The sequence below is a fragment of the Cornus florida genome, unplaced genomic scaffold (assembly GCF_030987335.1).
Source record: "Cornus florida cultivar Cherokee Brave unplaced genomic scaffold, ASM3098733v1 CherokeeBrave_3.0.0_Hap2_Chr10, whole genome shotgun sequence".
NCBI classification, from domain to species: domain Eukaryota; kingdom Viridiplantae; phylum Streptophyta; class Magnoliopsida; order Cornales; family Cornaceae; genus Cornus; species Cornus florida.
Window position 1 is genome coordinate 84,130,223 of NW_026775580.1, and position 72,089 is coordinate 84,202,311.

The 72,089-nt window shown below is 35.4% G+C and overlaps 4 protein-coding genes across 7 annotated transcripts; 3 read left to right on the plus strand and 1 right to left on the minus strand.

The window, feature by feature from the left end:
* The first annotated feature begins 2,828 nt into the window (after positions 1-2,828).
* LOC132278943 (auxin efflux carrier component 2) lies at positions 2,829-6,196 on the plus strand. 3 transcript variants are annotated; one of them, XM_059780848.1, is made up of 6 exons: positions 2,829-4,074; positions 4,278-4,557; positions 5,212-5,297; positions 5,397-5,554; positions 5,641-5,717; positions 5,836-6,196. In XM_059780848.1, the coding sequence occupies exons 1-6, from the start codon at positions 2,829-2,831 to the stop codon at positions 5,900-5,902; spliced, it is 1,914 nt and encodes a 637-aa protein (XP_059636831.1). In that variant the 3' UTR covers positions 5,903-6,196. The 3 variants fall into 3 exon arrangements, with proteins under 3 accessions (XP_059636831.1, XP_059636832.1, XP_059636833.1); XM_059780849.1 differs by having other exon boundaries at positions 2,829-4,047; positions 4,272-4,557; XM_059780850.1 differs by having other exon boundaries at positions 2,829-4,038.
* Positions 6,197-21,404: 15,208 nt separating this feature from the next.
* LOC132279481 (pentatricopeptide repeat-containing protein At4g18975, chloroplastic) lies at positions 21,405-24,017 on the plus strand. The gene is made up of 2 exons (XM_059781471.1): positions 21,405-21,546; positions 22,772-24,017. Exon 2 carries the CDS (start codon positions 22,854-22,856, stop codon positions 23,664-23,666), a length of 813 nt encoding a protein of 270 aa, XP_059637454.1. The 5' UTR covers positions 21,405-21,546; positions 22,772-22,853; the 3' UTR covers positions 23,667-24,017.
* Positions 24,018-25,605: 1,588 nt separating this feature from the next.
* On the plus strand, positions 25,606-26,334 carry LOC132279494 (uncharacterized). The gene has a single exon (XM_059781482.1). The coding sequence runs from the start codon at positions 25,674-25,676 to the stop codon at positions 26,202-26,204; it is 531 nt and encodes a 176-aa protein (XP_059637465.1). The 5' UTR covers positions 25,606-25,673; the 3' UTR covers positions 26,205-26,334.
* Positions 26,335-28,968: 2,634 nt separating this feature from the next.
* Positions 28,969-60,103, minus strand: LOC132279492 (calcium-transporting ATPase 10, plasma membrane-type-like). Of its 2 annotated transcripts, none has more exons than XM_059781480.1 (34): positions 59,842-60,103; positions 57,630-57,746; positions 57,507-57,546; positions 56,006-56,097; positions 55,772-55,903; positions 55,547-55,636; positions 53,997-54,057; positions 52,443-52,513; positions 52,280-52,363; positions 52,114-52,191; positions 51,956-52,027; positions 51,652-51,735; positions 51,455-51,537; positions 51,254-51,344; positions 51,103-51,158; positions 50,665-50,707; positions 50,476-50,559; positions 49,352-49,489; positions 47,285-47,350; positions 47,101-47,199; positions 45,820-45,930; positions 45,352-45,522; positions 44,531-44,590; positions 39,790-39,954; positions 39,550-39,666; positions 38,492-38,590; positions 37,704-37,841; positions 37,489-37,589; positions 36,852-36,897; positions 36,360-36,494; positions 29,953-30,060; positions 29,762-29,853; positions 29,389-29,486; positions 28,969-29,282 (listed from the first exon to the last, which is right to left on the minus strand). In XM_059781480.1, exons 1-33 carry the CDS (start codon positions 59,998-60,000, stop codon positions 29,390-29,392), a joined length of 3,180 nt encoding a protein of 1,059 aa, XP_059637463.1. In that variant the 5' UTR covers positions 60,001-60,103; the 3' UTR covers positions 28,969-29,282; position 29,389. The 2 variants fall into 2 exon arrangements, with proteins under 2 accessions (XP_059637463.1, XP_059637462.1); XM_059781479.1 differs by having other exon boundaries at positions 47,285-47,401.
* Positions 60,104-72,089: the final 11,986 nt, after the last annotated feature.

Here is a 72,089-nt window from a genome sequence, read left to right on the forward strand (position 1 = left end):
AATGTGCGAGGCTAGGACAAACGAGGAGTAAATTTATTTCAAAAATTGTATACTCTTTTAATCAATTATTATTATGATTATTTGAAAAGTAAAATAATTCACTTGTACACTGTTTCCATTAAGATTTGAACTCATAACCTCTTTTTGAAGAAGTATAAATTTGGTATCACTAAACCACCCACCTTTGATAATAAATTAATTAATCTTCCTTTAATCACATAATAACCCGTACCTACACACATCCAGAGAGTATGAATCTCTTAATTAGGTATGTAGGTGTGGTAAAATAAAAAAATAAAAAAAATAAATAATAAATATAAACCCTCTTAATTTGGGATGCTCTATTTCACAACCAAGTCCTAAAAAATAAAAATAAAAAGAAGCAAGTAGGCCGGTGGGAGTCAATAGACTACTTTACTTCTGCATTTAAGACTCTATTTTTGCATTTAATCACAATGAGAAGTAAGCCAACCACCATTATAGCAGTGCTGCTTTTGCTAAAAGTTGCACAACGGCACTGGTCAGACATCATTCTGTCAATCTATATTTTCCTGTATATTCTTTAAAAAATCATCAATGTCCTAATGATAAGAAACTCTGAATTTTTCTTAATAAAGAAAAAAATATTTCAATTGTCTGTCCATAGAAACATATATAATATACACACGCATACATGATTTTGATGGAATGACCTTTCTCTAAGAATAGTGGGAAATGATGATTCTAACTTTAAAATTTGCACCAAACACAAGAATGTGAAAAAAAACCATTTCATTCCACATTCTTTTATTTCATTCCACCACACCAAACTAACCCTTAATGATACGTTATTTACTTCTTATTTACACACGGATACAAAAATAATATTCATGACTCCTAATTTCACATTTGGTGAAAATAATACTTAAATCATTATACTAAATCTGATTCTATATTATGGAATTTTAAGAACGTGCGAGGTTAGGACAAATGAGGAGTAAATTTATTTCAAAAATTGTATACTCTTTTAATCAATTATTATTATTATTATTATTATTGTTTGAAAGGTAAAATAATTCACTTGTACACTGTTTCCATTAAGATTTGAAGAAGTATAAATTTGGTATCACTAAACCACCTACCTTTGATAATTAATTAATTAATCTTACTTTAATCACATAATAACCCATACCTACACACATCCAGAGAGTGTGAATCTCTTAATTAGGTATTTAGGTGTGAAAAAATAATAATAAAAATAAAACTCTTAATTTGGATGCTCTATTTCACAAATGCATTTTTCCTTTTTTTTTTTTTATATTATTTTTTATAGTTAATTTATATATTTATTATTACAAGGGTCTCTTCACCTCCGTGGGTGACCAATTTCAAACCATGGGAAATAATCCATGAGGTCAAAGATAGATTGATGATGTTTCCAAAACTTCTTACCTTCTCAAGGCATTAAATTTTTTCTTTTCTTTTCTTTTTTCTTAAAAATTTAAATAAATGCGCTCAATTGCAATATCGACCACATAAATATTGCATACCCTTTCTAGTCAAATGCACTTTTTTTTTTTTATTAACTTAAATGACAAATATGTCCCTAATGCACTGATGTTTGATTTTTCTATTTATGAGTTAAGAATATTTATGTCATTTGTTCTGGTCGTGGGGTTAGCTGGTAGGATGGACTTTGGGTGTCTAGATGAATCCTATTTAATGTACCAAGTGTGGGTTCGAATTCCCTATGCTCCGTTAGTTTGCAAATTAAATATCACCTATTTCATGAACTCTCATCCAATGAGAAGACTTAAAATGCATTTGGTCAAACTTAATACTATCACCAAAAAGAGATTTAATTTTCCCTTATATTAAGATTTTGTGCTTAGGACTATAAATGAGCCGAGCAGAGTTTGGAGGTGTTTGGACTAGGCTCATTATATCTCTTTAGGTGTTCCAGCTCGAACAAGCCTAGCTCAATCATGATCGAACTCGACTTGACATTATTTAGTCAAGCTTGTTTATGAGACATCAATAATCTCCATGCACATGCATGCACGCGCACACGCACACGCACACTACATACATATATACTCAGACACTTAGGGCATGCATATTTATATCAATAAGCATATGTATATATATATATATATATACACACACACACATAAATATAACAATTATGCCGATATCTGAGCAGAAGAGGGAGAAAGAGTGATGACATATTCAACAAATAAAAAAGAAAAAAGATTGATGACAGAACATTTTCAAAAACAAAGAGAAAAATGAAGAAATAGTCAATAACAAATTTGAAAATATGCTACAAGTAGTGTTGTCCGTGTTTTAATCGTCATCACCGCCGACTACTCGCAATGGTTGCTTGGTTTGTATTTCTGTGTTGATGTTGCTTGATCCTTATCGATTTTCGCTTTATATTATTTGAATGAGGAAGAGATATTTTAATATTTTAGGATTACTAATTTGCAAAATGGATTATGAGACTTTAATTAGCTACGCAGGAGATGGATGATTTGAAATTGATTCATTTATTAAACAAAAAACTTGAGCCAAATCGAAGTGTGAAAGATTGGTGCATTTATAGCCGTATTTGACTTATTAGACCTCAGTGCACATGAGAAGACAAAATATACGTACCATTCTTCGGTTACTCTACTTCAATTTGTTGTTTTACCCTTTTCCTGCATTTCTTTATATATATGCACATTTCATTTACGTATTCTCATTATTTACTCCTTCATTTTCTTGCATTCCAATCACAAATCCCACAAGACACACAAGACATTTTACCAAAGTACTACCTACCCCTCTCTCTCCCTCCGTTCAACATGATTACAGGAAAGGACATCTATGATGTTCTTGCGGCACTTGTGCCACTATATGTTGCCATGGGATTGGCCTACGGCTCAGTCCGGTGGTGGAAGATCTTCACACCGGACCAGTGCTCCGGCATCAACCGTTTCGTCGCCGTCTTCGCGGTCCCACTCCTCTCTTTCCATTTCATCTCCACCAACAACCCTTACGCCATGAACTACCATTTCATCGCGGCGGACTCTCTCCAAAAGGTAGTCATTCTCGTGGCTCTCTTTCTCTGGCAAGCCTTCAGCAAAAAAGGAAACTTGGAGTGGATGATCACTCTCTTCTCTCTCTCTACTCTCCCCAACACTCTTGTCATGGGCATCCCTCTGTTGAAGGCCATGTACGGAGACTTCTCAGGGTCTCTAATGGTCCAAATAGTGGTCCTACAAAGCGTCATATGGTATACGCTAATGCTTTTCATGTTCGAGTATAGAGGAGCAAAGCTTCTTATTAATGAGCAGTTCCCGGAGACTGCAGGGTCCATCACTTCTTTCCGGGTTGAGTCCGACGTCGTGTCGTTGAACGGCCGGGAGCCTCTTCAGGCCGACGCCGAGATAGGCGAGGATGGGAAGTTGCATGTGGTGGTCAGGAGATCTAGCTCCTCTTCTATGATTTCGTCTTATAACAAGTCTCATATAACTTCAATGACTCCCCGGGCGTCGAATCTCACCGGAGTGGAGATCTACTCCGTGCAGTCTTCCCGGGAGCCGACCCCGAGGGCTTCCAGCTTCAACCAGACTGATTTTTATGCCATGTTTGCGAGCAAGGCTGCAAGTCCGAAACACGGGTACACAAGTAGTTTTGGAGGAGGGGGAGTTGGAGGTGGGGATGTTTTTTCTTTGCAGTCATCGAAAGGGGCGACGCCGAGGACGTCGAATTTCGAGGAGGAGATGTTGAAGATTGGGAAGAAGAGGCAAGGAGGGAGGAGTATGAGTGGGGAGCTATTCAATGGCGGTTTGGTTTCCTCCTACCCGCCTCCGAATCCGATGTTTTCGGGGCCGGCCGGTAATAGTGGGGTTAGGAAGAAGGAAGGTGGAAGTGGCGGTGCAGTGCCTAACAAGGAGCTTCACATGTTTGTTTGGAGCTCAAGTGCTTCTCCTGTTTCTGAGGGGAATCTTAGACATGCAGTTAATAGAGCTGCTTCTACTGAGTTTGGGGTCATTGATTCTTCTTCTAAGGGTACTGTTCTTCAACAAGACATTGCTGCATCAAAGGGTACATATCCAAACAACCCTTTTCCATTTTTCCTTATAGTGTTGTCTCTTAGTCATGATTTCATAAAAACAGGCTTTTTAGGCTGACAAAAGAGTGCCTTTTTTTTCCTTTTCAATCTGATCTTTTCTTGATCATTACAAACGAAATTAGTCTTTTTCTTTATATATATATATATATTGGATTTATTGATTCTTGATGTATAGGCATGCATGATTTGATGGAAAATGGAATTGGTGCTGGGAAAATCAATGGAGATAGGGAGATTGAGATAGAGGATGGTTCGAAATTTCCGGCAAGTGGTTCCCCCTTTGCAAACCAGAAGAAGGTGGACATGGAAGAAGGAGATGCAGACAAGAAGCAACAGATGCCACCTGCTAGTGTCATGACAAGGCTCATTCTTATCATGGTTTGGAGGAAGCTCATTAGAAATCCCAACACATACTCAAGCCTTCTGGGACTCATTTGGTCTCTTGTATCATTCAGGTACACTCACTAGCTTAAACCATTTACAATTTTTACTCTGTTTCATGCATATCCATTTTGAAACAACCATTTCATTTATGGAAAAAAGTAATTGAACTTCTGTTTACAATACAAATGGGGATAGAGACAAATCTGCTTAAGTGGTTGTTGGAAGTGTTTGAAACAACTCTGCTAGTAACTTGCATTGTTTTCAACAATTTTGTCACTCTGTCAAACCACATCCACTCTCTTTTTTGGCTTTGTTCTTGACACAATTTAATGCCACTTATCCATGCACACACAAGAATCTGCTATTCTCACTAAGGCATCAAATTTAATCCACTAAACCAATCTTGTTTTAATGTAGTATAAACTCACAGTCAAGTGCACAAATGTAGAATGACACCATTCTGATGAACATGACAAGTAATTTAAAGATATAATCTAGATTAGAAATGAATTTATGTTTCACTAATTCTAAAATGAATTTCTTTCTTTGCATAGATTCCTTTTTTCTTCTTCTTTAATTCTAGTGTTAACTACTGACTAAACACTCTTTTCCATTATTTCTTAAAACCATTCTCTTCTCTAATTACATAACAAGACAAAATGACCATGTGCTCTGTTTCATGAGAACAATTGCTAAATCCAACTTAAATTGTTATTAATTTGCAGATGGAACATCCAAATGCCATCCATTGTACATGGCTCGATATCAATCTTATCCGACGCAGGACTTGGAATGGCCATGTTCAGTCTAGGTACATACTCAACTAATAATTCAAGTTTCTGAAATTCACATCATGAAACACTAAATAACGAATTTGAAATTCTTTTAAAATAATTTCTGGGGTCAACAGGTCTATTCATGGCTTTGCAACCAAAGCTCATAGCCTGTGGAAAGTCTGTCGCGACATTTGCAATGGCAGTTAGGTTCTTGACTGGTCCAGCAGTGATTGCAGCAACCTCCATTGCTATAGGTCTGCGCGGTGTTCTTTTACATGTCGCGATTGTTCAGGTTCTCCAACTCTCTCTTCAATAGAATAATCTCAAATCTCTAATAAACTGAACTTCGGATTAAAATTTTCAATTTTTTGCTTGCAGGCAGCTCTTCCCCAAGGGATTGTTCCCTTTGTGTTTGCAAAAGAGTACAATGTCCATCCAGACATACTTAGCACCGCGTAAATTTCTTTTCTCATAATTAATTACTGTTTTTTAACACATGAATTAACATTTATATATGATTCAATTGATAGTGAAAAATGATTAAATTGATTTGGAGATTTTCAAATTTTGCAGGGTTATATTTGGAATGCTGATTGCCTTGCCCATCACAATACTCTACTATGTGCTGCTTGGGCTCTAAGTTTTGGCAGAGAAAGATGATATAGTAGTTTGGTGAACCCAAGAGACAAGATTATGTGGATCAAAGTAGAAATGGTTTTTAAAATGTGCCATTGGATTCAGTGCATAACTTGGAAACTATACACCTTTTGCTTCTAATTTTTTTACTTCTTTCTCTGCTGTTATTCATATATTTTAGTAATTAATATATGTTCAACCAGTTAGTTTGGTAGAAGATGAAAGAGTTAGGCTTCATCAAACATTATAAAAACTAGAATTTATGGATGTATTTGGTAATTGGTACATCTTACATTAATATCAATGTAGTTCTTCACTTAGCATTGACTATCTAGCCTATTTTATATATATATATATATAGTGTACAATGAGTACAAGTCCATTAAAGTTGCTCCAAACAAATCTTGTAAAATTATGCTGGTGTCTGCTGAGCTTCATGTCACATGAAAAGCCAAAGAATGCGGTTTGAGTTCAAGACACTTTGAAAACTCAATTTAATTTTTAATATGCACTTGTTTAATTAATTAAGATAAGATAAGATGATCTAGGGCTTAGATTTGATTTATCATTCATTCATTTAAATTTCCTATGCATGTGATGTGAATGGTTGAGTTCAGAAATGGGAATCAATTGTGGTGGGAAGAGAGAAGGTAGCTTCAGTGCATTGTTTCAAAATCTTACCTTCTAAAAATGCAGTAATTAATTTCTGGCATCATTATTATTATTATTCAAATGGTTGAAGCATGTGATTGTTTGATTAATTAAAAGGGCACATATGTTGAGTTATAAGTTAAATATGACAGAGGATTGATGCAGTTTGAAGACAAAAGTTACTGTTTTGTCCAAATATTGTGATAGACAAATAGGGTTTTGTCCAATACTACTCTGCATTTCAACTTCCAGGTCTTGATTTGAAGGAAACACATTGCATCAGAAGTACAGAGGAGGCCCATTACTATGTTCCAAAATCATTATTTTCAAAACTCTCAGAAGAACTGACTTGTTTGGAGTCTTCTCAACCTATTACACAGATCTGTTCTAACTTTACTCAAAACACTTTGAATCTTACACAGATAGATCTGTACATATAATTGAGCCAGTGCTTGGCATAATGATTAAAATTGGATTTTCTGAATTTGAATTTTGAATCAAAGACACAGATAATTTGAGATTTTTTTTTTTTTTTTTCGCCATTGGTTTTTACCTTAAAATGATCTAGTCATTGACAAAGACCACTGGGAAAGGCTTTGCCAAATTTGGCTTATCGGAAAGACTGATTTACCAAAACCAAAGACAGTAGGTGAAAGCACCTTTGGGCACTGGCCTACACGTCTAAGCTCTCCCTTCCAAAGAGCTTGAGAGGTTGAGTGTTCGAGTTTCGATGAGACAACGTATAGTGTCTTTGCATTTGCTTTAAACTTTCTGGAAAAGAAAAAAAAAAAAAGTTACCATAAGTGATAAGTGGCCATTTTACCAAAAACTTAACAATAGAAAATTCAATTAAGTAACAAAAAGTATGGATACTTGTCACCAGTAATCACTATTCCAACATGAAAAATAATATTATTAAGCATCTTAGCATTTTTAAAAAGTGTAGTGTTACTTGGGTCGAGAAGTTAAATAAAATTTCTTGATCCGAAAGTGTAGATTAGTGGGATGCAACAAATAAGAGGGGGAACTTCCGAGTAGATATTGAATGCCGCAGACATATTCAATCAAACCGATCTCACCTACATACAAAAACCGTTCATCAATGACATTATCCCCACTTCCTTATATTTTTGCATAAATTAAGTTAAATAAATAAATAAATAAAAGGGTCATAGTTTCTTTAAGAAATTAAGATAGTCAACTGATAAGTTGAGAATCAGAATCAACAGTGTCATTTAAAGCTGTTGGGCTAAGAAGTGACCCTAAGTCAGCTACATCAAATCCCAAGTAGATTTGAATGGATGAGCACCAAGGTGGAATTATTAATACTACGGACGACGTCTGAATTTATTATAGTAATAGTGTACCCTTGCATGTCTTGCAACCTTAATAATAGGTTCAAAACAACGCATGTGGTCCATGTTCCTTATAATCTCATCATAGTGTGAACCCTACCAGCATTGTACGAATATTAATTTTTTTATATTCATAGGATTCAAGATTAATGGTTTCCCACACACAAATAATATTCAAGATTCTTAATGATTTTGTTTTGCACAAGTCATAAGTATGTGCATGTAAGTACAATAATAATGAATGCTACATCCAATTTCTCATAAATTCAAAATCTAATTCTGAAATAACACATCAGGAAAAGTCATATTCTCTTTGTTGGAATATACTTCAAAGTATATTTATAATTTTTTTTTATATAAATATATATATAAATGTATTATGTATATAATTAAAATCTAAATTATTTCAATTCATACCCCATTAGTAATAATTTTAATTCATTTTTTAGAATTATTAATGCCATTTAAAGTTTCACGTAAGGGACGAACGTACCCTACAGAAGTATGCATATATACCGTATATAATAGCAACAAAGTGTTGCATAGATATATGTATGTGTGTGTGTGTGTTTTTATTCAAATCATTGTTATACATTATTGTATAACATACATAGGTCTCACGTGGACAGCGAAACAGTGCATTGATTTAAGTTGTGGATTGGTTGTACTTGCAGTAAACATTTACAACTATGTGAGTTCACATAGACATGTCTTCATTAAACAAAAGGACCTGAAGAATTTCTGTAAACCCAAGAGCAGACACCATGCATCCAAGGACAGCAGAGCTCTTGCTCATGTGGGGACACTAACACCATCACTGTCCTCACTCCTCCTCGCCCCTCTCTCTCTCTCTAGAAATATCTATACACACACATATATATACATGTGTGTGTAAAATGAATGATTGGTTCTTCATGAGTTCCAACTTCCAAGGTTCTGAAATTTTGTCACATTGATGTATACCATCTGTGAAAGTTAGGTAGGTCTTTTCAAGTTTGTAATCGCTTGATCTACATTTGATAAGTCAACAGTTTGCATTTACAGTTTTCAGGGAAAAAAAAAAATGCAGATGAATAGTTATATCACCCAGGACATTATGCAAATAGTTACTGTATATCACCCAAAAATTTATGTAAGAGCAACAGTGAGATTTTTTTTGTAATTTAATGGACCCCCCTGCCTATCAAGTGGAGCCCCGCCTATTATGTCATATAAATAAAAAGAAAATTAGTAAAATTATTATCCATAACCACCTGACTTTTTCTGTTTTTCATCAAATATTCCTAAAAAAAAAAAAAAAATCACAGAAATTATTTGATTTCTTGATAAAGTTAAATTTGAAATGATGTACTTTTAAATTTTGTGGTATTCAAATAATAAAATGACAATTTTTTTTTATAATTTTATTGAAATTATTTCATGGTAATTAAATATATAATAAAAATTTTATTTTCTTTTTACTCACTTTACTTTCTTTTACTTTTTCAAACGTCACCACTTTTAATATCCATCTAATAGAACTCACTCATCACTATTAATATTGCTACGAAAACACAAGAAAGATTGCAAACCTTTATGTATTGTATATTTATTTTATTTTTTATTTACAACAAATGTAGTGTTATTCACCAAAAAGCTTTATGTAGTTGGTCAATTCAGTAATAATAGAAATTACATTAGTAATTAAGCTTCATGGATACGCCAAAAAAGAGTATGACTCTCGAATTTTGTACTGTGTGTTTAAAAGAGGGAGTTTGCACACACAGACAAAGAACTAAATGAAAAGGGGGGAAAAAAAATCAAAACAAAACAAAACAAAAACAAAGACTACTCTATTTGTTTCATACAAATACAAAACTAAAATAAGTAACTTTTCTGAAAAATTGACCTCTTAATAACATTAATTTAAAGAAAATAATTTAAAATTCAACATACTTTAGTAGAACAACTCTTATTGTTTTATGTGAGTGTTGTGTGGGTCACACACATAAAATTAATCAGAGTTGACCAACTTTCCGACTTTGCATTATTATTCTTGATTAAATGAATATATTTTGTAGAGTTTTATTTTCCAATCCATTTTGTTCAAAGGGAGCCGAACACAAAATCTTTTAGAAGGCTACGATTTTTGTGACATATTGTCCAACTGTACTTATTTTTGTCACCAAACACATTCTATTGCAAAATTTTAAAATGAAATCGATTTTTAATTATAGAGAAGCATTTGAAGGGCCATCAATTTATTTTTATAATTTTTGCAAAGAAAGGGCCATCTTGGTTTTAGAGGGAAAAAACCAAGAAAATCCATATGGTTCGCATTTTTGGACAGGCCCAGTCCAAAGTAATGGCAGGATCCAGGGGAGCTAAAAAGTCCTGTGTGCCCTAAGGCCCATCTCAATCCAAGTGGCACTGAAGCGCCACAAGGTTTGTTTGGAAAGGAGTGAAAATCACCTTCAGTGAAATAATGCAAACATTTGCTCCATTTTTGTGAATAAATAGTACTTACCATAGTGGGTAAAAAATTATATTTGCTTCATACATAATTTTTGTATATATATATATATATACACTGTTCAAATATATTTTTCTTTCCTCCCTTATTTCTTCTTCCCTCTCTCCTTCATTTCAGCAACCCATTTGAAATAAAATTGAAATCCCGCCACCCAACCCTTCTTCTCTCCCAAAATATCAATCAGTTTAGAATTTGATTTCTTTCCAAATAGATTTTGATTGAAATCCCGCCACCCAGCTACTCTCCTTCTCTCCCAAAATATCAATCAACCCAGTTTAGGATTTGATTTCTTTTCAAATAGATTTTGATTTCTTTCCAAATAGAAGCAGGAATCAAGCTTTATTTCCAAATAGAATAAGCGATTCTATTTCCAAATTGAAGGTCATATTAGACTTCTCCAAATCGAAGCAAAAGGTACGATTTCTTTGTTTATGCCATTCTTATGGAAATAAGAGGATTTACTTGAAAATAAAATCTGAAAATTATACCTGTATCCCAAATTATCCTTATTTGCTCCAGCACAACAATTTCCCAACTGCAGCACAACAATTTCCCAACATGTAACATATATCCCAAAGTATTTGTAAAGTGGTGCATCACAACATTTTCCTAAAGTATATCCCAACATTTTCGTACAAACATCCCAACTTATTTGTAAAGTGCACCCTAACATTTTCCTAAGGTGAATCTCAACATTTTGCTAAGGTGAATCCCAACATTTTTCTAATGTGAATCCCAACATTTCCCTAAGGTGGCGTACCATTTAAAATGGTACTATTTCCTTCTTCTTGGTCGCCTTAGACCGCCGTTCTTCACTTCATCTTCTTCGCCTCCCCGCCGTTCTGGTGCATCTCAACATTTTCCTACAATGAATCCCAACATTTTCCTAAGGTACATCCCAACTTTTCTAACCTAGCTTCAGACCTTCTTCCCTTCTTCTTCGTTTTCCCTTCCCTTTTTCTTCATCTTTGTTTATTCGAAATTCAAACCATAACCCTCAGACCTTCCTTCTTTCCTTTTTCTTTGCCTCAATCATTCCTTTTTCCCTTCTTCTTCTTCGCCTCAGACCTTCGATCTTCACTTCTTCTTCTTCACCTCAAACCACCGTTCTTCACTCCTTCTTCGCCTTACCATCGTTCTTCACTTTTTTTTCTTCGCCTCAGACTGCCATTGGTACTATTTCCTTCTTCCCTTTTAGAGAGAGAGAAAGGAAGACAGCCATAGCTTTTAGAGAGAGAAAACGTATTTTAGAAATAATATTTAAAGCTTATATGAAATACAATATTTAAATGGGTGGGAACTAATTTGGAGAAAGAGAGAGAAGGGAGAGGATAGAGAGAAGTTTGACGTAATTGTTGAAGGCATGAATGTTGTTCATTATGCTTCCAAAGCTTACCGAATTGCTTCTCCATAGCTAGAACTTCTTTTCGCAGTTTGATTTCGCCATAAACCGAAGGTTAGATTTTTTTTTTCTTTAGTGATTTTGTTTTTAAATTTAGACGAATTTTGGGTGTCTTATAGTTGGATTCCTTATCTTTTTAAAAACTTTATTAGGAGATTTTTTAGTTAATGTTGGGTATTGATTATTTAATGCACTATGTGACGGAGAAACTTGAGATGTTACTGATATTTGATGTAATGGAGAATGTAGTTCAGAGTTAATTGTGTGTGTGTTGTTTTTATTTTAGTTTTCTGTGCTATGGGCATGAATGTTTTGATGGTGCCTGGTGGTGGTTTGGGATTGGTGGGTTGTTGTGCATGCATGCACGCATGATGTTCGTGAAAATGTCATAGAGGTGCTGTTTGTGTTGTGTGAATTGTGATTGTGGAGATCGTCAATACTTAGGATTGCCTCTTGGTGGTGTGTTGAGGGGTTACAGTCGGAGAGTTTTGGGTTGAGGTTGACTGGCCAAATGGTGATGGGTTCAACCTAGCCTGTTTAGGTTGTGTGGCCTTATACAGACTCATATATGGAGATAGGTTTGTCGTACAGAGAGGTTGAAAATATGATGATGCTCATGTGGATTAATCTATCTGATTCTTTCTGAAATACGGGATTTAACATTGCTTTTTATTTCCACCTGATTCAAATTTGTTGGAGTTGTGTCCTCCTGGTTGCTGAAATTCGAACTCCTTTATGACAATCTGAAATCTAAATGTCTGATATCTCTATCTAAATTATCATTAAATTTAATTGGATTGTTTCAAAAAAAATCCTTCTGGTGCGTTCTTATGTTTGTGACAAATTCTCCAAGCCTGTTTGAATTGTACATAAATTCGTTCATTTGAAATCCTTCAATCCACATAGAGCCTAAAATGTTAAGCAAACACCACATTAATTAATTTATTTTTCTTAGTTCACTAAAATCATATCCACCATGTTTGTTAAAATCGCGATTCTAAGCGTGCGATTTTACGATCCAATGTGCCAAAATTGATCTGAATCGCATAAAAATCTTAGCTTGAGGCCTAAATAGAACTTATAAAGATTGAAAATAGGGGATTTAAGGGTTGTCAAAAATAGAAGAAGCCATATATCGATTAGCACAATGCCACAGTTCCTTTTGTAAGATATATATATTGGGAAGATTGTAAAAAATATATATTCTGTAATTGGCAACGTTCGGTGTCAAAACAAGTCCTTGTCGAGTTGTAATTCAAGTTACCATATCCGGATCGACAGCAACTGCGGAATTGGAAGGTTATTCAAAGTTACCATGACTGAGATCATTCGAGACAGGTAAGAACTATACTTAAGAAAGGAATCTAAAAAGGTTAGGCCACATTCCATATTTGGTAAGTTTCAGAATATACCAAAAACAATGCCTAGAACCTTAGGAATCAAGTCTGGCAGATTTGAACCTATTCATGATTCTTGGAACAGGTTCAAGCCATTTGAATTTGGCCTAGAAAACATTCTTTCATTTTTGAACCTGTTCCCAATTCTTTGAATAGGTTCAAGTCTTCAACATTGACCTCGAAATACATTCTGCCATCCTTGAACCTGTTCCAAATTCTTTTAACAGGTTCAAGAGTCCTGATAGCCTATGGAAAGTTTAGTTTCCTGTTTCAGATTTCTCTCCTAGTTGGTCTAGAATTGTACCAAATCATATGCACGAATTTTATCTTATTTTCTGAGGGATTAGGACTTTCTAAACTCTATATAAACCTTATCATATACATTGGTTTATTCGTGGCTTTAAGGAACATCAATTCTATATTTTGAGAAAGCCTTTAGAGAGATATTTTTATTAGTGGCTTTTGCATAAAAAAATACAGATCTACTTGAGAGCCTTTTTGAGAGATATTTTTTATTCCTTCAGAAAATCAATCTGATTTTTCTGATTTTATTTTTGAGAGCACACACATAAACACAAGAGTGATTTAGGAGTGTTGTTCTCTATCTCATCGGAATTGAAGCATAATTGAAGATTCAGAAATTCTGGAAAAGCAGAATTCATTCATTCTTCGTCAAATTTAGATCTAGAAGAAAAGGGGTGAAGCGATCACACTTTGAAGGGGTCAGAGCATTCGTGGAGTGTTGTCTGATCTACCTGCAACTCTTCTACAGAGATTGAGAGTAAGCCTGAGGTCGAGAGCTGTTGGACGGGGGAGTCGCAAAGTCAAGGATTGTCAGCAATTGGTTTTTAGTAGAACGATAGGGTGTGAGACTGAGTCAAAGTTCGGTATACTTTGCTTCAAACATAGTGGATCGTTTATCTCAGGACTGGAGAGTCAAACGAGGTTTTTCCTGTTATAATTGGTCTATTCTACCAATTGGGGTTTCCTCAATAAAATCCTGGTGTCATCTCTCAAACTCTATTTACTTTACTTGCACTTTATTTTTGCTTTGTGGTTTGATTTTAGTTTTATTTCAGTAAAATTAAAATAAGTAAAAATTAGATAAAATAGCAAGTTGAATCTATTTACCATCTCTCTAGATTATCTATCCATATGTTATATTCCACAACCATTCCGCTGCGCACACTCAACAAGTGGTATCAGAGCCATCCTCTATACATTGAGTTAATCCTTGTGGAAGTTTTTTTTGAAAAATAAAACTATTTTTGTTTTCAAAAAATTCATAATGGAAAATCCTATGAATAAGGGTGAATTGGATATTCTTTTTGATGGTTTAAGTTCCGATCTTGTTTCAATGATTTAAGTTCGGATGAGGAACTTTTTCGTTTATCTAAAAGATATGGAAGACTCCTTAAAAGTAGAAAGAATAAAAAAATTTGTTAAAGGAGACCCTTCTCAATTGAAAGATAAGAAAAATAAGAAAGAAGTTTCTATTGCTTTTGTTGCTCATGTTGATAATGATACTGCTAATAATTCTTCTTTTTGTGTAGGAGATTCTACCAAATTTGGGACATTGAGTAAGGTTGGTTCTTATGATTCGGATGATAAGAAAATTAAAAAAGAACCAAGTGAAAGCAATACATTGAAAATCTTTGAGGCAATGTTAAAGGCTAGTCAGAAACAGTCTGAGGAACTAGAGTTGATGAAAAGGGAGAATAAGATCCTGAAGAAAGAGAATAAGCAAAAACAGAAATTGCTTGAGGAGAACAAAGTTGAATTTCAAAATCTTCAAGGTCAAGTAAAAATTCTCGAGAGCGAGGTAAGTCAAGCTAATTCTGTTAGAGAATCTTTTGTTGCCAAATTTAATTTTCTTGAGCTTGAATTGAAAAAGTCTCAAGAGAAATTAATTGTTTTTACTTCTGGACAGATTAAGCTTGATAAGATGATTAGTGTTGGTAAACATGTAAGTGATAAAAACTGGATTAGGTTTTAATGAGGCTTCATCTAATAAAGAGGGTCAAACTGTTTTTGTTAAACCTATGAACTTGAATGTGCCTATTGTTAAGCCTAAGCTTTTTGTTGATCCTATGCATGCTAAGAGTATGTCCAAGGTGCTTTATTGTTCTTATTGTGGTAGAACTGGACATAGTCAACACTATTGTTATAAGAAGAGAAGGGATAATTCTTGTTCTGATTTTCATAGTTATAATTCCTTTGCAGAAAATAGGTTTCATGCTAAAAAGCAAAGTAATTGGAATAAACCTAGAAATTTTCATGCTAAAAGGAATTCACATAAGAAAAAGAATGTTCTTGATATTCCTAAAAAGTCTCTTCAAAAGTTGAAGGTGAAAACTGTTTGGATGAAGAAAGAGGATTTGAAATTGTATGTGCCTTTTGATGCCATGGAATTTGTTTCTAATAGGTCATTGGGTGCAAAACCCCCTGAGTAAATCCTAAAAAAATTTATGGTCATGGACTATGCTTTGATGAATATCTTGTTTCCATTGGACCATATCCTATGGTTTAGGATTTAGGTTGTTTTTCTTTCATGAGAAAGTGATGATCATGTTTTTCTTGTCAATGCATGAGTGATGATTATTTCTCTTGAATTAATTATTTTTGAATGCCAAATTGGGGACACATGATTATTTGATGAAAAAATTCTTGATGCGTAATCTATATGTTGAAAAACAATTTGCTTTGTTTATTTCTTTTTAGAGATGAGTCTCTTGAGTTCATATATTTCATGTGCACTAGTCCAACTCTGAGAAATTTAATTGGAAATCATTGTGAAGTTGACTAGGTCATATTGCTCATAAAAGTTATAAAGGTTATTGTTTAAAAAAAATAGAAAGCATGTGTTTGAAAAAAAATGAAATATTTCAGCATGAAAAGAAAAGAAAAATCAAAAGAACGCTGAAAATTTTTGCTAAGGAAAAGGCTACTTATTGAGACTAGTTCGAAAGCTCCTACTAGACTTTGAAGAGGAGCTAATTGAGTAAAAAGAAAGGAGACACAAGTCGAAATAGTGAATTGTTGTCTACTCTTTAGAGTGAAAGCCACCTAGCTTAGAAAAGTTTGCTCAAAATAATCTTATCTTGATGCTTTTCGATCAATATGATTTAGGCAGTTGGTCAATGTGATTTGATTGAAATTTGATGAGATTGGATTGTACACACACACATGTGAACTTGCTAGACAAATTTCTAAATTTTTATAAAAATTACAAGTTGAATTTCATGTTGTGATTGTATGCTTGAGAATTGATTTGATTGAATAATTTGTGGGATTTAAAAATTGTGTTTTAGAATTCTCTTGAATTCTTCAAAAATTTTTAGATCTCATATATGCTTGAAATTCATAGAAATTACTATTTCATATTTTTTTGTTAAAATATCATAAACATGAAAAAATTGAAAAATGAAAAAAAATCCAAAAAGATTTTCCTTTTAGTTTTTTTTCTTGTTAATTCTTCCACATTATTTCTTTTCCTTCTTTGTTGAGCTTTATTTGTCAATTTGTAACAAAAAGGGGGAGAATGTGCATAATTGAGGGGAAGAGTTTCTAGAATTGAGAGGAAGATACATATACATTGATATTCACATATTGATATATGTTGATTGTTTATCTTTCTTGATTAAGCTTCACGGGTAGTTTTGTTAAGCTAATGTGTAGATTACAGGTTGCTACATGTATTGAAGCTTCATGACGTTCAAGAAGAGTTCCACTTTATTTCTTTGACAATCATTGTAATTTGTTTTTTCTGCTTAAGTAGATTATATGTTGTTTTTAGGGTTTTTTTACGAAATTGCCAAAGGGGGAGATTATAAGATATATATATATTGGGAAGATTGTAAAAAATATATATTCTGTAATTGGCAACTTTCAGTGTCAAAACAAGTCCTTGTCGAGTTGTAATTCAAGTTACCATATCCAGATCGACAGCAACTGCGGAATTAGAAGGTTGTTCAAAGTTACCATGACTGAGATCATTCGAGACAGGTAAGAATAATACTTTAGGAAGGAATCTAAAAAGGTTAGGCCACATTCCATGTTTGGTAAGTTTCAGAATATACCAAAAATAGTGCCTAAAACCTTAGGAATCAAGTCTGGCAGATTTGAACCTGTTCATGATTCTTGGAACAGGTTTAAGCCATTTGAATTTGGCCTAGAAAACATTCTTTCATTTTTGAACCTGTTCCCAATTCTTTGAATAGGTTCAAGTCTTCAACATTGGCCTCGAAATACATTCTGCCATCCTTGAACCTGTTCCAAATTCTTTGAACAGGTTCAAGAGTCCTGATAGCCTATGAAAAGTTTAGTTTCCTGTTTCAGATTTCTCTCCTAGTTGGTCTAGAATTGTACCAAATCCTATGCACGAATTTTATCTTATTTTATGAGGGATTAGGACTTTCTAAACTCTATATAAACCTTGTCATATACATTGGTTTATTCGTGGCTTTAAGGAACATCAATTCTATATTTTAAGAAAGCCTTTAGAGAGATATTTTTATTAGTGGCTTTTGCATAAAAAATACAGATCTACTTGAGAGCCTTTTTGAGAGATATTTTTTATTCCTTTAAAAAATCAATCTGATTTTTTTTTATTTTATTTTTGAGAGCACACACATAAACACAAGAGTGATTTAGGAGTGTTGTTCTTTATCTCATCGGAATTGAAGCATAATTGAAGATTCAGAAATTCCGGAAAAGCATAATTCATTCATTCTTCGTCAAATTCAGATCTAGAAGAAAAGGGGTGAAGCGATCACACTTTGAAGGGGTCAGAGCATTCATGGAGTGTTATCTGATCTACCTGCAACTCTTCTACAGAGATCGAGAGTAAGCCTGAGGTCGAAAGCTGTTGGACGGGGGAGTCGCAAAGCCAGGGATTGTCAGCAATTGGTTTTTGGTATAACGATAGGGTGTGAGACTGAGTCAAAGTTCGGTATACTTTACTTCAAACATAGTGGATCGTTTATCTCAGGACTGGAGAGTCCAACGAGGTTTTTCCTGTTACAATTGGTTTATTCTACCAATTGAAGTTACCTCGATAAAATCCTAGTGTCATCTCTCGAACTCTATTTACTTTACTTGCACTTTATTTTTGCTTTGTGGTTTGATTTTAGTTTTATTTTAGTAAAATTAAAATAAGTAAAAATTGGATAAAAGAGCAAGTTGAATCTATTTACCATCTCTCTAGATTATCTATCCATGTATTATATTCCACAACCATTCCGCTGTGCACACTCAACACCTTTTCTATCGCGACAAATCAGATCCAGCACAAAAGAAGAAGAAGAAAAAGAAGAGAGAGAGGTAACAAGAGACTAAAAGAGCTTAACTGAGAAAGACGAGAGGAGCTGTCGCTGATCTTTAGGTCTCGGCTGATTTCGCAATTGTGCCAGAGAGAGACGAGAGATGTCAAAACACTTGAACTAAAATTTGTTTACTTACTGTCATATTAGAGGCACTATATTATGTAGCAGTGTCTATTATAACTAATATGTAACCAATCATATTTTAACCAACAAAGGAAAATAAAAAAGTAAAAAAAAAAAAAAAAAAAATTCTATTTGAATATTTTTATATGAACTTATTCCCTAATATATATAAATATAATGTACTTTTATATGTTTTCTTGTGTTTTTTTTTTGTTTATTCTCTATTTATTTTAAATATAATTTTTTTTTAGAAAGCTAGTTCGAGTTGTATTTTTATTAGGTTGGTAGAATCTTACAATTCACGATCCAATTTTACGGACCCCCAAAACGATTCTACGTAGAATCCCGATTACTTTGATATCTATCCAATCGTATAAATCATTGCATCTTTAAACATAGGTCATATATAGTTAAAGGAGTTGAATTTTTACTGACGTCATAAGCTATATCATATGATTCAATGTAATATTTCAAACTTATAATTAAGATAAAAGTTAAAACTACAATAATAATTCACCACACATATGATTGTTTACATCTTCCGTATATAAATAAGTGTTAGCCTAATGTACACACGTCACCTTTAACCGTATCAATTAAATTTCAAATTTATCTTCATTTATTTTAGTATTATGAATGCCTCTTAAAGTTTCACGTAAGGGACAAACCCTACAGAAGGTGCTGCACACACATATATATAATTCATTTGTGTTTTTATTCAAATCATTGTTCTACATTATTGTAACATACACAGTTCTCACGTGGACAGCGAAACGGTGTTTTGTATTTAAGTCGTGGATTGGTTGTACTTGCAGTAAACATATACATCTTCTCAGTTCCTTAGACATGTCTTCATTAAACAAAAGGACTCGAAGAATTGCCCGGCAATTTTCGTTCGTTTTAGTGTAAATTTACATGTTCTAAGTACAAAAAAATCAAAGACGAATCACATTACCAAGTTGCTCATATTTAAACACTCTTATCATAAGAAAAGGAATATCAAATTATCTTAAAATAAAATAATAAGAGCTAGTCAAATGTGACGGTTCAGTTTGGTAAATATATATATTTGATTGAAGTGTAATATACTGTTAATGATTTTTACAAAATTTTAACTATATAATCCTCGTGCTCATGTTGTTCTCTTTACGACGGACGGATAAATCTTCCTTTCAAATTTGTATGTAATCAAGGTAGAAAATTGGAGAGCTCATAAGTGCTATAATGAGGTGCATATCATTGTAGCTTTACTCTCTTTCTGAATAAATAGGACAAAGCCGATGTAAGAGGGATTGTGTTTGATACCTTACTCTATCTAGGGATGGCAATTTCCTCCAACGCGCTGGGTTTTCGCCCCGTTTCGCTTCTAATGGGGCAGATTTGGTAGCTTCATAAATGGGTTTGGGATAAATATGGTAAAAAAATTGAAAATCCGAAGCTGGTTTGGAGCGGGGGCGGATTTAGTGATGCTCCCACCCCAGCCCCGCCCCGACCCAGATTATATATATATATATATATATATATATATATATAAATAAAGTATATATTTAATTTAAGTGTCCATTAATATATTTTGACTAAATATTCGCTAGAATTACTACTTACTAAAATTCTACAATTGTGCACGTGTTTCAACTTTACCGTAATTAAACGGAATATGCGGGGCGGAGTTGGTATTTTGTCTACCGAAATAAGAGCAGGGATGGTATACCAATTATAAACCCGTCTCGAAATTGGAACGGAATTGGTATGACGAATTTTTTAATGGGGCGGAGTAGGGTTTAGCCAACTCCATCCCAACTCCGCCCCATTACCATCCCTAAGTCTATCTTAAAACACGTTCAGGATTAAACCTGTCAATCGGTTATATTTTGATCTGTATTTGATTCGATAATTTGAATTTAGGTTGGCCATTTGATCCGATAATTTGTTAATGATTGGAATCAATAATCTGTTTGCTGGATATGCATTCTGACTGGTCTCTAATAATGACCTGATCTGGTATAATATAATATATTATCTAATTCTGTACTGCATACTATTTACATAGTATCAAAATGTTTGCGGCATTTTATTTCTCTTCTTCCCTGTCTCCATTCTTTCTTTCAATTTTAATGAACTGAATAGTCTGAATAGTCTGAATCCGAGAATCTATTAGCTAGCAAACCAGATATGCATTATGATGGATCCATCCGACATGATATAATAAAATTATATGCTATAAATTGATTGTCTAATTTTATTGTATATATTATTTACATGATATCAAAATGTTTTTAGCATTATTTTTTCCCTCTTCCTCCCTCTCTCGATTCTTTCTTACTTTTTTTCTTTTTAACAAAGAGTCAAACACCTAATTTTCTACTCTCTTTTTTTTTTTTTTTTTCATTTTTTATTTGACTTCTTTGAGTGTTATCTTTTTCTTTTTTCTAATTATTATTTGACAATCTCTTTTGGCATTATATTCTTTTAACAAAAAGTAAAAAAATGAGTTGAAATGACCTCTTAACTTAGTTGAAAAATTCACGATCCATACAAAGACAAAGGTAAAATAATCTTAATTTTTTTCAAAAGACGACTTCTCAATAATATTAGTTAGTTTAATGAATATAGTTTGTAGAGTTCCTTTTGTTATTATGTTTTAATTTTTTATCCTAATCCATTTAATGATCAGCTAAAATAGGTTGGAATAAAAGTGACGAATATTGGATATTTGATCCATCTTGGACAGGCCCAGTCCAAAGAAATGGCAGGATACTGAAGGGGCTAAAGGTTCTGCATGCCCTAAGGCCCATCTGGGTTTAAGTGGCATTGAAGCACTACAAGGTTTGCTTCACCATCGCTGGAACTTCTTTAAGAATTTTGATTTCGCCAGAAACCGAAGGTTAGATATTATTTTCTTTACTGATTTTTGTTTTCTAATTTAGACTAATTTTGGTGTCTTATGATTGGATTCCTTATATTTTTGAGCTTTATTAGGAGATTTTTTAAGTTTATGCTGGAGTGTTTGATTATTTAATGCTGAACGTGATAGAGAAACTTGATATGTTCCTGACATTTGATGTAACGGAGAATGTAATTGGAGTTAATTGCGTGTTTTGTTTTTATTTTAGTATTCTTTATTTATTTCTGTGCTTTGGCATTGATGTTTTGATGGTGATTGTTTGGGATTGGTGGGTATTTATGTATGTACTTATGGTGTTCGTGAAAATGCCTTAGAGGTGCTGTTTGAGTTGGGTGAATAGTGATTGTGGAGATTGTTAATTCTTAGGATTGCCTCTTGGTGGTGTGTTGAGGGTTGCACTCGGAGAGTTTTGAGTTGATGTTGAGACTGGCCAAATGGTGGTGGGTTTTTATGTATGTACTTATGGTGTTCGTGAAAATGCCTTAAAGGTGCTGTTTGAGTTGAGTGAATAGTGATTGTGGAGATTGTTAATTCTTAGGATTGCCTCTTGGTGGTGTGTTGAGGGTTACACTCGGAGAGTTTTGAGTTGATGTTGAGACTGGCCAAATGGTGGTGGGTTTTTATGTATCTATGTATGTATGTATGTATGGTGCTCGTGAAAATGCCTTAGAGGTGCTGTTTGTGCTGAGTGAATAGTGATTGTGGAGATGGTTAATTCTTAGGATTGCCTCTTGGTGGTGTGTTGAGGGGTTACAGTCAGAGGGTTTTGCGTTGAGGTTGAGACTGGCCAAATAGTGGCGGGTTCAGCTGTTCAGGGGTTTTGGTCAACGTTGCCTGTTTGGGTTGTGTAGCCTTATAGAGATTCAGATACGGTGGATAGGTTCGTTACTGAGAGGTTTAGTTAGAGAAAATATCTTAATTCTCCTGTGGGATAATCTACCTGATTCTTTCTGAAATATAGTGTTTACATTGATTTTATTTCCACCTGCTTCAAATTTGTAGGGGTTGGGTCCTTCTGGTTGCAATGACAATTTGAAATCAAAATGTCTGATATCTCTATCTAAATTATCATTAAATTTAATTGGATTGTTTCAGAAAAGTTCCTTCTGGTGCATCATTATGTTTGTGACAGAATTTCGCTGAGTAATTCAAACAGTAATACGAACTTAACTACACTTGTTACTAACCTTTGGCCTTGTTTCAGGTCTCTCTCCTATATCCTTCTGCCATGTTCACTCTATAAACCACTTCCATCCTGTAGATTTCTTAACATTGACGGCAAGTCGATGGCAATGTCAAGATCAGCTGCAATGGCTAAACTGGTCAGACAAATCACTCAACTTGGAATGGTTAGAGTTCAGACCCTTAATTGCAGTTACAGTACTATGGTGCAGGCTCAAATGGCCATGCAAAGAAATGTAAGTACAATGTCATCACCAGAGGATCAATCAGGCAAGGATGCCGGAGGTGTACGCAAGCACCAGATTGGAGAGAATGTGTCAAGAAAGGATAAGATTAACTTTCTTGTTAACACACTTCTTGATCTCAAGGATAGTAAAGAAGAAGTGTACGGTGCAATGGATACCTGGGTTGCATGGGAGCAGAACTTCCCTATTGGGCCGCTAAAGAGGGCATTGCTTCTTCTTGAGAAAGAGCAACAATGGCATAGAGTTATTCAGGTTCTTAAATGGATGCTAAGCAAGGGGCAGGGCACCACAATGGGAACATATGAGCAGTTGATTCGAGCATTAGATATGGACCACAGGGCAGAAGAAGCACACGTTTTTTGGGTTAAAAAAATTGGTAGTGATTTACATTCAGTACCTTGGAAGTTATGTGATCTTATGATATCTGTATATTATCGAAACAACATGCTAGAGAATCTTGTAAATCTCTTCAAACGCCTGGAAGCTTTTAATCGTAAACCCCTTGAAAAATCAACAGTGCAGAGAGTAGCTGATGCATATGAGATGTTAGGTTTACCTGAAGAGAAGGAACGAGTGTTGGAGAAGTACAAGCATCTGTTTACTAAGACATGGAAAGGATCCCCGAAGAAATCTAAGAAAATCCCTTTACTTACTGAAAAAAAGGACTTCTAAGCAAATCCTTGCCAAGAAAAAGCAGAAATCAGGGCAGAGAAAAAATGCATCCAATTAAAGATTTTCCTGCTGATTAGTATAACTTTAGTGTTTATGATCACCAAATTGTTTCTTCGTTACGAGGGCTTCTTAGTTGGTCATCCACAGAGTGCAATTGGCTTTCTATCCTGCTACAGATTGTATTTTGTTCTGGAAGACCAAGACTTGATAAGTGGGCATATTGAGCCAAGAAGTGCAAGATCATTAGTAAGAACTTCGATATTTTATTTTCTTGGGATGTCTAATTAGAACTGAATTGTGAAAAACATTATTTCTAGTATGTAGTTTTAATCTTTCTTTCAAATTCTACTATATTTTGTTTATAAATGCTATTTTTTACTCATTTAGAAATGAAGTAAGAATTCAATAAAAAGAGAAGAAAAGAGAATCAACTCTGAACAGTGGATAAGCTTACCATTTACCCAAAAAAAAAAAAAAAATTTAAACAGTGGATGCACACATCTGTTGCTTGTTAATCATGGAATCGTCTCGGCTACCATGGGCACGGTATTGAATCGCAGGTGACCTAGTTTGAATCGCAGGTGGCATCTTCTTTTATTTCTAATTGTTGTCAACTTCCTTAGGCACTGCATCGTCTCAGCTCCAAGCCTCTAACGGGTACCTCAGATTTTCTTCCACAAAACAGGTTGAATTGCAGATTCACATGTTGTTTGCAGGATTTTACTTTGTTTATTTGCTTAATAGTTAATATGCTCAAACTTCAACTGGATTGTGCTAGTAAATTTGTTCTTTCGTGTCTGCCAATTGATGCCAGTTTTCCGAATTGGTTCGATACGGCAAGAGATCCAGTTATTACTTTTCCAATTCTTCATTTGGCCATGGGGGTGTATGGAACAGGCTCATATAAAATGTATAAGTACTAGTTAGATCAGGAAAAAAATTCTATATATATCACCTGTACATACCCACAGTTGTCGGTTGGTGTGTATATAAATACTAATGAATATGTACATTTCACAAGGAAAGAAAACTGAAAAAAGGTCACTTTGGAGTGTAAGAGCAATTTGAAATAATATATAATCTATTTATGAACAGATATTCATGAACAAGTCATGAATCTCCTTCCTTGATCCTTGAATCTTGATTACTTTCACTAGTTTATGTTTCTATTTTCGGTTGGTGCAACTGTCTCAGTTGGTATCTTGGGCTGGCTTTTTATTGGGTCTTGTTTTGTTTGTAGTTGTTCCAGTTTTGTGCTGGGCTTTCAGGCCTTTTCTTGCCATGTTTATGGGCTGGTCTGTTTTTCTGTATAGCTTTTTCCTCAAGTCAACGAATTGATTTACCTAAAAAAAAAAGTGAGGATGTTTTTAAAGGATTAATTTTCTCATTAATTATTTCATATTTATATTAGGCTCAGGAGCATTTAACACTGAACATATGAGCTATATACTTTTTGAGCAAATATACATATTTTTACATCTTATGGTAATAAAACTCAGCATTTTAGTTTATGCTTCGATCCAAAAAAACCCTTCCCACCGGGTCACATACGTAAATTTTAAACAACTAATTTTATTATTATGAGATAATTATTAAATGATTTATTTAATATTTTACCAATCTCAATAAATTGACTATTATCAAATAAAGAGTGCTCACATCTGATAGCTATAATAACATTACTCTTTTATAGTATTATTTATAATTTTATATACTTAAATTAATCATTAAATAACTTATTTAACTTTTTACCCATCTCAATAAACTGATTACTACTAAATAAGAGTGCTCACATCTAATAGCTATGCTAACAGTACTCTTTTATTATTATGTACAATTTCACATATTATTAAAATAATTTAAAAGAAAAAATAAGGAAAAATAAGTTACCATTTTGAAAACTTGAAAATACAGTACACTCCACAGCAAAGTCCAAACACAAGAAAGACCCCCCCAACCCCAAGTACAAGTATAATTGAGAAACCCCATTTGCTCACTCCACCCAAAATGGCCCCCAAATCAGAAACCCTAACTTCCTCTTCTTCTTCATCATTCCAATCTGATTCATCAATGGACTCAATCGACCCAATCCTTCACATCCTCAGGATCCTCCCCTACAGCTTCCTCCGAGTCCCTCGTCTCCGCCTCAAGATCCCCTCCCTCACCCTCCCCTCCGCCATGACCGTCTTCGCCCTCCTCCTCCTCACCTACTTCATGGTCATCTCGGGCATCATCTACGACGTCATTGTCGAGCCCCCCGGCATCGGCTCCACCCAGGACCGCCACACCGGCGCCGTCCGCCCCGTCGTCTTCCTCCCTGGCCGCGTCAACGGCCAGTACATCATCGAGGGTCTGTCCTCCGGCTTCATGTTCGTCCTCGGTGGAATCGGCATTGTGCTCATGGATCTCGCGCTCGATCGCAACCGCGCCAAGTCCGTCAAGGTCTCCTTCGCCACCGCAGGAATCTCCTCAGTCGTTATTGCGTATGTGATGAGTATGCTTTTTATTCGTATTAAGATCCCTGCTTATCTTCATTGAATTATTCATCATAATGTTCTGTCGGGTTTTTAGCTCTGAGGAAGATTTTGAATTTTATGGAATTGGGTTTTGTATGAAATTATGGATCTGATTTTATAATTTAACGGAATGAAAGTTGAGTTTTTATGAATACTATCACTTGTGGTTTGTTTATTTTCAGTTTGCTGGTGATACGAAAGCTGGGTGCTTTTTAATAACCCTCTGTTTTGTTTCCCCTTTTGCCTCAGAAAATTGAGGGAAAAAAAAAAGTGGAATTCTAGTTGTTTATGTTGGTTTGGATTTGGAGAAAAAGAAAAGTGACTGGTTGAGCTTAGGTAAGGCATAAAATCACATTTGGATTCATTTAATGGAGGTTTTTGGTGTTAATAAAATGAAAAATCTGGATTTCAAATATGCTTATTTGCTTTCTCAGCTAGACAGCTACCAAGTGGAATGTGAAAAATGAAAATTACAAATTTGGCTGTTGATTGTCCCAAACTGACCAACACATAAAAAATATATAAAGAAAGGTCTTATTCCTTCTACGTTATGTTGTTAGGGTTAGAGAGTCACTCATGGTTTCTTGTTGTTTTGATTTAACTTAAAAGTGGAAGTTGCAAGGGAGGGAGGGTTGGTGCTTTCTATTGATGCAAGTTATTTCTGTGTCGCTTATGAGATTTGGCTCTTTTGATGTTCTCAACTGCTTAATATGTTTTACACTTCTTTATGAAATGATGCTCCCAGTATGGAATTTTGATATTCAATGTCCTGTAGAATCTCGTAAAGCTAACCTTCAATTTTATTCAATGTCCTGTAGAACCTCGTAAAGCTAACCTTCTTATGTGATAGGTCGACAAGTGCTGCATTATGGAGAGATGAACTAACAATTTGCTTACTTTGCAAATGTGGATGAAAGCGACATTATTTCATAAATTAGTGTGTTAAAATTTATAGTTGTTTTCGTCTAATATTATCTGGTTATTTAAATCTTTTCACTACGTTGAAGGACGTGTAGCTAGTTTCTAGATTTTTACAAATCAACAATGATATAGTTATCAATTGCATGACTAAATAAATCTCTCTCTCTCTCTCTCTCTCTCTCTCTCTCTCTCTCTCTCTCTCTCTCAATCTGAAGTTTGCTCTCTATAAAAGTCTAAACCTAGGGCTTTGGTTCCATTGCGTTCGAAAGAATCTTTTTGTTCTAAGCCAAAACGTTTAGAGGTGGTTCATTGAGTCTTATTTCTCTTTGGTTTAAGCTAGTACACTGTTGTATTTTAAAAAGAAAAAAGAATTTGGAGACCTAATTGTTTACCTCGTCTTGGATGTGTGGAGTGGAAAAAATAATAATGGTTGAGCTCAGTAAAGTCATTAACTGTTTTGAGTTGCAAATGCAGCACAAATATGTATAACTCAAGGAACAGACTTTTTGAATGTCTGCGACTTAGTAATTGTTATGAGGATGGACCAGTCTAGAGGGTGGTTTTTTTTTAAGGTAACTCCATTGTTGGAACTTCACTAATTGATGTAGATATTATCATCTATACAGAGTGCCTGAATATTTTACCTTTTGTCCATCCTATTGGAATGCATCTTGTGTGATCCTTGGATCTCACGGAGAATTGCGTTTTTGAACTTTATTACAATTGACAGTGGCGATCGGTTATTCTTCAGTGATGATGATGAGGCTATTTCACTATCGCCTGCCCGTGTTTAAAAAGATGTAAAATTAGTTCAGAGTCCCAGGACTGATTCTTGTATGGACCTTTAAAGGTGGTTCTGTGACAATGAGAGCTAATTGATTGGGGAAAAAGCTTATCATATGAAACTCGGGTCTCATTGAGATGGTCCGGGATGAGTTATCATAGCTACATCACGTGTTAACCTTGTCTTTTTGCAACTTCCATTCGTTTGTGTTTTTTAGGTGTCATGGCATACAGCATACATTCACAATGCTGCTCATACTGGCTGAAGTTAGGCAGTTTGGTTTGAATTTCTTCTTTGTAGCTCCCAGACGCATGATTCACGTTTTCATATTTAGGGTGCTGTAAGATCCATATTGCAGATAAGTTTTCCTTTTGTTCTGTAATTGCAATTATCGATTTGGCTTGCTGAGCTGACCATTGTGCATTAGGATGTCATATTCATGTTTTGAGTTAATTAGATGCAATTAGTGGTTCAAAGCTTTTGATTGTTTACCTGTCATTATGTGAAATTGGTGTCTTGGAATTGAAGGAAAAAATAATAATAATAATAAAATAAAAATAAAAATAAAAATAAACTATTTCTGACCTTTAGTTTTGGTGTATTTAGTTTAGGTCCTTCAAACTTTGAAGTGGATGATTTATCGCCATTCTCTTCAGGGTGTAACAGGCACACCAGGCTTCAAACTTCGGGAGTCGCTAGTTATTTAGATAATTTATCAAAAAAAAAAAAAAAAAAAAAGATTAAAAAAATGGAATTTGTTTATAACTTGTAAACTACTGGTCTGTGGTAGGAAGAAGAATTAAACTTCTGACATTCAAATCCTATCAATCTCTTTCTTTTTCTTTTTTTCTTTTTTTTCTTTTTTATATGGATAAAAATGTAAATGTGCTTCTAAATGCGGTAAATTAATTTTTTATTTTTCCTGACAATGGTTAGTAGGTAGTGATAGTTCAGTCAAGAACAATTCCGTTGATGAGATCTAGTTATAGTTCAGCCAAGAACAATTGCGATTCCATCATGTTTATCAATTTCTATGAAGTTTCTATTAAAATTGGAGCGACTCATTGCTGTCATTCTTCAGTTTCATAATCACAAACAAGTACACATTTTCAATAAAGAACAAGATTTAAGTACCCAAACATTTTTTTGTTCAAAAGGAAGCACAAAAATTGAAAATGCAAAAACCTTGAAAAATGGGAGTATAACATACATGACGTATCAGGTGTTCAGTACTGTAAGTTAATTTGGAAAGATCCATTGACAACCATGCCTATATAATAATCTCTCTCTAATAATAATAATAATAATAATAATAAACCTCATAAAGCAGTAGTTTAGATATTGAACATGTAGATGTCACACAGTAGCCTTGTTCCTTTCGTTCCTTATGTTGACCTATAGAAGAGAATAAAAAATGTAAAAGGATATGTGAATCACTCAGCAGACACAAGCATATCAATTGATTCTCAATAATCTAAAATACAACGTAGCAGGTTTATACCTCAAGAAGATCTGTGTCGATGTACTTTTCTTGTGAAAAGTTCACAGAAGGGCGTCTCTGGGACAGGTATCAATTTCCCAATCATCGCAAGAGGCCAACTGGTTCCAAGTGAAAAAAGAAAGCAACTCATCATTATATAATTACTTTTAGAAGGCTTATTATTGTATGAGTAGTAGTAGTAGAACAAAGGCTTATGATGTTTGCAGTTGAAATGAACAAATTAATGATGAGCAATACTGGTACATCCCAAGCGTGGAAATAAGGGGTTAGGGGAGGTGTAATCAAGGGTTGGTCATTTAGAATGCTCCAACTACATCTCAGAAGACTCGAAGAATATCATTAATATCAAAATTACCAGTAGTAATAAACTAACCTGAAAAAGCCAATTGCAATGGAAACAAGCCATAGTTTCCAGCTAAGCCGAACTGTTGAGGTAAATTTTCCAAGGAACATGATTATAATGACCTGATAAATAAAGACAAGAAGATATGTTAAATCATGCAAGTAAAAACCAGTAGAGAGAGAGAGAGAGAGTGTGTGTGTGTGTGTGAGGGAGAGGGAGACCTGAAAAACAAGAGTTAGGCCCACTATCCCCATGAAGAGACTGTTTCTAGTGACTCCCATGAAAACATTAATTTCATCAGGCTTCCGAGCATTAAATTCATTGAAAATCTGCAAAATCAATGGTTAGAAAGTTTTCCATCCGAAGAGGAGGGGGTAATTTTATGATATATCTCATCCCATGAAATCATATCAAGAACTTTAGGTTTAAATGTAGCAGTTGCAAAACACCTAAGCCCAATTAATTTTACCAACAAGACATACTCACAGTGTGACAGATTCATATTAAGCTTCATTTATTGACCATAGCATCTGCTCCTAGAAAGCTTTTATATCTCAGGTTTGGCACAGTTGACATTCAGTAAACAGAGCTCAGGTGTTTTGCAACTGCTACATTTAAATACTATAGCTTTTTATGGGACACACCTAATATAAAACATGACGCGTCATTATAATAACTTAATAAAAAAAAAAAAAAATTAAAAATAAATAAATAAGAAGGGTTAATTAAGCATCTACCATAGAAGTGGAAAATAGGATCAATTAACTTTCATGCAGTGACAATGAGAAAGAGTTAGGAAAATCTCATTATCCTGTAGCATCTGAAAAAGAGATGAGTTACTTGTCCATCATTGGAGCTCAATTTGCTTATAGAGCCAGAATGGGTCTGTTAGAATGTTTATATCCTCCATAATATTGGGTCCTAATGTAATTACCCATAGTAGTTAGGCTTATTGTGTAATTAAGCAATATTGTGTAATTAGGGTGTATAACCCTTGTTCTTTATATAAGCCTCACAAGAGAAGGCTGAATACAGTACACAAAATATACATCTCTCTCTCTCTCTCTATCTCTCATGAATCTGAACATGGTATCAGAGCAATATAGATTCATGGGTGTGGGAAACGATAAGTGTGTTGCCCTTGTATGAGATTGGACTCGCGATTGGAATCGCGAGTGTGTTTTTGGTGTCTCTGCCGGAAGTTCTTGTCACCGGTACGCTAAGAAGATCACTTGTAGTCGTCATCGTCCTTCGTCGCCGTCAGATCTGAAGCCCGTAGTCGTCGTTGTCAGATCTGCAGCCTCTTTCGTCGCCGTCAGATTTGAAGCCCCTTGGCCGCTTATGTTGTTGCCGTGTTGATCGTCAACAAGCTCGCCGACATCAACCGTCATTTGCAGAGGTGAGGCTTCATCGATTCGTCCTTTTTCTTGGTCGGAAGTTGTGGAGGTTCTGATTCGGTGTGGTGTCGCCGCTGTGTGCTTGCCGGAGTCTGTTGGTGGTTGTGAAGAAGAATAACCTTGTTTGGCTACGCGGCTATGCTATTCCAACCCTAGTTTACTAAAACCGGGATAGCAGAGACATGGTTCTGATCCAACCCGGTTGCCCAGATCCAACCCAGTTTCCAGATCCGACCCGATTGCCGATTCTGCATTTTTTTTTTTTTCCCATGTTCGTCTATTTTTTTTTTTTATCTTCTCTATGGCTTCTAGTTCAGACCTGTTATCTTTTAGTTCCTTCAATCCTCCCATGACTTCAGTCAAGCTTAATGGAAAAAATTACATCTTATGGGCCAAGTCAGTGGACATTTTCTTGAAAGTCAAAGGCTTTGGTGCTCATTTGGTTCAGGATAAACCCAAAAGTAGTGATGCTGATTTCAGTTCATGGGAACAAAAGGATGCTCAGATCATGTCCTTAATGCTGAATTGTATTGAATCTCATATTAGCTCCAACTTGTTATATTTGGACACTGCCAAGGAGATATGGACCCGACTCCAACAATTATATTCCGGTGCTGGTAATATAACCAGAATTTATGAGGTGTGTAGACAATTTTTTGATCTCCAGCAAGGGACTCACAGTTTAGAGGAATACCTCTCACGGGCAATGGGACTTTGTGAAGAAATGAATATGTATCAACCCATCACCTCTGATGTGAAAAGCATGCAGCAGCAACGTGAGGATTTTAATGTTGTTCGGGTTCTCACAGGATTGTCACAAGAGTATGAACCTGTTCGTGCACAGATTTTGGGGAGCCCTGCACTTCCCTCTCTACCTGATATGTTATCTAGACTCCAGCGTGCCACTTTATCTAGTGGCGCTTCAGGAGGTGCTTCCTGTGGTGTCACTGCTTCTCATAGCAGTGAACGTTCTGCCTTAGTTGTGAACTAGGGTGGCTTTCAGTCTTCTCGTGGTGGTGGTGGTCGTTTTACTCGTGGCCGTGGCCGTAGTCGAGGTAGAGGCCGAGACTCAAAACTTTGCACTCGCTGTGGTCTTACTAATCACACTGTCAATTACTGTTGGGATCTTCATGGGAAACCACCACCTTCTTCCTATGCACATCAAGTGACTTCTAATGATGGGAATTCTTCTCTCTCTGACACACCCACTGCTCCACATGTGGCTGTTAAGACTGCTATGGTTACGATTCCCCGCGATGAGTATGCTCAGTTTCTGTCTCAACAATGGCCTTCCACCTCATCTTCCATGGGGTCCTTGGCCCAATCAGGTAGTGCCCCTGCATGTCTTTTGTCCTCTAGTCAGAGTCCCTGGATTCTTGACTCTAGCGCATGAGATCACATGACTAGTAGTTCTCATTTCTTATCTGATTTTCAGTCTGTTCCTTCCTCTCAAAATGTTACTCTTGCTAATGGATCATCAACTAAAGTTTTGGGTTTGGAAACTATTCATCTTACCTCTTCTATGTCCCTTTCCTCTGTGTTATATGTTCCTCAATTCCTTTTTAATTTGTTGTCCATCAGCAAAATTACTAAATCTCTTCACTGTTCTGTTACATTTTATCCCACATGTTGTCTTTTTTAGGATCTCAAGACGAAGAAGAGGATTGGTATGGGACATGAAGTAGGTGGCTTGTATTACTTCGATCTTGCACCATCTCCCACGGCTCTACAATCATCTTTGTCTTCTTTCCAGTTGCACTGTCGTCTCGGCCACCCATCACTATCAGTTCTGCAGCGTTAAGTCCCCGGTCTTAGTCGTGTTGAGTCCATGTCTTGTGAAACATGTCAGCTTAGTAAGCATTGTCGTGTATCTTTCAAACCAAGGGCTAATAATCGTGTTACTAGTCCTTTTCAATTAGTTCATTCAGATGTATGGGGACCAATAAAACATATTTCTATTAATGGATTTCGTTATTTTGTGACCTTTATGGATGATCATTCTCGGATGACTTGGTTGTTTTTAATGAAAAATCGTTTTGAGTTGTTTTCTATTTTCAAAATATTTCGCAAAGAAATAAAAACTCAATTTGGGTGTTCCATTAAAGTTTTACGTTCTGACAATGCCAAAGAATATTTCTCGGACCCATTCGAGACTTATTTTCATGCTAAAGGCATCATTCATCAATCCTCTTGTACTTATACTCCGCAACAAAATGGAGTAGCTGAACGTAAAAATAGTCATCTTCTGGAAGTCTGTCGTGCCCTTTAATTTCATATGCATGTTCCCAAACGATTTTGGAGTGATGCCGTTCTTACGGCATGTCATCTTATTAATCGAATGCCCTCATCCGTGTTAAACGGTAAATCTCCTCATTCTGTTCTATTTCCCGACTCCGTATCATTTAATTTGACTCCGCGAGTCTTTGGCTGTGTGTGTTATGTCCATAACCTTGGACCCGGTCTTGATAAACTCGACCCTCGTGCCACTAAGTGTGTTTTTCTTGGGTATTCTCGCACTCAGAAGGGCTATCGTTGTTACAGTCCTCATTTTCAACGCTATTTCACTAGTGTTGATGTAACATTTTCTGAGTCTCTCCCATATTTTTCTGATTCTACTACTCCTCTCGATATTACTTCTGAGCCACCTATGTCAACGGTTCCATCTTAGTTTCCTATTTCCGCACCTCCTCGCTTTGTTGTCCCTTTGCAGGTTTATACTCGACGACCTTGACCGCCTACTTTGCTCCCTCCATCTCCTTCAGAGTCTTCGGATCCAACGCCTTTACCTGATGATTTGCCTATTGCTCTCCGTAAAGGTATTCGGTCGTGTGTTACTGCATATCCCATTTCTAACTTTGTCTCCTACCGTCATATTTCATCATCTTTATCTTGTTTTTTTATCCAAAGTATCTGCTACTTTTGTTCCCAAGACTTTGCAGGATGCTCTCTCTGATTTGGGTTGGCGACAAGCCATGGTGGATGAAATGGATGCCCTTCACCGTAATGGAACATGGGAACTTGTTCCTTTACCTCCGGGCTCCACAACGGTTGGTTGTAAGTGGGGCTACACAGTTAAATACCTTCACGATGGGTCTATTGAGCGGTTGAAGGCTCGTCTAGTGGTAAAGGGGTACACTCAGACTTATGGTGTTGATTATGATGAGACTTTTTCCCCTGTTGCTAAGATTTCTTCTATTCGAGTTCTTATTTCCATTGCTGCCAATTGTAACTGGCCGTTGTTTCAATTAGATGTCAAAAATGCCTTCTTACATGGTGACCTGGTTGAAGAGGTTTATATGGAGCAACCACCTGGGTTTGTTGCTCAGGGGGAGTATCGTCACACTGTTTGTCGCCTTAAAAAGGCCCTGTATGGATTGAAACAATCTCCACGGACTTGATTTGGAAAATTCTCTGAGGCGGCATTAGAATTTGGTCTTAACAGATGCCAGACTGATCATTCGGTATTTCACCTGCGCACTAAAGCTGGCTTCATTTTTCTTGTGGTGTATGTAGATGATATTGTGATCACAGGTGATGATTCTGTAAGCATTGCTAAGTTGAAGTTGTTTCTGCAAAATCGATTCCACACTAAAGACTTGGGTAAACTTAGGTACTTCTTAGGTATTGAAGTTGCTAGATCCAAGGAAGGTATAAGTTTATCTCAACGAAAATATGTGTTGGACTTGTTAGAAGAAACGGGTATGTTAGGTGGTCATCCGGTTGATGCTCCTATGGATTCAAATACAAAACTTGTATCTGATGAGGGTGATCTATTTAATGACCCGGGCAAATTTCGTCGCCTTGTTGGGGAAATTAATTTATCTCACTATCACTGGACCTGATATTTCATATGCAATTAGTGTTGTAAGTCAGTTCATGGGAGCTCCTAGAATGCTACATTGGATTGTTGTTCTTCGGATTATCTGATATCTCAAGCAAGCTCCAGGTTTTGGGTTACTATACAAATCAAATGGTCATCTCAGGGTGGAAGGTTTTACAGATGCTGACTAGGCTGGTTCTCCTTCAGATAGGAGATCTACTACAGGCTACTGTACATTTGTAGGAGGAAATCTTGTTACGTGGAAAAGTAAAAAGCAAACGCTGGTAGCTCGATCTAGTGCTGAAGTTGAGTACAAGGCAATGGCTCATACCACTAGTGAGTTGACATGGATACAACATTTTCTAAAAGAACTTGGGTTGAAAGTTGAAGCTCCTACTCCATTGTTCTGTGATAACCAAGCAGCTGTTCACATTGCATCGAATCCTGTGTTTTATGAGAGGACCAAACATATTGAGGTTGATTGTCACTTTGTTCGGGAAAAACTATTAAGTGGGAGCATCTTTACTCCATTTGTGAAGTCTGAAGATCAACTAGCTGATATGTTTACCAAAGCACTGGGTCATAACCGGTTAAGGACTATCTATTTCAAGCTGGGATTATTTGATATATATTCTCCAGCTTGAGGGGGAGTGTTAGAATGTTTATATCCTCTATAATATTGGGTCCTTATGTAATTACCCATAATAGTTAGGCTTATTGTGTAATTAAGCAATATTGTGTAATTAAGGTGTATAACCCTTGTTCTTTATATAAGCCTCACAAGAGAAGACTGAATGCAATACATAGAATATACATTTCTCTCTCTCTCTCTCTATCCTTCATGAATCTGAACAGGGTCAAGCACCGATCATCAAAAAATGGACTCAGATCAGTTTAAACCTTCGATATTCAGCTTAACTAGGGCCATACTATGGGACCATTCATATAAGATTTTGACCAGAAACGAAAGAGTGGGTGTAACATTAATATTTAAATCCTCTAGCACACCACTTCACGTGTGGCCGTCTTTTGGTACAACCCGTGTTTCAATTTTAATTATCAGGGTGACGGTGAGGTTTGAACTATGGACCTTACCTGCTTTGATACAATGTTAACCACTTAACCACCCTCTATTCTAAAAGCTTAAGCAATTAGAGAAAGTCTAGCTTTAATGTTTAAATCCTTCAACATGCCCCTCACGTGTGACCTTTTGGTCCAACACGTGTTTCAATTTTAATTATCAGAGTGACGGTGAAACTTGAACATAGACCTTACCTGCTCTAATACCAACAACCATCAATAAAAGCTTAAGTTGTTAGAGAGAGTGTAACTTTAATATTTAAATCCTCTAACAACAAATAAACTAGTCATTTTTCATTTTCATTTCTTTTATTCAGGTCAATAAAATTACCTGACAAAGGACAAAAGCATTGAATATCAGTGTATTCTTCACTTTGTTGGCATGCACACCGTCATCATGCTCTATACTGAGGAGGCTTTTACCTCGAAAGTTGAGGGCAAGCAGGACAGTCACTTGATAGAAAGCCTGTAATAATTCAACCACCATCAATTTTTGTCGATCATGAAGAATAATAATGTAGCCAAGAACACTTAATTTTTGCTACCTCAAATTATGAAATTTCAGTAGCAAAGAATAGTCGCCATAAACCACTGAGCCCTTGACCTAGGAGGCAAGACCTCAACCTCCCCAAAGGAGATGTTAAGAGTTCTAGTCCAAGTGGGGTAAAATTGGTCTATGTGTCGCTTATTTATCCAAAAAAAAAAAAAAAAAAGAAGAGTTACCGTAAATCTAAATGAAAACATAGATGTTCCTTCTTTACACACTTTTTCAGAATTAGAGATTACACATTATTGCTAATGATCGATTGGAGACTGAGAATACCTGTATTAGTAAGTTCCTCCACATGATATTTGTTATCAGAGGTTCCCTGACAAAGACCAAAAAGCAAAATGATCAGTGCAATCTGCTTATCAACCAGTGAACAAAGGAAAAACTGGATAGGAGGAAAAAGTACCAATTAAGATTTGGCCAAAAAAATTGCAGTTAAAGAAAGTTTAACAAAATTACAAATATGCAAAAAAAAAAAATGAAGTCCAGTGGTAATAGAATATATGTCAATCTTATTCTAAAATGTGTACAAATGATGTGGCTGAGAAAACATATAGACTCGCTAAAGTTAAGAGAAATCGAGGGTTCTACATGACCCTCTACTCTAATATTCTAGCCTACAAACTCCAACAAGCTCTCTAATGTTCTAGAATCCTCGATCACTCTACAACGCTCAACAATTCTCTCATATAGTGCAAACGCCATACAGATTCCTCCTGCTCGCGTGTCGCCTACGTCACGCCACCTCCCTGCATATTGATGGGGCGTGACATTGGGCTCAAGCCAATACTGATGCTTAGCCAGCTCTACTTAGATGATACTGAATCAAGACGAGATAAAAAAGCAAATTGTTTCACATGTCGATAACAACATATATTCCCGCAATTTCGACAATCTAAAGAGGTCTAACCTTTGACCGATTGGAAGCCTGTGCATCAAATGATCCGTTGGAGGTTCAGTGGCCAGCGCTAGCGCTCCAAGAGTATCCATAATAAGATTAACCCAAAGAAGCTGTACAGACAAAAGAAGAGGGCAAAATATGGCATCAACCCACCCAGACATGCACAGAGATAGACAAACTCACAACCGGAAGGAGGGAGAGGGAGAGAGAGAGGGAGAAGATACCTGTACTGTGTTTAACGGGACACCATCAGAGGAAACTGCAGCCACAACATTAATTATAAGAGCAGCAACATTAACTGTGAGTTGAAACTGAATGAATTTTTGAACATTCGCACAAACAGATCGGCCCCATAGGACAACCTGCATTTGACAGACAGAATCACTTATTGACGTTACAAGCTTCTTATTCTTTAATGCCAAATTTGTGATTAATTTTGAGCCTCCAACTGATTTAATTAGATTGAGACACTCGAATACAGCAAATAGAGAAAAAAGATTTTCCTAGACAAGTAATTTCCTGAGTCTCAATTCCACTCAGGTGCATGTCAGTAAGAAGAATAGCATGGAATTGTGGATTCAAATCAGGATGGCTAAGGAGTAAAATACTCTTAAGCGGTTGACGGATAATTTCTAGGACCTCAAACGCCAACCTTCCATAAAAATCACATCTCTAAAGAATCAAATGATATAAAATAATTCTTTAAAGATATTTCCTAAATCAACTGTCCATAATTCCTAGAGACAACTTGCGTAGATATCTGGGTGCAGTTAAGTTTCAGTAGGTCCTAGTATTGACCCTTGAGTGGTACATGTGCCATTGTGCTAGTGAAAAGAAAAAGAAATAAGTCATTACCCTGTTTATGTCTAACAGAGCAGAAATTAATACCTCGTTGATGCTGTTCAGATTTTTCAAGAGGCAAAACTTGGTTCCCCTTTTAGGAACGAAATGCCTCTCACAGGAACAAGATTCATCAAAGTGATCCCTACCAACCTACTTACGTGATACTAACCTTTACTACGGAAGCAAAGCTGTCATCCAATATAATGATGTCTGAGCTCTCTTTTGCAACTTCTGTTCCTTGGATACCCATGGCAAGACCGATATCAGCCTAAACTCAAAGTAATTGCAAACCAATTTAGGTGAATATATCATAAATAAAATTAATATCTTTTTTTTCAACTGGGAAAAAAAAAAAAGTTTATACCTTTTTGAAAGACAGATGAAACTATTAAGCAAAGTAAAAAAACGCCATAACAAACTGACAGTTGAAGTTTATCAACCTGACCAGGAGTTGCACATCTAGAAAACCTGTAAAGTCTCACCATTTATGTGTTCCATAGGTAATTTATTAAACAAAAACCTTGGTTGAGATGTGGAAAATTGTTTGAATGGCATCCAAAATGAGAATAGGGTATAACTGTAACTGTGATGTTGTGGCCCGATTTTGGTACCGGGTAGCGTTGCGACCTGCTTATGACCCGTTGGATGAGCTTTGTGTGGGCCCAAGCCCACCAAAATTTTGACCTGTTTTTGCTCATGGGTCGTGGACCCTAATTAGTCTCTTGTAGCCCGATATATAAGAGCGCTTAGGGTTTGGAGTGGTGTAAGGGAGAGACTCTGAAATTCATACAGAAACAGAGTGAGGGGCTGACAACTTGTAATCTCCGATTTTAGACATAGTGAAAACTTTCGCCGGATCCTAACCGTAGACATAGGTTGTTACCGAACCACGTATAAATCTTTGTGTGGTGTATTTACTTTTCTGTAGTGATTCTTGATTCTATCTTGGGTTTGTTGCGTTTGTCATAACAATAACAATTCTTCTGGCTGACAATAAAGAAAAAGAGTTCCCTTGGCTGTAGTTGTTGAACATATAAATTTTAATGTTTCAAATTGATAGGATATTATATTTTGCAAGATTAGTGAACTGTAAATGGAACACATTAACAATGGAACCTGCATTTAAAAAAATAAATAAATTAATAAAAAATCTGCCTTGTCTAATTGCACAAGATCAGATTTACATTATACCATCCACCCAACGAGTCCATTGTTATCCTGTCATACCTCATGTAGTGCAGGAGCATCATTAGTGCCATCTCCAGTTACAGCAACAACATGTCCCCTTTTCCTCAATGCTTGCACAAGCAAGAGCTTGTCGTTAGGAGAAGACCTTCCCATTACCTATGCATCAAATGACAATTAATACTAATAATATTTATTATTATTATTATTTTGGTTTTCTGGACACATTTCATTTCAGTTACAAGTTTATGCACACTATCGCAGTACAAATTGAGATAATACCAATATCTTCTCAGCAATTTCTTGTCTTTGCACTTCTGACAAGGCACGAAATGCCTTCCCTTCAATGAGATTTGGCTCAGCAGCATCTGCCTCTGACCCTAGTATCCCACATTCTAGAGCTATTGATCTAGCTGTCTGAAGATTGTCACCAGTGACCATTCGTACCTGTACAAGGAAATTTTTTCCAACCAATTGTATCAGATGATACAATTTACAAAACTATATCTATAATATATATGCATATATCACCAAATTAATCAACTTATTTCATATGAGCTAGCTAAAACCTTGAAGAAACCTCCTACACTAATAAATAAATAAGAAAACCTTTCTAGTCATCAAATATGCAATTAAAATCAACATATGGTGCCCAAGAAAGTATCTCTACAAATGCTTGAGAAGAACATGTTCAGTTAATCAAAAAACCATCAAAACGTCAATGAGAGATAAGTCTTCTTATCAAAAGCTTAATTGCATGTTGCTGTCAATTACTTTTCCGAGAAATGGTAAATTTTACTTGGCTATAGAGCAACAAGAAAACTAAATACAATGTTGAAAACTGATTTTTGAAAAAGTTTCTAGCTGTGGGTAACAGGGTTCTGTTGTGGAGATGGATGTTATATGCCTAGGCATATGAAGACCTGGAAGAACCAGGAGAAGTTTGTGGTTTAAACACCATTTCAAAATGTGGTTAAACTTGAAAATATCGAGTAGTAGGGGACACAAATTTAAAGGAAAATGTCGGTACGGAGGACAACTGGTGGTGCACCCGCCAGAAAATCGTTGCCAAATTGAGATGCTACCACAACATTAGAAGAATATCTGCCATTGATTTGGAGCATGCCAACCATAATGTGGCAAATGTGACTCTCACCCTAGGCATCAAGCTGTAAACTGCTAAGGAAACACCTTGACAAACACACAAACTCAAAGGCCATAAACCCTAGCATCTGAACTAGCTCATGTATTTTTTCCCGTTTGGTTTTCCATTCAAAATGTCTTGCCTTTTTTTCTGCTTTGTGGTTATACATTTTTACTTGATTGATTAATTGGTTAATCATAAACACAAAGTAAAAATTACAACAAATTGCAATTGAAAATTTGAATAATGACCAACCAGAAAAAGAGAACAATTCATCCCCTTCCAAATCTGTTATATTAGATTCCATGCATTACTCCCAACATCACCTTAACAACTAAGGAAACACAAAGTATCTAAGAGGACTTAATAACTAAAAAAACACGAAAAATCTGTGTCAAATACACACAAAAGATCTCTGCAAAAACATCATCGTAGCAGCCATAGCATTCTAATATGATTGCAGCCCTTAGGGTCTATGACTACTATAGGTTTGTAGGCCAGCCTGTGCTCTGCATCACGAAGGCTTAAGGATGAACTGGTTTGCAGTCGCCACAAGAAATTGGTTAAGGGAGAACATAGATGAAATTTGCAAGGTCCTTAGCTCAAGCTGAGTGGATCAAGAAGAAACTAGCCAAGGTTAAATCTATTGCTCGCCTTGGAGTAAACATCCAAATAATGGATAGGGATCTGGTGCTGGAAAACAAATAGTGGCATTAGTGGTGAGATATCGCTAGGTAAGTGTATTGAGGATGGCTTAGAATTATTCTGTTCATTTTGCTTATTTATATATAAATTTGTAACGTTCCCATATATAATAAATTTTGATTCTAGGAAACACGGACACGCCTAAAATGGCAAAGAATCCGTGTCGGACACCGACAAGCGCCGGACACGCCCCGACACGTGTCGGGCACGCCAAAAAATGTGTCCAAATATTTTATATTTTTTCGAATATTCAGAAAAGCCATGGACACGCTTCCGACACTCCATGGATATGTGTCCGACACGCATGTCCCATTCTTTGGGGATTTTTAAGAAAGTTTTAGAAACAAATTTTAGAGTTGAAGTGTAAATATTAGGAGTTGTTTAATTACATAATTACTTAAAAACTTGTTGGACACGCTTCCGACATGCCATGGATATGTGTCCGAGACACGTGTCCCATTCTTTGGGGATTTTTAAGAAAATTTTAGAAACAATGTTGAGTTGAAGTGTAAATATTAGGAGTTGTTTAATTACATAATTACTTAAAAACTTCTTGTTTCATAAAACAATTTTATATTCAAACAATTAGATAATTATTCTTATATTTTAGTTCAAAGGTTCGAACTCTTGCACGATCATCTTTGACTCTTTTGTTGTCCCACCAACCAAGCTTTGCCACCAGTGAATGGTCTCTCTATCTCTCTCTCCTCTTTTCTCTCTTATTCTTCATCCTCCTCTTTTCTTTCTTCTTCTTGTTCTTCACAAACCCTAAATACTTCTTTTTTTCCTTTCAAAATAAATTTCTTTTTGGCCCTTTTTCCTTTTTCCTTTATTCCCCATGAACTTTTTTCTCTTATATGGACTCTTACTTTTATTTTTAACTAAGTCCTAATTCTTTTTCTAACAAAACCCTAATCCTCTGTCTCTCTTTGTTTTTTCCCTCTCTTTCTTAACCCTCTTTCTTTTTCCCAGCAAAACACTTTTTTTTTTCATTATGAGATTGTAAAAAATAATATTACTTTAATTTCTTAAAGTACAACATCATATATATATATATAATATATTTCTTATTTGCCGTGTCCGTGTCCTAATTTTTTAGGATCTGCCGTGTCGCCGTATCCGTGTTGTGTCATATCCGTGTCCCATATCCGTTTCCGTGCGTCTCAAAATTAATGAAATTGAAGAGACTAATGAAATGGAAGCAAATGATTGACAAAAGAAAGGTATTCTCTCCATTCATTTGAATACATGGGTGGAAGAGCCTCAGCTGCAAAAACGAAGGAGAACGGTGTGCCTGAGTAAGTTTTCTCTTCCAGAACCAGTAGGCCCAAAGAACAAGGGAATCTGTTCTGTGCAAGTTCAAGGGAAGTCTAAGAAGGTCCTACAAATACTTTTAGCAAAGTCATGTAAGTAGCTTCTGCATGTCCATTCTCTCTAAGATAATAATAGGATATAGAGTTGTAATGAGTAATGTTTTAAGATGCAAGAATTTTTCAGACATGTCTGGTTATGAAAGGGTATTGTTATGAGACAGAATCACCCAGGGGATACAGAAATGAAATTTTATATTTTCGGACACAAAATTAGAAAATGTCAACCCAGTTGTTCATCTCAAAATCGATAATCCAGATGTTACCTTTGGCAGCTGACTAGCTTGAGCCATGAAGATACGATGTCCAATAGTAAGAAGGATCACTGTAGAGAGAGCACGCAAGCCTACCACGTAGACATGCGAGATTGTCATGGAGTTGACGGTGGGGCTTTTCTTGCATATCTAATCCATTCAAGGTGAAGAAAGTTCTTCACGGTGTTTATTCCCCCCGATACTTAGTTTTGTTTGACAAATTGAGGACCATCTAAACTCAATACTGACAAAAAAGTAAATGTCTTATAGATAAACCCTCTACAGAAGACCTGTCCTAGTGAAGAAAGGATCAGGGAACTTATTCTTAACTGTCATGGTACCTGCACCATCTTAGAAGTAAAGATATCTCCATAAAATAGTTCATACACCAACTTTCAATCCAAAAGAGAATGTACAGTATTGCATTATGATTTGTTTCTAAATTCCTAACATATGGACAATCATTTAAAAATGTTTACTGCCTCTTTCCCCACTAATCATATCCTTCCCATTGCATCCGGCTTTTCATGAATTAGGCAAAGCATATCCTTTGCTTTGCTTACGTTCCATTTGCATAACTAGAAGACAAAAGAAAGGATTTGATAACGATGGTTATGAAACAAGAAAAGGAAGAGAAGTTACCATGCATAGTATCTGGATAACTAAGAGGAAAAAGAAATGGTGGTAGCCCTTCATCATTTTTTAAAAAGATGGCGAAGAGAAAAAAGGGAAATGATTGTTTTATTCTGTGACTAGTAAGGACTAAGGACAAAAAAAATCACTTGTTTTAAAAAATAGCGGCAGAATGGGTAAACACTAACTCTCCTATCCTTTCCTTGCATAGGAAGGGGATAGCAAAATCACTATTCAAAGGTTAGGTATCCCTCATCATCCTTCCAAACCCTCTCCTTTCTTTCCTCGTTGGTAAAACAGATACAAGATAAGCTATCCCTCCTTATCTTCTCCTTTCTTTTCTCTCCGATGCCCTCACTCCAAATGAGGCCTTATGCAAAGCAATGGGCGAGGAGACTCAAGTTGCGCAGTAGTAGAGGACTACATGACTCGATAGAGGAAGATATCCCCTGCACTATGAAGATCTAAACCTGCATAAATCCTTTTTAAGGATAGAGTAAAACGATGTCCTTTTGAAGATCTAAACCAGTGTAGATCCTTTAGGTACAACAATCCCCAGATTGCGGGTAGTGAAGGAATCGGGATAGTGGCTTATAGAGTGTAGAACAGAATCAATAGACGGTATCAAATTTTTTAGAAGATCAATTGTTTGATACACTGACATGAGAATAAAATAGAAGGTTATACTCATTAATTTAAGGCTACAGTAGTGCTGGTGGGCAATGGATGGCATCCAACAAGCAATCATGTTAGTCCCCCATAGTAATTTAAAAGACAAATAAAACAATATTATGTAGTATACAAGAAATAGGAAATCTTCACACTTCATTAAGGTTATATAGTATATAAATCACATAATCATTAACCTTCACAAATTCTATATGTGATCAGTATATAAATCAAAGTACAGAAAATACCTTAACACCAGCATTGGTGCATAATTGAATGGAATCTCTCACATCAGGCTGACAAGGATCCTGCGTCACAAAATATATACATTAAGGGTTGTTTAGTACTCTCTTGTAATCCAATATGTAAGGGCGTTTAGGGTTTGGAGTGGGATATTGAGACACTGAAAATCACAGAAAAGAGAGTGAGAGCGAAAGCTAGCATTTGGGGGCAGAAACTTGTAATTTTCAGATTTTCGCATAGTGAATTTTTCACCGAATCTTCACCGAGGACGTAGGTTTTGCCGAACCACGTAAATCTTTGTGTTCTTTGTGCATGGCGTCTTTATTTTCTGTCGTGTTTCGTGAATATTTTGTGGGTTCGCTGCATTTGTCGTAATAATTTTAATAGTAATTAATCTATTTCCTTGTTTTCTCAACTCTACTCCTTTATCATACTCTGTTTCGTTGGTTATCTTTTCCTCCCAAGTAGAAAAGTTTATATCCTTCCTCAATCTCTCCAGCTTTTTCACCTCTCCGCTTAGTCTCTTGTAAGCAAATTATGTTTATGTTCCTTTGTTTTAAGGTATCTACTAATTCATTACACCTACCGGTTAATGTCCTTATGTTCCATGTTGCTTTCCTAAGTTTTGTGATATAATTTTGTTTTGTTTTTTATTTTATATAACTAAATAAATAAATAATAATAATAATAAAGAAAAAGATGGAGATAATTTTTAAAAGAAAAAGTGAAAATCAAGATCATGGTACTATTTTGAAATAATAACAAATTGCAATCCAGTTAAAAGATGTCCACCTTGCACACAGAACAAACAAATGATGAATAATACCTTCAAACCAACAATAGCTAACAATACAAGGTCATCCTCAGGTATTTTCCAATAAGTCAGTTCTTCTTTAGCAGTTGGAACTTTTGCCACTTGGTATGATCTGTAAGCAATAGCAACACAACGCAAACTTCGAGCAGCCATATCTTCAATAGCCTTTTTAAACAAAATCGCCTGCGGATGAACACAAATTTCAACCCCACTAACTTTAGGGGAAGACAGTTATACATCATGTATTCATTAAAAGACAATCTTGACACAATAAATAATGTTAAATCAAGATTCAAGTAAACATTATAAATTTATGAATTTTCAAAATACAATTTATTAACCGATCAAAAATCTTTTAAAAAATATAAAAAATCAACTATCAGACAATCATCTAAAATTCATTTCAAGTCCAAGAAAGCTTCAAATTCTTAACCATTACCGGCAACACCATTTAATCTCAAAAAATATACTTTTTCCAACCTTATGTTCATCCATTGGAACCATGCAATCATTTGCATCAATGTATCTTGTACACAAAGCCAAAACTATCTCAGCAGCACCTTTCCAATGAATATGAACTTCAGAGTCAGGCTGTAAACATTACAAAAATAGAAGAAGTTCATGAATAACATATTGTATTGTTGCAACTCACAAGGGCAGAGTATGACTGATATGAATACCTTTGTAATTCCATAACTTCCATATAATGTATCAATATCATTCGTAATTGTTATTGGACCACAGATACATTTTACAGCATTTAATATAATTTTGTTTTATCACAATGCATGACACCATAGGTTCATTGCAATAAAACATCTGGATCTGGTATTCAGCCAGGCTACTTTTCTAATACAAACACAATGCATGTTTATAATATCTTTACATTAAGAGTTTCAACATGAACGACAATTTATAGCACTTGTCATGATCTTAATTTCACATTCAGGATAGTAATCTACAGCTTATTGATTTCCTAAAAATTATTTGCAAAAATACAGTAACTTTTCTCTATTCTAATATAACTAGATGAGGGTGTCAGCAGATACCCAATTATCGAACCTACGAAGGTAGATGAGGTGGTCAAGGTAATGGCTTAAGAAACAAACATTTCAGGTTTGAATTTCTCCCGGACTTGTCACTTATCTAATGCAAGTGGTCTGGCGGGTGATTGAGTCATCTAAAGCACAAGGTTTTCTGAGACTTGCATTGTTAGTTTTATGATACTAGGGTGTTATTAAACGAAGTATCTCACATAAGTTTCAGTTTCTGGAATTTCAGAACGGGGAGAAGCAATATGCAACCAGAAACTAGTTGAGAATTGCACAAGTAATTTTTGTTGTTTACTTTTACTATTGCCCAATATCTTCTCATCCAACAACTTCAAATGTTCAATAATTTCAGTGCTGACAAAAAAAAAAATTCTAGATCTTCTCCAAGCAATCATTTGACAAATAGCATCACTAATCATGAGATAAAAACCAACTACATTTGATTCATGACTTTATCTTCACTCATTGATTAACTTAAATTTTTTTCAGTCAACAAATCCTGTTTCCTCTTGAACTATTTTTCAAATTTCTCCTAGTCACGTCGCTTGAAATAATGAAATCAAAAGCATACAACAAATAAAACCTATTTCCAACGTGACAACAAAAGAAAAATAGATGTGCCATGTTGAAGTACTATGATAAAACAAAGGATATGCAAGCAAACAACACAAAGGTGATCCTTTTTGAGTAAAGAAAGCAATTCATTTACCAGTTTAAGTGCAACACCCACTCTTTTTTTCTCTGAGTTGAAGGGAAAAACATGGACAATTGAAGACTCTGATCTGACAGCATCAAAATTCATTCCAAGCTACAAAAAAAATTAAGATATTGTCTAAAACACTTTTTTATATTAAAAAAAAAGAGCAATGATATAGAAAAATCGGCAAAAGTACATTGACCCCCCACTGGAGAATGGCCTTTTCTGTTGGTGATCCCGAAATATCCACATCTCCATCACCCTGTCGGACATCAACAAGAGCAACTGATGATAGAATCAAATGCTTCAACACCTAAAATTTATTAGTGATAAGAGAGGACTCAACAAATATACTGTACAATAAACAGGACAATACAAAAGAAGCACACAAAAGTTCCAAGATCACACTAAGAAAGGACCTCAACAACATGCTCTAATGGCTGGACGGGGCCCCAGTTATAAAAATCCAGCGCAATAGCTAAGACAATCAGCTAGGAATGACTAGTAAAGACCAGGAAAAAAGTACACCAAATTTAGTCCCTTGAAACATGCAAGACCTTAGAACTAATTAACCTAATACAGGGAGCAAATATGCAAGCAACATTAGCTAAACGACATTTTGTAATTGAAGGAACAACAAAAAGTAATAGTAGACTGCCATATTCTTTAGAAGAAACTCAACAAATATTTATATATATGAGCTCTAATAAAATGCAATGCAAGACAAAAAGGGAAATAGAATAAATGAATTAATAGTCGCCGTCCTAGCGCTAAACATTTTATTATACAAGCAAATCTCCAACTTCCCAAGGGGGCAATCCCAGCATTTGCAATAAAAGGCATCTGAACGATATTTATCCTGCACTTGGTCGGAGAAAAGACAAGAGGACAGAAAAGGAGGGGGGGTGGGCAGGGTTCCATTGTTTGATAGAGGGAGGGGCGAAAGTATGAAAGGGCGGAGGAGGTATCCCTTATAACACACCATTTTGTTTCCATCCAAAATTTGGTAGGAAATAGGAGAGAAAAAAGAAAATATTCTCAATAATATTGAAAAAAAATCACTAGCATTAATTTATATATTTGCGAGTAGATTTGTGTAAGATAAATATATCTCATTCCTCCCCTTCCAATTAACCAAACAAAAGGAAGGATGAACATCCTCATGTCCCTGGTGACGCCTCTTCTATCCCTCCTCCTCTCCCTTTCACTTTTTTTTTTTTCTCCATCTCTCCCACCAAAATGGGGGAATATCTATACGCCGGTCACAAGGGACGGAGCCAGGAATTTTTTTCAGGAGGCATATTGAATGTGATAAAAATAATAACTCTTATGACCTGCTTAAGTGCATGCCTATTTCCGCCCTTGCTTAAGTTAACAGGGTTCATTATATGCCTTTTCTTAAGCGTACATCTGGTTGACCAATTAACTGTTATGACCTGCTTACTGTAAGTTATATTTTTGCATAATCCAAAAACACTGACCTATATTATTGACATATATCAAGTTATATGCAGTGATGCTCTCACATTCAATAAAATTGTGCAAGTGTTTCCCACCAAATTCTCCCAGGTATTCTACAGTAAGACAAATCTTCAGAGCATCGCTGTCAATTTTCCTCAAGTTCCAATAACATCCCAAAAATCAAAGAAACTGGGCTTACTCAATTCTCATATATTTTGGACACAATATGATCCATTAGAAAAGAATCTGAAATAGTGGTTCTCCACTGCCTCCAGTTTATAATCATTCCTAACTGCATAGTTTATCCTATCCAAGTCCAAAAAACAATTCACCACATTGTCAAACTATTTTTTATTAAAGCATATCAATAATTCCAAGCAAGGTCAAAATCTGATCCTCGTGGGGGAAAATATATATATATATATATATATATATATATATATATATATATAATATACTTTCCAAAACTTAATGGTGCAAATGTTGAATGGGATTCTTCAAGTTCTTTTGCATGAGCCGCATTAATTGCATACGACTTAAAAGAATTGCTGCAATAATTAAGAGAAAAAAAAAAACCTATCCAAGGAACTATCATTTCAACCAGCACTAAGATATGCCAATATAAATATCAGATTATTAATCACAATTCATGTATAGGGAAAAACGTTGCTGTGGAATGATGCACTCATATTATAATTTTCAACTTAAAATCTCTAAATATCAATGCAGAAGTTTCAAGCTAAATGACAAATTGACAATAAACTCCAATTTAACAAAATAAATACATAACTCTTTCACCCACCTCAGTCATAAAGACACTCCCAGTTGTATTCTGTGCTACACCTTCAATAAGCAGCGATTTAAAGGTAGGAGGAAACAGTGACCTATCGTCCGGAGAGTCGATTTTATTTCCACCAATATAGGCCTCAACCACAGTCATCTGTAACACAAGAAATTTTGTGACAATTAGAGAAAAGGGTGGGGGGAGGAGGCCTTCTCTCAATCTTCACGCAAACAAACAAAAAAACCTTCCCGATCCTCCAAAATGACCTCTTGCATTGATGGTGAGTTTCATGTCACACACTGATGGGGAACGGTGTGTGATGCGCACACATGAGCTGCACGTGTTCCAACGTTACTTTTGGAGAAGAGGGAAAGAGAAATAAAATTAAGGATTTTAGTAATTTAGGGTTTAATTATGCTTATTGTTATATTTGATCATGTTTGAATTTTAGGGTTATTTTGGTATTTTTATGTTTCAGGGTTTGCTTAATAATTTGCCTATTTAAAGGCTTCTTTGTAATTTGAGAACTCAGTTTTTTGGAATATTGAATATTATCGTTGAGTTTGCGAACTCTATCTCGTTGTATCTATTCTCCCTCGTGTTCTTGCTGTTCTTAATCCCTCAGTCTCTCTAGCCTACCTCCTTCAGTCTGATTTCTCATTTCATTCATCTATTTTCTCACCTCCTTCGTCAATCGCATCTCATTTTCTCGTTCTCATCCCCTTCTTTATTTCTGGTTACTATTTACACACTACTTGTCCTGCGTCACACACACCAACTAAACATCAACTGACAAAACAAAACAAACAAAAGGAAAAAAGAAAACATAGAGAAAGAAAGGAAAGAAAACAAAGAATGTCTAAACATTCAATTGACATCAACCTCTAAGCAACTAAGACCTAGATAGATCTGATATTATATTAACATCTTCTTGGGACCTCTCAATTTCTTCAAGCCAAAGCACTAAAGCGGTTCTTAATGAAGACTATATTTACACGTTGCAAAGATCCTTCCCCAAGTGAACTCAAAAATAAAAGAAAACTCATTGACCAAAAATTGAAACCATGAATTGTCCACTAAAAAACCAAATTTGGAATAGTAGAGAAGCAAAATACGTGCTCAAGAAACAGCACAATAATCACCTCATTCAAAGTCAAGATCCCAGTTTTATCGCTACAAATTGTAGTTGCAGAACCCATGGTTTCACAAGCAGAAAGCCTCCTGACCTGCAGTTCAGTAGTAGTAAAGCCACAGAACAAATGCACGTCTGTATCAATGTCACTACCAGAAAGTCTGAAAGTCTGAGAAGAAAAAAAATAAAAAATGCATACCAAGGCCTTGTCTGCCATCATTTTTCTCATTGAGTAGGCAAGTCTGTAATACAATTATGAAATGTAGGAAATAAAATTAAAAACGAAAATAATGATAAGAAATGAAACAAACATACAAACAAACAAACACAAAGAAGCATCGTTAAGATGTTAGAGGTAGCACCGAGACGAGTTGGGCATGTACAGAAAAAACTAATGATGAAACCAGTAAAATCTTAAACATGCTAGAAGAACTAGTAGAAATTTGAACAAGGTTGACATGGATAAAAAGTGGTTTTAAACCAAAAAAAGGTTGATGATTTATTCTTCAGAAAAGAAAAAAAAAAAAAAAATTACAGTATTTGCGTAAGGAAACTCAGTCTTACAATGCTGAATACAAATTATGTTCAACAAAACTAATAAAATGAAATTAAAATACAACAGAAAGATCAGACTTACGTTAATGTAACAGCTAAGGGAAGCCCCTCAGGCAGTCTAACCATCACAATTGTTTCCTACAATTCTTCTGCCATTGGTCAGAAACTCAAAAAAAAAAAAAAAAAAACACGCACACACATATATCAATTTGTAATCTTAAAGGGAAACATACTGCAACAATGATTATGGCGTCGCCAATTTTAGTCCTGCCAGCAACAAATTGAATACTTCCATCTGGATTTTTGGTATGCCCAGTAAAGTATCTGTAGATACTCAAATTTATGAGCATTATATATCAAACACTTTATAAGACGAAGGTAGAGAGAGGAGAGGGCGGGGGGGTGGGGGTGGGATGAGGACATCAAATAATTACCTGATAAGACCGGCACACGAAACATAGAAAGCTACTGCCAGTCCAATGACACTAATCAATGTTGAAACTCCATTTAAACGTACCTATCACAAGTCATTCACAAATAGTCTTTTCTAATCAGTCACTCAAAGATAAAGTGTAGAGACAGGCTCCAATTTTAACCATTTAAATAAGGTTGCATATTTAAATAGATGAACCTGCAATGGTGTTTCTTCACCAGTATCTTCTGAAAGACTTGCCATTAGCAACCCCCATTCTGTATTTATTCCAACACCTGTTACCTAAAAATAATGAAAACATATAAGTTAGCATATTTTAGCAAATGAAGCAAGCCACACAAAACATAGAAACTATAATTGAACATTAAAATAATTTAAATATCTAATTTAACTTAGTCATTCATGTCATTGGCATGCATTGCATAGATGCTATTTTAACTGATATAGATTGAAAATTACATCCACAACCAAAAACATAAAATAATATAGATTGAAATTTTACCAGCATAAAGCCATAGCCATATGCAACTTTGCAGCCAGACATTAGAAATGGTGCCTTCGCATGCTTGTCAACCTACCAAAAAGGAGATCATGCTAGTGAATTAGGGAAACAAAAATATAGGATCAGCATAGAACAATATACTAGGATAGAAAGCTTACAATCTTGCTCTCCCCAGTCATGCTCGATTCATCAATTGCAAGAGAGTGGCCAGAAATTAAAATTCCATCTGTAGGGACCTGGGGTAGAATTGAAGTACAAAAGTTAGTAAAAGCATTGGAAATGCAAGGGTCAAACACAGTGAAAATATGAATTTATGCCATTCACCTGATCACCAATTTTAAGAAGCACCACATCACCAACAACAAGATCAAATATTGAAACCTCAACTCTTCTACCACCTCTAATGACCTGTGTATGCATACCTTCAACGGTGAGGAAAAGAAAAACATTGTAGGTCAATGACATTGCCAAACTGCATAAGACGTACCTCCAAATGCATATTCTGCTTCTCCTTGCTTAAAGCTTGGAATTGACGGGATTCTCTATAATCACTTGTAGCTTCAGGATAAAAAATAAATAAATAATGAAAGAAGTTGAGAAACTAATATGGCATTCAGTACAATGAAACAATGCTTATGTTTTTCGTTACATCCAATAGTTAAGCAAATGCAAGACATAGCATGATGCAGAACATCCATTAAATACATCAAAGATGGTAATTAGAAATACCCAGATTTATGCGTCCAACTGTGACCCAGTAAATCATCATCAATTGACCAATACAACTCAAGATGCAAGCATGGGAAACACATTTTTAATGGCATCACCAAGGATAACTGATAACAAATCAAATATGCAATGATAGCTGTATTTTGTGAAAGCCAATTCCTTTCTGGAGAGTCTATATGAATATGACAACCAAAGATGACAGCCCCTCAACTTGAACTACCAATCACACATGACAATTATGCTGTAGAAAACTGATTTTTATCAATAACAAAACAAACCAAAATAAACGTAACTGTAGAATTCCAATTTCAGCATTCCAGTAAACAAAATACATACAGAAAAGAAACTAGGTTAGTACACAAACAAATAATGTACAGCCAGCATAATATAAAGTTTTTTTTTTTTTTTTTTTTTTGATAAGTACCAGCATAATATAATGTTAAGAAAATATAAGAAAAGACATGGGGTAGTGTAGTGGAAGAAAAGTACTGGAGCAATACGGGTGGGTGAACTTCGAAGAAAGTTACAATAACGCATGCAGTAGACCTTTGGAAGAGCATAACGTGAGGGTGAGAGGAGTTCAATGAGCATACAAACTCCATTGTACAGGACAGCCAGCAGGGGATGTAGGAAAGAACTAGAAAACATAAAATAATGCTTCCTCCTGTTAGGTTCATGGTGCAAAAAGATACCAACATTTTTAAGTTTAGGGCTTAAAAAGAGGATAATAAGATTGGAAAATATTTCAACTGGAAAGGATCAGAATGGCTTGGATGTAGGGTTTCAAAGTGACAGATAGGTAGATTTTCAAACTGGTTTTGGTTAATTAAAGGTTGTAGGATAGATTTTTTGGAATAAAAAAGTAACTATTTTGGGAAGCACTCCATGATAACAACGCTCGTCAACCAGTTAAGGTCAGACAATGATGATGATGAACCTTTATAAAGTGACTGCTAGCATATGTAGCTGACTCTTAACTGTTGCATTACAAGGACTCAATGTATGGTGGACAATTAATTTTTATTTTTTTTAAGTTATATATGGTATACATTACCCCCGTTATGCCTTAATGTGTCGTAATTATTTATTCTTCAGCCAAAAGTGATAATGATGGACAATGATGCATACAAGTCAAACCAACTATAACTGCACAAACCTCACTATCAATATGATTATGAATCTCATTATTCAATCCAATATAAATTACCCACATACCAAAGGTCAACTATATGAAGCATAGAAGAATCTGGATAAATGTATGCGTGGAAAACTACGCAAATTAAATAAATATTCCAATGAACATGATCAATACCTGTAATGATTATAACAATGATGACCGCTAATGTGATACTCCCTCCATCATACCATCCTTCCTTAATACCATACAAGGGAATACTTAATTCAGAGATATGAAACGATATTAATTTTAAGGGGAAAAACGAAAGAAAAGAATAGTCAAGAAATATGGTTTAAATTTTACAAAGAAGTAACCTTGCATTATAGAGTGGCCTAAAAATAGAGAAAAATTTGTACAACAGATTATGAATAATAACTCATAAAATACAAGGTTGGAAGCTCCTAAGCGGATGTTTACCAAAGCTAACTCATAACTGACTGACTAGTTCAGAGATTTAAGTAAAGCAATATCTAGCATTTCTGTTTGGGCTTTTTGTCTTTGTACAGTTCTGTTTTGCTCTTTAATATGGAAAAAAGAAGAATATATATATATATGCACCAACTAAGATCATTGTCAGACTTTAAAGATGTTCCAACACCACTGTAACAATGTGACTCTGTATGATTCTGTAGCAGGAAGGCAAATGATAATACCACAGAAGAAAAGAAACAATAGAAATAGCAGACTATCCGAGCTTCAATACAAATGCTTTCTTTGGTGAGTTGTTCAAGGATTCCTGCTCACATTATGAGACATTAAAAGATCCATGCTGCCAAACCAAATAATAAAAGTGAAAACGATGTTACATGATGTAAATTGGAAACACCTATTAAAATTATCAGCTAAACGATGTAGGAAAAATACGAAGAAATATCAAGTAATCAAAAATCCTCTTAGCATCGAAATTTTTAGCTCACGAGTTGAGACGCAACCAATATTATGATTCAAGTTCTACTAATCACATTCAAATGAAATAGATTCTCAGTGGAATAATACACCAAATCCAGTAACTTCTCATATTTTCACAAGGGACGTATCACATGAGTTCTTGAACCAAAGCCATGATTCTCTAAGCACTTTAATTGAGTTATTAAGAATTTATAAGAATAATGGACAAACCGGTCCCCACCATCTGCATACCCAAATTAAATCCAATTTAAGCCTTCTGCTTATGAGCTTTCCAAAAGTTTCTAAAATTTGCACTCCATTCTGTCAACCTTTAGACCTAAAACCTAATTAAAACAACTAAGCATATAAAGAAAATTTTCGACATACACCCAAGTCTTTTGCCTATCTTCTACAAGTATGCAAAAGTGAAACAAGAAATGAGACAAGTATTTGCCGAATGAGAAACCAGATGAACTCCTCGCACACAACAGATCTTACAGAATATATAGGACTTTGTTTAAGCTGTAAAAGGGAAAAACTTCCCATTCTGCATCCAATCCCACAGTAAATATTGGTACAAAACAAAAATTATGTGCTATGACTGGAGATCCAAAAAAATTGCAATTAGATAGCTCAGATCATAATAATATAAATTAATGCTTAATACAAAGGAATTGCAAGGGGCCTAACGTTACCATTTATGCACAATCCAAGGCAACACCATGATGAAGTCAAGTCTAGGACATAACATACTACAACAATAAATACTAATAATGACTGATCTCAACTTATCTCACCTCTGTCTTTACACCTAGCCCCAAAGAAACAGCTCCAGCAATCACCAAGATAATCAGGGTTGTATCATGGCAAGCTTCCCAAAGAAACCACTATGAAACATATAACAGCAAAATGAATCTCATAGTACCTTTTTTCCATTATTAAAAGACAGCACATAATACCTGATTAAAAAATCAGTACGAAGAATACAATGCCCAAAAGTCAAAATTAATTGCAAAACATACCCAAAAAATCCGTCCTTCTTTCCGAGGATATGTGTTGGATCCAAATACATTTTTTCTATCTAATATATCATCGTCATCCCCAGGGATTCCCTTTTCTAGATTTGTCTTTAACATATCTGCAAGTCCTTTAACCTGATGTAGAAACACAGCCAGGATGCAGAGTGAGGTTAAATGACAATTAATATAAAGAAAACAAAAGGTACATATATATAAATGAGCTGAAATTAGACTTGCCCCTCTACATTGCTGCAAAGCAGACAAATCATGTTCCCTCGTCAATAATGAAAGTGCCTCTTGTCCAATATCATAATGACCAATTGGAGTTCCTGATACCAAGAAGAACCAACTAAATCGACAGAAATTGTAAACAACTAAAATATAAATAATGTTAATAATCATAAGAAAAGACAATCAACTGATTAGAAGCTCCATAATACAATGCTTTAAGAAATAAACTTATCTTCCTCCAAAAAAAAGAAAAGGCAATATTAAGATTTCCATCATAAATGGAAGCAAAACATGACCTTGAAATTGCAATGGCATCAGACCTTGCTACATCTAAAAATTGTGTGACAGTATATTTTAGAAGATCTGCGCGAACAACACGACAGCTACACCAAGAGCACTAAGTTGTTTTCTATTTGAAAAGATTAAAAGCTGTAAGCAACATAATATCTAATGAAATACACAATTGTATGCGAAGGCAAATTTTGCTGAAAGATTCTAAAAATACATCTGTTCTTTTGTGCCAAAAGAATTCAATACCAAGAAAATTGCAACAGAATAATATTAAGTTTCTAAAACATAATTAACTTTTCACACAACTTAAAATTTCCATACACTTTCAACACTGACTATCCAACTGGACCGCAGACCATTCAGGGTCAGCCTCCTTTATCCATTAAACAAAACCTTTTTCCAACCATTCAGGGTCAGTTACATAAATTGGTTCACCACTCCACTTGGCTTTTAAAACAATGTTATAAAACAATATTTGGCAATCAAAGAAGAATGACGGCAATTTAAGAGTACTCAATATTAAAATATTTCTGGGACTAACTGAAGAATGAATAACAGAATTGACAAACTTGGAAGCACACCAAAAAGAACAATATAAATAACTGGAGATATAGGTCCGCAGGGGTGCAAAATTTTGGCACAATGTGAATCAGCAATTTTAGAGAGTTGCACGACCTTAAGGGTAAATCCAAATTCAAATATAAGTAATAGCGCTAAGACAATAAAAAACAGAGGAAACCGTAGAAATAGGTTCAACGTAGGTAAAAGGTAATTGATCAAATGGAAACAAACAAGTGAGGGTCAAGGGTCATGAATAAGTGAGAGTCAAAGTAACCAACGGGTCAGTGGCCTAGTGGTATCAAGCTCTTACCTCTCAAAGGGAGGTCCGGGGTTCAATTCTCAGAAGAAACAAGTGTGTGTGAGTACCAACTAGGAAAAAAAAAGTGAGAGTCAAAGTATTGAAATAGTTAATCAAAGACAAAAAGGGAAATTAGTAGCGCATGGAAAGGGTAAAGACCATAATTGGAAAAAAAATGGATATCCTTCTCCTATCAGTAACTCAAACAGAAAAATAAAGCAAGAACTACACAAATAAGAATACCATTCTAGTAAGGAAATGCTATTGAATGATAAAGCCAACCTATAGTTTTCTAAATCCTATGCTTACCATGCCACATTAAAAAGATTAAACACGAGAGTAAAGAAAGGGCAGTACCATTTACTTGTTTCCCAGCAGCTTGGAAAAGGTTAGCCGCCTAACAGAGCAAGAATCATAGATTAAAATTTTTATCAAATAATTAAAAAAATTGCAAGAAAATTCATTTATAGGCGATATTACTAGTATGACTTTTGCATGTGCTCTAATCTTCCTTATTGTTTGCTGCTTCTCTGCTTCCTTTTTCAAGTCCAAGGTATATCGAAATCGACGAGAAGCATTTAACACAAGCGCCGCTTGCTAAAAAGGAAAGCATTCATTTCAGTTAGTCCAACAATTAGGGCTATATTCAGATAACAACAAAATTAACAAAGTAGCATGAAAGACTTTTCCGTTATTATAAATAAATAAATAAGAAATACAAGATAAACACAACTAGATTAGGCTTTTTCGGCAGAATACAACTACATTACTAGTGCTAAAAATTACATGCCTAAATAATGGGTCAGAGACATCAGGTCACCTGAAAAAGCAAAGCGGCATGCCACAACCACCAAACGAAGTATATCATATGTTTTACTAATTGAGAGTCATGTACACTGTGAATCAGCAACCCACATCTAAAACTAGGCATACAACCAGAAAATAACAATACTAAATCACCTAGATGAACTGAACTGAAGAAGTTAGCTTTGTGAATGTAATTTACCACCAAGATATGGAACTAAATGGTGGACTACGCTCTGCGCATTCCGGAACTTATCATTATTTCTTCTTCTCTGAATCAAGTAATTCCTCACAATCTCTTCTGATGTTTACGGACGATCTCTCACATTGCAAAGCCAAATCGAGTACTCGCATAATAGAATAGCACATATCAATCAAGATGACCACCTAAGTTAGTAAGTTGGCAAAGCTATCTGCTAAGGAGTTTGAAATCTATGTGAATTGTGTGATGCCCCCAAACAAGATGACTTAGCGTCAACTTGTGGAAGGCTGAAATATTTGTGGCATTTCAAAAAGTGTAACTCATTCACATTATAATAGTATTTCCAAGAATAAAATGGGAAAGGTTCCAACAGAGTTTTGGAAGGCAATGTGAAGTTTGTTCATTATGCCTGTTATGAAAATACCATAGAAAATAATCCATGAAAGTAGGTCAGAAAACCACGTAATTTTTAATGGTGCTTCCCATCAATTAATTCAATAAGGTGGATATAATAGTCAATTCATGCAAACCCAAGGTCAATAAAATGCAAAAGAAAGAAGAGTGTGAATTTCACGGCTTGAAAAGTATTTATATATGTATGAATAAATCATTGATTCAATAACAAGACATGAAACACCCCTTCCGCTCGCTACTGATAAAAACCCCTACCATACCCCATTTTCTAACCTGAAATCACCCAGTTCTTTGCATCCGTCCTCTTCGCGGCCTTGATTGGCATTGTCGCGAACTCAAGTAACAAAAACTCTCTCCAACTCATGTTGTTGTCAAATCGCTCCACCTTCTACCCCCGAATTATGCTTCATCGCCACCGTCCCTGCTGGGACGACCAAGAAAGTGTAGTCCCAAAACATCATTATCGTGTCGCAGAACCTCACCATCACCGCCGTGGAGCACTTCTTCTTCAGAATAGAGAAGCTCATACTTTGATGAACCTCCGCGAAACGATTGTCTCGAGACAATTGATGAAACCGTCGACGATCTTCAAAAGGCCATTAACCATCTCAATGAATATCCTAACAAGAAATCGCTTTTCTGAGAGCCGCCATGACGAACCAGGACACGTGTCTCAACGGATTCTCGCCCGGCGGCACGTGCGCGAGGCGTTGGAGGACGGCGAGGTTGCGGCGGCGGAGAAGAGAAGATGTGCAGCAATGGCTTGGATATTTTATTTATAATTAAAAAACGTTAAGCATACGAATATGGCCATTGAAATGACCAATAAAAATTTCCGAAAAAACAGAACCAATAAATTAGATTAAAGCAGAAAGAAGAGGTTGTGCAGACGAATCTGTTCATCGTGATATCCACCCAACCACGTCGTTTTGGGGGTGTACAGATCTGGATCCCAATGCGAGCCCCCGTACACCCCGTACATACACATAAATTCTACTATGCTAGTATATTCATTTTTCATGCACTTTTACTTTAAACACTCTATCCACTCCACTCTACCCTACTCTACTCTACACTACAGTCTACAATCTACAATTCTACATGTAAATTTAAAATAATATAAATCGCAAAAGCAGCCATTTATATAGACACCCAAAAAAAGCTATATGTATATATATACACACACAAATATATTTAGGTGATCGTGCGCGTTTCTTGAAATATTTTTGTAATAAAAAAATAAAATAAAATTTGTAGAGAAATTAAACATACTCTCCATCTTTTGAGACTATCAAGTGAAGCATTCTTGGTGGTGAAGATGTCGAATGGACCAGAGGAAACCTCAGAGTCGAGTTCGCCGGAGCGGCTGCCTCCGGTCTCAATGTCATTTTGATCATGCCGGTACGGCGAACCCTTGAATTGCTCACTCATTCTCTCTATTCTACTGGAAATTTAAAAGGGAATGGAATAGCTTTGAATTGTTATCTGAACACAATATTTATAGTAAGAGAGATGAGAAAAGAACGTCTGCGGTTTCCCGATCGACCATGGTAGTTTATATACTAGTAGATTTCATACAAGTGGGCTACTTGCGTAGTAGTATTGCGCGCGTAATGACGTAGATACTGGACCCTACTATTTCCCCTAATGTGAAAAGGAAATGTTTGCATTGACTCTGTATCTCTTGAAACCCTTTTTCTTTTTTTCTTTTTTTTTTTAAGAGTTGAACATACTTCAGTGAAGTTGTTAACCTTGTTTTTTTTAAGTCATTGCATGTTCGATTAAATAATATTATAGATTTTATTTAACTAGTATTGCAAGAAAGAGGTGATATTTTTCTGCAAAAACTTCATGTGTGGTATTTTCTTACTAATCTTTTCATTAATTTCCATTGGAGTTGTAAGGAAATTTAAAATCTAAGTTTGATCATTATAATAATGGAGTTTTGGAATTGAAATTGGACAAAATTTTAGTTTAAAATTATAAAAACTTAAACTAAAATTGTTTACCAATTTCAATTTCAAATATCCAATTCAATATAACCGAACATAGGCTAATATTATTGAAAAACAACATTCTAACTATGTTGTATAGAAGCATTTTGATAGTAAAATTATTTTAAAATTAGCTATGCAGCAACACTAGCTAATTGATATATATATTTTTTTGATAACTTAGGCGTCTGGGACTTTGCCAAACTAATCTACCAAACTCGTGTAAAATGACTCCTCCACACGAATTGAGTAAAGTTCGAACTATATTCACAATCGTGGCTCTCAATAAATTTATCGTACTAGATAAGATTCAAATCTAAAACTCAATACTTCTTGATGTACTAAGTCTCACAATTTTACCACTTCAGCTAACCCTTGAATTAAATCCAAACATAATTTTAGAAATTGAATCTTTCAAGAAGGTGAATGGAAATTTCTTATAATATTATACAGTGTGTGTTTTTATGGAACTTGCTTATAATATACACGCATAGGTGTGTTTTAATGGACTTTTGTAGACTCCCTGTTGAACGCGGTTAGAGTTTTTCTTTTCTCCGTAAAGGAGGCCACGTCTACCATTTCGAGGGTAGGTGGGGATCACTTACAAAAATGTTTCAACGTGTCATTTTTCCATGCGACCGCAACAATGGACACATTCAAGCCCTTTCGTTTTTTTGAGCCACATACTCCTAGGTGGTATAATAAAATTACGCTAACTCAATAGGTGATATAATAAAATTATGACAAGTGTTTTAAATTTTATAAAATATAAAATATAATAAAAATAGAAGTAAAACGTTTTTTTATCTATTTTAAACGGATTAATAACATCTTTTTATACAGACACTTGCACATACATATGTACAAAATTATCTTTTAAAGTATAGTGAAATTAGAATTCAAGCTTCCTAAAAATATTACCTTTCAAAAACAAGATTTTATTTTTTGGAATCGAAAGATCAAAATTTGGGTTCCAACATATCTGTACAAATATAAATACATATATATATACATATATAAACAAACAAAAATCATGTTATTAAAATTCCCATTCACCTTCACTTCCAAATAAATCCTCATTCTCACTTCAGCAATCCTAAGTTATACAAGAGAAGTGCAATAATTTTTTATTTTTTTTCTTTTTAAGCACAAACCGGAAGGATTTTTTTATTCCAGCAATGGTTCTTCATATCAATCACATATTATCCACTTTGAGAAGATAGAAAACAAAACCAACCCCTCAAAACACTATTGCTAGATTTCAATTCTTTTTTTATTATTTTTTGTAATGCCCAGGCACATATTCTGATATTTATAAAGATAGCGATACAGTGTATACCGTGTACGAGGTCTTTGATTTGTATAAGATCAGATGGTGTACTATCGAACAATGACATAAGTAGAAATTTGTGTTATATCATATAGAGATAAGGTAAAAGATATGTTAATCCAATTAAAATGGGTCAAACCAGTTTTGATTCTATTTTTGTTATATTTATATTTTAAAATTTTTAGGACACTTGTCATAATTTTATTGCGTCACATACTTAGTCAGTAGAAATTGCCTACTCACCAGTGAATAAGCAAGTATTGTCCATATAATAATATCACCCATTTTCTTTGTGTTTGAATAATAACATACTCATTTAAATAATGTAATTATATCAATATATTTTATGGTAATTTCAATCTTTGGTGTTGCGTAAAAAAAACAATAATAATAAAAAATTATATCAAACCCACTTTATTTGCTAAGTCATTTCCTTGTGATACAAGGAAAAGGAAACATGGAAGTAAAAAATTACCCACATAAACAATAAATAGACAAGGAAACTACATGGTCATTTGGTTCACTTTTCTGACAATTGATAAACAATAAATAGTTTTTGTTTTATTAATAATTTTCAAAAACTAAGTGTTTTTTTTTTTTTTAATAATTGTGTTATATAATATTTTCATGAGCTCTTAAAAATTATTTTCCAAAACTAAACATGTACATCTTTAATTCCACATACCATGACAAATCAACCTACACATTTATCATTTATGAGTAAAGTACAGTCACACCCCCTGAGATTTGGTAAAAGAACACTCGAATGAAATTTACCTGTTTTTTGGACAAAGATACCCCCTGAAGATTCAAAAATAGACAAAGACATTCCTTTATATGAGAAATTAACTAAATTACCCTTTAACCGTTTAGGAGACTTTTTTTATATGAAGATTCAAAAATAGATAAAGACACCCCTTTTTTTTTTTTGTTATTTACTTTATAAATGTCCCAACTTCTTAAAAATATAGACGTCTAAAATAATTTTTTGATCCAATACATATATTTTGTTATTACTTCTTTTCTTTTTCTTTTTTATTTTTAAATTAAGATGCTTAATTCTTTCATCTAAAAAAATTAAATCAATCTTTTTTCCTTAAAAATAAAAAATATGATACCAGTATAACTTTATGCATCTTAAATTACATATCAAATATTATGCATTTCCCAACATAAAAGGGAAAAAAATAATAATAATAAAACAAAGGGGAAAAAAAATAATAATAAAAAAAAAAAACCAAAGGCATTCATAAAGTTAAGATGCATAAAGTTATACTAGTACTTATTTTCTTTTATATTTGGAAATGCATAATATTTGATATATAATTTAAGATGTATAAAGTTATACTGGTACCATATTTTTTATTTTTAAGGAAAAAAGATTGGTTTAATTTTTTTAGATGAAAGAATTAAGCTTATTAATTTAAAAATAAAAAAGAAAAAGAAAAGAAGTAATAACAAAATATAATTTTTTTGAAATATATGCATTGAATCAAAAAATCATTTTAGACGTCTACATTTGTTAGAAGTTGGGACATTCATAAAGTAAATAACAAAAAAAAAAAAAAAAAAAAAAATGAACAATATAAAGTTTTTTTTTACTTTTTTTTTATGCATAAATTATTCATGAGGGTAGATTAGTCCAATTTATTAAATTGTAAAGTTAAAAAAAGTCTCTTAAACGGTTAAAGGATAATTTGGTAAATTTTTCATGTAAAGGGGTGTCTTTGTCCATTTTTAACCTTGAGGGGATATCTTTGTCCAAAAAATAGGTAAATTTTTTCTGAGTGTCCTTTTGCCAAACCTCAGGGGGTGTGACTATACTTTACCCATTTATTTATTTGTTTGTTTTTGAACAACACAACTTTAAAGTTTACCACTAGTTGGAATTGTCTTGTTTAAATTATATAACACATTCTTTCATAACAAAAAATAGTTGGGTTTATTTCATTCGCACTCTCTTAGATTTGGCCATTTTATACTCGCAAATATCTTTTGAAAACAACTATCACTCAGTTACAAACTTTTGTTCCATTTTTCACTAACACCCCAACAGTTACTTCAACAATTCTAAGATGGTGTAAAATGACTTAAATACCCTTTGACTTTGTCAAAACAATATTTTACCCTAAAAAAATTAGATTAAAAGAATAAATATCCCTAATTTTTCTCTAAAGTTACAAATTATATATATACACATACATATATACACACACACGTATATGTATATGCACACACATACCACCACCAGACCCTCCCTCACCCCCACCCCCACCCCAGAGCCGCGCAGATCGCGAATTGACGGAGGCGGCGACGTAGCTTAGGCACGATCCGGAAGTGCCACACCACCGGTCCACCAGCAACACCACCGGCCACCTTAGCACCACCGGACACACCCTCACCCCCACAACCACCACTATCAGACCCACCTTCACCCCCACCCTAAAACTGCACAAATTGCGAATTGACATAGGCGGCGACGTGGCTCAGGCACGATCCGAAAGCACCACACCACCGGTAGTTTCTTTTTCCTTTCCTAAACCTATTCGATTGTTGAACGAATCTTAAAGATGCCAACCAAAATGATGACAAACGTTAATAGTCCTTGCTGCATAAGTGACCAGAGATTGGATTCGGTTGCTTGGATTAGGTGACTAGAGTGTCCATAGATTGATTGAAAAGGCCTCTCAGCAAGCACTTTTTCTACCAAGTAAACATAGACATAAACCTGTTCGTTTCTCTCTCCACCCATTCTTTCCACCACTCATTCATTGGCTCTGAAAGGGAATTGTATACATTCTCTCTCCACCCATTCTTTCCACCACTCAATCTCACCAGAGACACAGACATAAACCTGTTCGTGGCTCCGAATTCTACATCGCAGTCGTTGTCTCCAACGAAATGACCCTCCTTTGTTTCAGCATTGATCACAAAATGATTTTGCAAGATTGTCTTTTTAGGGGCAAATTTGTCTTTTTAAAAAATTAGGGGCAAAATTGTCTTTTTACATATTTTTAACGGATAATGTGACGAAAAAACGAGAAAAGACGTAAGTGATAATTATTTTTTAAAGATGTTTGGGAGTAAAAAATGACCAAACCTGATGGGGTGTAAGTGAAATTAGCCTAAAATAGTTTTCATAATTTGTCAACAAAACATAAATTTTCTAATTTTCTAATTTTCAATTACAAAAATTTTAATTTTCAATTCTTACAAAAATAAAAAATTGTTCTTCACAAAAATGAACCAAGTATGGCCTTTGAGTTCCACCTCGATGGTATTTCAGAAAAAATATAATAATAAATAAAGTGTTTTCAGGTCAAGAATGAAAGTACTATCCGAACAAAATTTGTCGCATATTATGATATTCAATGTTCATAGTTTGAGATTTTTGTGTGAAATTAATGTTTTATTTTTTCTATTTTATTTTAAAATTTAAAACTAAGGGCTTGTTTGACTCTTCTTATTTTCTAAACAATTTTAAATAACTCTTTAAAGCAACAATAGTTTTAGAAAAACAATAAAAGATAAGGGTCTTTTTGGTTCAATTTTCTAATAAAATTATTTAAAAAAAATTTTTGCACATAAAATTTTTTTAAGTAAAAAAATGTATATTTTTAAAAAATGTGTCTTTTATAATACTCTGAAACCGTTTTTGAAAATAACCAAAGAGGCAATTCTCTTCTCTATAAACAATTGGGCCTATTTGGTTTAGTTTTTATATAGGTTTTAGAAAACTTAGATACATAGGCATGTTTTCTTTGTAATTATTTGGAAATAGTTTTATGTTTTTAAAATTATTGAGAACTGTTTTTAGAAAATTGAAACTTTATACATTTAAAGTAATTTTTTGGTATGTTTTTTATTTTTAGTTCTATAAGAGCACCCAAAAAAAAAAAAAAAAAACCAGATGGGTTAAAATTTTTATTAGCTTATTTTTTATAATAAATAAATAAATATATATATATATATATATATATATATATATATATATATATATCCTTTAGAGGGTTTTTCTCCTTCATTCTCTTGCTGGTGAATGAGAGGGGTTTTCAAAACAGTTTCTCTTGCTTGTCAAGCTGATCTGGTTTTTTTCTTTTCTCTTGGTTTGCCAAGCACAGGTTTTTTCCTTTGTGTGATGGAGGACGATCTTGCATCCCTTTTGGATTTCTGCAAGCTTTCTAAAGAAGAAGAACATGAGGTGGTTATCACTGATGCAGCGGCTCAAGAAGGGGCTAAATGGTGTGCAAATAGTTTAATAGGGAAACTTTTTACTACGAAGCCAGTGAAGTTGTTTGGTATGCAAAAGGCCTTTAGCGAAGCCTGGGATTGTGATGGCCTTCAGATGTACCATATTCGAGATCTTATGTTTCAGTTTCTAATTCCTAGCGCATGTAGAAGATAATGAGCGGATTATGCGCAATCATCCATGGAGTTTTGACGGGGATTTGATTTCGATCCAAGCATGGTCACTGACGTTTGAATTTAAGGAGTCTTCTTTCCTCACGGTGCCTTTTTGGATTAGGATCACTAATGTTCCCATTCAATTAACCACTGAAGAATACGCTAGAGATATTGCCTCATCTTTTATGTCATGTGAAACTATGGAAGTTAGGGATTTGGGTCTTAATGGAGGCAGTCGATATCTTCGCATCCGAGTGGGGGTCGATGTCTCTAAATCTTTCTGAAAAGGGCTCAAAATTCTCCATGGAGGAGTGCGACAATGGACGAAATTTAGGTACGAATGTCTACCGTCTCTCTACTATAATTGTGGCTAGCTGGTTCATGAACTCCAGTCGTACCCGTGGAAGATAGAAAAACCAATTGATGAGCGTAAGTTTAGTTTATGGTTAAAAGCTTCCAACAAAGTGGGTCGTCGTCGAAGTGATAAGCTCAGCTCGTCGTCAAAGAGTTCCTCACATTCTACCTATTCCCATTACCCGGTGTTACCTTTTCCAATGAATGGACAGTCCCCCGGCGATGTTAATAGTGGTAATCGGGCAAGTGGGGATAACATTGATAAACTATTATGTCCTACTCTACAGGTGGCCAAGCCTATGCACGTAGATCAGACAACTAAGCCTCAGTTTTAAAGACCCAAGGCTTGAGGGTAGGTTTTGTCAGCTTCTAAAGCGGGTGAGCCTCACATGCATTTTTTCGGAAGGGATCTGCCTACAGTTTTGGATCCATTGATTCAGTAATGGGCTGGGCCTTCTAACCCCACTCTATGTACAGATCAGTTCCTTCTATCCTAAAAGGGGTCCATGCGACCTAATCAGGCCCAATCCTCTTTAGTGCCATTGCCTATTGTTCCTATTGTGATTCCTCCCGTAGGCCCAGAGTACAATGTTCGGGTTCAGTCTGATCCAGTGGTCTCCCCCTCTACTGGATTGGCTCCACTTTTTTACCCTATTGGTACTTCTCCTCCCTCGAAACCAATCACGGCAAGTCCGAGTCACCGGTCATGGAAGCACAAGGCACGATTAAAACAGAACCGCGATGATGAGGTTTTGATGTTTTCTCATAAAAAGAAACATGCAGTGGACGTTTGACTTCTTGATTCGGTTTCAAAGAAATCTAAAGTGTTAGTTTCAGGTGAAGATCACAGCCTTTCAGTGATTGATTCTCTCGTAATTTTATCTAAATCGATGATGGTAGCCAGCCTTATGTGGCCCAAACCCCCTCTATAAGGGTTCTGGTGTGGAATTGTCATGGTTTGGGGAACCCCCTAACAGTTTCCCAATTGAGGAGGCTGGTTCGCCTTCATTCTTCACCTTTAATTTTTGTCAGAAACAAAAATGTAGGGGATCGGGTTGATAATGTTCGGGTTCTTATGGGGTCCTATGATTCTTTTTTCGTTCCCTCGTCGGGTAGAGCAGGAGGTCTTGCTCTTTTATTTTCTAAAGAATGGCATATACAAATTATTGATTTTTTTGGGGTCCAAATTACCTGCAAGGTTGTGGAGGTAAATGCGTAAGTCCGTGGTTTTTCACCCGAGTTTACGGGTCATGTACTGAAAGAAAACGTCTCTATCAATGGCAGTATCTTCATAGATTATCTTTTCAGTTGGGGCCTCAATGGCTTTTGATGGGCGATTTCAACGCTCTTCTTCACAGGGATGAAAAAAAGGGAGGTCGTGCTAATCGGGGGTGGATGCTAAAGGACTTTAAAAATTTTCTTGAGGACTGCTCTCTCATGGACCTGCAGTTTTGAGGTTATCCTTTCACTTGGAGAAATAACCGAGATTCAGGTAAGTTAATTCAGGCCAGACTTGACCATGCTTTGTGTTTAAGTCAATGGCTTCACTTCTTTCCTCGCAGTATGCTTTATCATATTACGGTTCACGGATCCGATCATAATGCCCTTATGCATTGCCTAAATGACTCTATCTCGCACTCCAAGCAGAGTTTCCAGTTTGATGCTCGTTGGGTAAAGGAGGAGGATTTTTCAGCTACTGTGGCAAAAGCGTGGGACTCTCCTTGTTTAGATCCCCCTTTACTCACAATTAATCAGAAACTCTCTCACTGTCAGTCAAGTCTTAAAAAGTAGCGCAGAGGTAAAATCAACAATTCTCAGTCTGAGATTAAGGATTTGGACGCTATATTGAAATCTCTTAAAGAACAAGAATCGGGATATAACCGGGCTCTTTATTTTCAGTTAGAATAGCAGTTGGGTAAGGCTTGGAGAGATGAAGAACTTTTCTGGCTCCAGAAATCACGAATAGCTTGGTTATCTCATGGCGATAAAAATACCAAGTTCTTCTATCGAAAAGTAAAAATTCAGCGTCGAAAGAATGAAATTTTTAGTCTGATGGACTCTGGGGGGTCAATGGCAAAATGTTAAAGATGATATCCGTAAAGCAGCAGAAGATTACTTCCATGATCTTTACTCGTCCATTCCTAATCCGGTTGATCAAGAGTTCAGGAGGTTCATCACTCCCAGGGTTGCTCTGGATATGAATAAGGAGCTTCTTAAAAGGGGTTCAGAAGAAGAGCTTCATGCAGCGCTGGCAAGCATGGGTCCATTTAAGGCCCCGGGACATGATGGTTTTACTCCTATGTTTTTTCAGTCGAATTAAGAGTTGCTTAAAGGAGATCTTTTACAAAGGTTTAATTCTTTTCTCCAAGGTAGCTTCTTTCCCAGTGGTTTCAATTATACTAATTTGGTATTAATTCCAAAGGTGGCACACCCTACTACCATGTCGAATTTCCATCCCATATCTCTGTGCAACGTGTCTTATAAAAAAATTTCGAAAGTTTTGGCGAATAAGTTTAAGCCCCTTATTCATCTCCTTATTTTGTATACCCAAAGTGCTTTCGTCCCTAATCGCTTTATCCAATATAATATTATTTTAGCCCATGACCTTTTGCATGTCCTTAAATGGAAAAAATTTGGTGACTCCTATTTTTTAGCATTGAAATTAGATATGGCCAAAGCCTATAATAGGGTGAGTTAGTCCTTTTTGGGAGAGTTTATGAGTCACTTGAGCTTTGATCGGTGTTGGGTGAACCTGATGATGGAGTACATCAGTCCAGTTTCTTACTCGATGCTGATTCATGGGGAACGGGAAGATTGTTTCTTTCCATTTTGGGGACTTCACTAGAGGGAATTTCTCCTTTCTTTCTTTCTTTCTTTTTCTTTTTTCTTATTTATTATTATTATTTTTTGCACAGAGGGTCTTTCCATTCTTTTTCAAGAAGCAGAGCGGAAAAAGTAGTTTTCAGGGCTGCGCATGGGAAGAGGTTGCTCTCCCATTTCTCATCTTTTGTTTACCGATAATGCCCTTATTTTTTGCAGGGCTAGGGGTCCGGAAGTTAGGTGGGTCAGGGCCATTCTTAATCGATACGAGTCCCTCACTGGCCAACTTGTTAGTTTGGAGAAATCATGCCTTTTTTTCTCTCCTAATACTTTGCCTTCTCAGAAAGTTTTTTGTTGCCAGGCTTTGGGTATTCAGAATGTGGATTGGAATAATCAATATCTGGGGCTTCCTTTTCTTTTGGGACGATCTAAAGTGGGAGCTTTGAATTTTATTCAAGATCAAGTATCCAAGAAAATAGCGTCTATTAAAGGCTCTTTTTTGTCTAAAGCCGGGCTCAAAATTATGGTGAAATCGGTCCTCTCGTCTCTTCCCACATACTCCATGCAATGCTTTAGGCTGCCCAAAAAGAATTGTGAAAAATTTTCCAGCACTTTCTCAATTTTTTTGTGGAGTGGTTTGGAAAAGTCCCAGAAAATCAAATGGCTAAGTTGGGAAAATTTGTGTAAATCTAAAGAATGAGGGGGTCTCAGTTTTAAGAATATTTAAGCTTTCAACTTAGCTCTCCTTGCTAAGATTACTTGGCGGATGGAAGTTGGGGATGGTTCGCTTCTTTACATGTCTTTCAAGCAAAAATACTTCAAGCATTGTAACTTTGTGGAAGCGACTTATCGTTCGAGCGGTTCATGGATTTGGAAGAGTATTTAGTCTTTAAAGGCTATGATTAAGCGCAGGATGCATTGGCGGATTGGGGATGATACAAACGTTAATTACTGGAACGATAATTAGCTCCCAGACCCTTTCAATTTCTCAGTTATTTCCAACCCACAGGCCGGGGGCCTCTTTCTCTTCAGTTGCTGATCTAATTCTTCCTAATGTGCACAAATGGAATTTTGATTTGATTGGTAGTTTCTTTCATCAACATGATCGTGAGCTGATTTTACAAATTCCTTTGAGTATTTCGGGTGGTGTTGATTGTAAAATTTGGGGAGCCTAAAAAAATGGAGGGTTTTCAGTCAAGAGTGCGTATTATATTGCTGAATTTATTCTTAGCAAAGGCGACTGCTCTCCTCCCTCGGAAGGGTGTAGCTTTGCTGTTAGTAGAGGTCCCATGTGGAGGCAGGTGTGGAGGATCCGTGCCTACAGGAAGGTTCAGCTTTTTTTATGGCAGTCCATTCATAACAGAATTACGGTTAATGAGTATCTTTGGCGGCGAGGGGTAGTTGAGGTTTCGATGTGTCGGGTGTGCAAAGATACTGTTGAGATGGTTGATTATCTTCTTTGTACTTGCCAGTTTGTTTATTTGGTTTGGAAGATTTGTCCATTGCATCTTGACTTTTTTGAGGTGCAGCCGTCATATTGGTTGCGGAGATGGGCCTCTCTATGTAAGGTGTGGTCAGCTTCTTCAACCTCGATTGCTAGTATGGGTTTGGCGACCTTTGTTTGCTAGTCCATATGGAAGTGTCGTAATGATCTAGTGTTTAAAAATAAGCGTTGGGATCCTTATGATGCTAGTTTGTTCGCCTTCAATGCATATCAAGAATTTCAGGAACATATTCGTTTTTCTGGTAGGATGGCTTTTCCGTTGATTGAGGCGGTCTCTCCGTCTGTTGCGCACTGGATAATGCCGGATATTCATTGCTTTAAGTTTAATTTTGATGTCTCTTGTTGTCTTGCCCGTCGCTTGTGTGGAGGAGGAATGATTCTTCGTGATCATCACGGTCATCCGGTCAAGGTGGCATCGATTTTCTCTGATAATGTTTGCAGTCCAACCACGGCAGAGGGCCTAGTGTTGCGTGAGGCTTTGGTGTTGGTTAAGCGGTGGGGTTACCATAGGGTGATTGTCGAAGGCGATTGCCGGCCTGTTATGTGGTTGGAAGCTTCGCTGGATGCTTTATCTATTGTTTTCAGCGACATCATTTCCCTGCTTAAGGATTGTGAGGGTTCGTCCCTCGTATGGGTTCCTCGTGGAGGTAATATGGTTGCTCATTTATTGAGTAAACATGTTTTTGAAGCTGAATGTAGCGATTTAGAGTGGAGAATATGGCCTTCATGGTTGTTAAATGTTCCATATCAGATTATGTATCTCTTTCCTTTGAATGTTAGTTTGGTCTGTTTGGTGTTTAAAAAAAAAAAAAAAAAAAAAAACTCTTTAAACTGCATGAACAAGTTAGATGGAGTTCTTAGAGGAGTACGGCATAGTAAATATCTATATTAAGAATCTATACTTAGGATTGTATCTTTATGATACAAAGGATTCTTATGGTTGGATTATCCTTTCTTTTTGTTAGTAATATTTCCTTTTTAACTTTTTCATTAATCTGAAATTTAAAATCTTGGATTGATACTTATATTGATCACAATGGGTGTTTTAAAATGTAGTATTTTTTGTTTAATATTCAAACATTTTCTTACTCCAGTTTAGGGATGGTAATTCGTC

Coding starts and splice junctions, on each gene's coding strand:
- LOC132278943 (XM_059780848.1), top strand. CDS start 2,829: ATGATTACAGGAAAGGACATCTATGATGTTCTTGCGGCACTTGTGCCA. Junction 4,075..4,277: donor AGACATTGCTGCATCAAAGG/GTACATATCCAA, acceptor CTTGATGTATAG/GCATGCATGATTTGATGGAA. Junction 5,298..5,396: donor AATGGCCATGTTCAGTCTAG/GTACATACTCAA, acceptor TGGGGTCAACAG/GTCTATTCATGGCTTTGCAA.
- LOC132279492 (XM_059781479.1), bottom strand. CDS start 60,000: ATGAGTGAGCAATTCAAGGGTTCGCCGTACCGGCATGATCAAAATGAC. Junction 36,495..36,851: donor GGAGGAACTTACTAATACAG/GTATTCTCAGTC, acceptor GAATTATTACAG/GCTTTCTATCAAGTGACTGT. Junction 30,061..36,359: donor ATGCTTTTGTCCTTTGTCAG/GTAATTTTATTG, acceptor TTGATTTTGCAG/ATTTTCAATGAATTTAATGC.
- LOC132279481 (XM_059781471.1), top strand. CDS start 22,854: ATGGCAATGTCAAGATCAGCTGCAATGGCTAAACTGGTCAGACAAATC.
- LOC132279494 (XM_059781482.1), top strand. CDS start 25,674: ATGGCCCCCAAATCAGAAACCCTAACTTCCTCTTCTTCTTCATCATTC.